At 41.3% G+C, this 72,089-nt stretch overlaps 1 protein-coding gene across 1 annotated transcript; it reads left to right on the top strand.

Annotated features, from left to right (window-relative positions):
* The first annotated feature begins 17,206 nt into the window (after positions 1–17,206).
* On the top strand, positions 17,207–44,035 carry LOC136883344 (uncharacterized). Its single transcript, XM_067155593.2, has 7 exons — positions 17,207–17,296; positions 26,141–26,204; positions 31,888–31,937; positions 32,024–32,059; positions 36,402–36,522; positions 39,999–40,066; positions 43,953–44,035. The coding sequence occupies exons 1-7, from the start codon at positions 17,243–17,245 to the stop codon at positions 43,965–43,967; spliced, it is 408 nt and encodes a 135-aa protein (XP_067011694.2). The 5' UTR covers positions 17,207–17,242; the 3' UTR covers positions 43,968–44,035.
* Positions 44,036–72,089: the final 28,054 nt, after the last annotated feature.

Below are 72,089 nucleotides of genomic sequence, written 5' to 3'. Positions count from 1 at the left end.
AGCTGAGTTCAGCATTGATTCCACTTACTTGCGCTACGATCCTACCTCGCGTATATACGATTATTATTATTATTATTATTATTATTATTATTATTATTATTATTATTATTATTATTATTATTATTATTATTATTATTATTTACAACTGGCTTTACGTCGCACGGACACACAAAGGTCTTATGGCGACGACGGGAGAGGAAAGGGCTAGGAGTGGGAAGGAAGTGACCGTGGTCTTAATTAAGGTACAGCCCCAGCATTTGCCTGGTGTGAAAATGAGAAATTACGGAAAACCATCTTCAGGGCTGCCGACAGTGGGGTTCAAACCCACTACCTTATCAGGCTGACAGCTACGTGACCCAAACCGCATAACCAACTACCTTGGTAAAAATAGGAAAGCACCACGATAAGAATATACACCATTTTTGTTCAGAAAACTTAAGAGAATTATTGCAAAAAAACATTTTTTTTTCTTTCGCCCTTCCGGATTCTCTTATATTCTGCGGAATTTTCAGCGCCTTATCACGAAATACACTAATGTTCATAAAAACCAGAACACCTAGAAAGGTTAGAGATAGGGAGATCATATTCACAGATCATGTGCATTTAGTATTTTGTGAAGAGATTAGCATTTGAACCATGTCGGCCCTCAGGTTTAAGGTCCACATCGATATCTCGGCACACCACCACCGACTGGCAAAATGTGCCAGGGGCTTTCGTTGTCGCTATAAACCAAAGGTAATGGATCAGTGTGACTTGAGCAGACGTGCAGTATCCCTCGCAGACGTATGCGAGAACTGTTCCATCAAATGAATGAGTTAGAAAGAGGGCGCGTTATTGGCATGAGACAACGTGATGCATTGATCCGGGAAATTCCTGCTCGTGTGGGACGAAGTGTGTCGGCAGTGCAACGGATGTGTACAGAATGGCTCACGGAAGGCCGTAGAACACGACGAGATGGGTCTGGTCGCACCACCCAGACCCCCCCCCCCCCGAGAAGATCGACTCCTCATGCGAATGGTATTGCAGGATAGATCTGCGTCCTCCTCGGCTCTAGCGCAACAGTGGGACATTGTAACACCTTATACACTATCAGGAGTGACAGTCCGATGCCGTTACGGTCAGGGTTACCGGTGTGTCATCCACTTCTACGCCTACGTTTGACTAATGTGCATAAACATGCTAGACTGCAATGGTGTACGGAACGACGTCACTGGGGATAGGAAAGGTAGCAGATAGTGATTTCGGATGAATCCAGATTCTGTTTGTTTGAAAATGATGGTCGCATTTCGGTTCGCCGCAGACAGGGGGAGAAGCATCACATTGACTGCATTCGCACAAGACATACAGCGCCAAGTCAAGGCTTTATGGTATGGAGTGCTATACGGCACAACCACAAATCACACTTTGTGCGTGCCCAGGGCACTGTGACCAGTTTGACCTACGTGAATGACATCCTGCGATCCGTAGCCATACCCTTTTTATAAGACACCCCAGACCCCATATTTCAGCAGGACAATGCGCAACCACATGTTGCTGCACGAACACGTGCCTTCTTGTTGGCACAGGATGTCAGACTGTTGCCCTGACCCGCCCGATCACTGAATTTGTCGCCAATCGAAAATGTGTGGGATTTGGTGAAACGACGGATGCGGCGTTGTGACCCAATGAAATGAAATGGCGTATGGCTTTTAGTGCCGGGAGTGTCCGAGGACAAGTTCGGCTCGCCAGATGCAGGTCTTTTGATTTGACTCCCGTAGGCGACCTGCGCGTCGTGATGAGGATGAAATGATGAAGAGTACGACACATACACCCAGCCCCCGTGCCAGCGAAATTAACCAATTAAGGTTAAAATTCCCGACCCTGCCGGGAATCGAACCCGGGCCCCTGTGGCCAAAGGCCAACACGCTAACCATTTAGCCATGGAGCCGGACATGCTGTGACCCAATGCCAACCACCAACGATGAACTGTGGAAGCAGGCGAATGCAGCATGGATGCCATTCGCCCCTTATACGCGTCGATGCCATCACACATCAAACAAGTTATCAGTGCCCATGAAGGACCCACTGCCGAGTAGGCAACAAGACACATGCTGAACCCAGGTGACTGAAATGCACATTGTTTCTGTAGAATATACTAATGGACATGTCCTGTGAATATGAACTTCCCGTCTCTACTCTTTCAAGGTGTTTGTTTTTTATGAACATGAGTGTATTATATTCTGTGGATTATCTAGCCGCTTAACACGGAAGATAATAGTTGAATTGAACTTCTGATGACTTACTCAGTAAATACTTGGAAACTTCCCACGACAGCTCCAAAACTTGTAAAATCCTGTCTCATGACATCCTTCAGAAGTATCTTACTCGAGAACCGCTGCTGCATTGCACAAGAGTGAGGAAGCTCTCTCAATGTCGGCTGCCAACGAGAAACGAGAGTGTGCTCTTCACTTCTTTTTCGTCTTCTTCTCGGCAATCAATTTAGAGTATGGAGATTGTAATTAGCAACCAATTCGTCTTCATTATCCACCTGGTTGCGCAAGTGGAACATGCAGCTGCTACCACAGACTCATAGGTATCCTTCCTGCTACACTCTTCCTTGTAACCTTATTTATTATTCCACTGGTTTGTTTTGTTGTAATCCATCTCCTTGGCTGAACGGTTAGCATTGAAGCTTTCAATTCAGAAGGTTCTGGGTGTGTATTCCAGACTGTTACACACGTCTGATTAATTCGACTCGGGAGATGGGTGGTTTTCTTGGTCTTCGGTCACACAAAGCACTACCAAACACTACAGAAACATGTAACTGTGAACAGAAGGTAATCCAGCCGTAAAACTGTTTCGAGTCCACACGTATAACACAAATTTCCGCAACGACCCCACGAGGACGTGAGAAAGACGGCGGTAAAAATAAAATAAGAAAGAGAGCAGAAGAAACGTGTGTGTGTTGAAGTTCAGACAATTGTTATAAATAGGGCTCGTGAGTTGAGGACATTATTTTCACGAGTGTCCTGGGTTGTTCTAGGCCAGAAAATGGGGGTTTTACTTGTCCTTTTTCCAATTTTCTGCTTTTTTGGGCTTGTTGGTTCTTTTTAGCCTTTTCTAGGTCATACAGATTTTTTGCGACTTCTTTCGACAACATTTTTACTTCCCATTCTCAATTCAAATCGTCATTACTCCATCCATCATCTATAGCAAATACATATATCTGAACCACATCTGATTTTTCTTTGCTAGTTGCTTTACGTCGCACCGACACAGATAGGTCTTACGGAGACGTTGGGATAGGAAAGGGCTAGGAGTTGGAAGGAAGCGGCCGTGGCCTTAATTAAGGTACAGTCCCAGCATTTTCCTGGTGTGAAAATGGGAAACCACGGAAAACCATCTTCAGGGCTGCCGACAGTGGCATTCGAACCCACTATCTCTCGGATGTAAGCTCACAGCTGCGCGCTCCTAACCGCACGGCCAACTCGCCCGGTCATATCTGAAAAGAGAGGGACTGAAGTGAAATGAAAACTGAAACTAGTGCTTAAAAAATCCCTCGGGTAACAAATTATGTGCCAACATAAGTGAAATATTGAAAAGAGAAAATGTTGATGCGAGTGTTTTTTTAAAGAGGAAGATCTCACTTGCTTCGAGTAAGAACCCTTAACATTCGTTCATGTGGAGGTAAATTTCTCGACGTTTCACAGCGTGCTGTGTGAAAACCGAGGGTTCTTTACACCTAAGAACCTGGAGATAACTATTGTGATATACTGCAAAGCCAACCGAAGTAACGTTTCGAATTCCAATTTCTGTAACCTTAGTGCGGTTAAGTCAAATACTATTCCAGTTAAACTAATTTCACTTCCTTTCTCCAGGATGTCCATTGCGGGTTGACTGAATTCATTCTAGGTGGAAAAAAAATATTTCATTATAAATTCTGCAAGTACTTTTTAACAAACACTGAAATCCTTTTTTTAATTATGTTAATCGAAAAATAGATAATGTCTAAAAGAAGTATTTCACTCATATTTTTACACTGTGTGTTGAATACCACCATAATTTTGCATTTTAAACATCAGAGGCCCATTATTTCATTAAATATATTAAAACTGAAATTATTAATGAATTTGGAAAGCATTTTTACCTGTTTTATGGTCATTTTTTATATTTTATGTCTTTTTACAGCTTTTAGGCAGTTTATAGGTCTTCAACTTCAGAGCCCTAGTTATAAATTTTAAGAGAGACACTTTAGTGCCAGAATTTCGTCCTGAAAGTTGTGGGCAGGAGAGGAAGAGGTCGACCAAGATAGTCTTATTTCAAAATCTTGGCCACCAGAACGATCTGCGGTTCTTATTTAGAGCTAAATCGAACTGCAGCGACAAGGCTTAGCCTTTGGAAATAAATAAATAAATAAATAAATAAATAAATAAATAAACCAAACCAACCAAATCCCATGGCACTACAGCCCTCGAAGGGCCTTAGCCTACAAAGTGACCGCTGCTCAGCCCGAAGGTCTACAGATTACGAGGTGTCGTGTGATCAGAACGACGAATCCTCCTGCCGTTATTCTTAGCTTTCTAGACCGGGGCTGCTTACTCACCGTCAGATAGCTCCTCAATTCTAATCACGTAGGCTGAGTGGACCTAGAACCAGCCCTCAGGTCCAGGTAAAAATCCCTGACCTGGCCGGGAATCGAACCCGGGGCCTTCGGGTAAGAGGCAGGTACGCTACCCCTACACTACGCGGCCGGCGTAAATAAATAATAAATAAATAAATTAATTCGTTAAAGACGATAAGTATTAACAGGTTTAAGAATCTTAAACAGTACAACTCAGTAATGAGACCCTCTGTGCTCTATGCTTCTGAATATCTCTTGATGACCAGGGCGAGGATTGTGATGACCAAAAAAATTTAAGAAATGATCTGTAAAATGACGGCAAGAATCCAGTAAAATTATTTGAAAACTTTTAAAGAAATGAAAAGTTTTAAATGAAATTTTACAGTCAATTTTACTAACCGACTTGGTACAGCCTATGTTTATGTTACAGACATTATAATAAGCTTTCGGCCTTTTGCCGCGTCCGGAAAACAAGATGAAAGTCTTTGCGTTTCACAGAGAACTTTACTCCACGTCTTCAGAAGACCAGGAAGACTTCTCTCTCCTGGAATGTGGACATTTCGAAGAAGTAAGGGGTGAACAAAGTTTCTTTAATCCCCAGATTGATAAAGCGTTGTGAAGATTCTCAAGTCTCCCTATTCGTTCTCACTTAAAGTTAAGATAATATCCAATATCACACGCGTAAATGCTTCAAAATCCTCAAATATATTACAAAGCGACTCCAAAGTATAGACCAAATAACTTTAGAAAATGACCTAAAAAATACAAAATCACAAAAGATGACCTAATAAATGAGCGTTTCTCCAGTGTGGGAACTATGATCAAGATTTCTGTATAACTTAGCAATGTCTTTGAGCCTTTTTTGCTATTACGTCGCACCGACACAGATAGGTCCTATTGCGACGATGGGATAGGAATGGCTAAGAATGGGAAGGAAGCTTCCGTGGCCGTAATTCTGGTACAGCTCCAGCATTTGCCTTTTGTGAAAAATGGAAACCACGGAAAACCATTTTGAGGGCTGCCGACAGTGGGGTGACTTAGGAAAATAAGAGCTCAATGAACAAAGGATATTAGTACACAAAAGAGAGGATGACACTTACAGGATCAGGCACAACAGTGAGTTCTATGATGATCAGGAGGCCAACAGACCAGACCTGCATGGACCCTTTCAGGCTGACCAACATCATCTTCAGCACAACAGGTTGAGGGAAGCCTCCAAGAACAAATGCATCACTGCAGTGAAATAGGACCATGAACAATTTAGAAATTCCACTAAACAGCGCATAGGACGGATCCCAATCACTATGGAGGGTGTCTTCCCAATGTCCGTCAGCAGCAAGAAGAACACAGGAAGCACCAGTCCCAAGTGGACAGAGGACATAAAGCTGGTACACAGCCAGAAAATGGAAGTTTTTAAGGTTTTCGGAGACGGCGAGGTGTTGGAATTTAGTCCAGTAGGAGATTTTTTAACGTGCCAGTAAATCTACCCACACGAGGCTGACCTATTTTCAAATACCACTGGAGAGCCAAGATTGAACTTGCCAGTTGCGGTTAGAAAACCGGCGTCTCAGCCGTCTGAGCCACTCAAACTGGCGGGGCAAGAAGGAACAGAAGTCCCATTTAAAGAGTTAAAACAAGTCCCGTGGTCCTAAGTAGGCCCAAACGAAAAGAACAATAAAAATAAATACGATAAGTGCACCGGGCCTGTGAGAGTATAGCAACCGCGAGGAGCGCCGTGGAGCAACTCTCGTACGGTACCTAGCTAGTTATGAAACACCTTCGTGGCATTCTTTTTGTACACGTGTGAGCTTTCTAGTACACGGAGTGCGCAGTTCCACGGCCTCGGGGCGGTAAGTCTGCGTAATTGTGCGTCTGGAACTCGGCAGGACAATTTGAAACAGTGAGACGGAATTTCTCCCAGCGTTGTGGCAGGGTTAGATTATAACACTGGAATATTTCAGCTATATTTATTTATTTATTTATTTATTTATTTATTTATTTATTTATTTATTTATTTATTTATTTATAAGTTGACTTGCCAGAAAGAATACAAGAGAGAAGATGGAATTCAGGAGCGGGTGGGAAGAACTGACCTAAGTTATAAAATGACGGCAATATGTTCCACCAAGAAAGAAGAATTATCCACAATGTGAAAAAAAAAATCAGTCGTCAGTGATAATAATCGAAGGGTATGAAAAAAACGGTAATCCAGAAAGCAGTGAGGCAAGGCTGCAGTTTTTCGCCTTTTCTTTTCAATGCTTATATAGGACACGCGGTAAATGAAATCAAAAGAGGAATTTGGGAAAGGAATAAAAATTGGAGAACTACAAGAAGAAAATAAATAAATAAATAAATAAATAAATAAATAAATAAATAAATAAATAAATAACAGAAGTATCTTTTCTAGTTTTCTCTGTTAATATTTTAGGGAGAACACTCGAATTCCCTTTTTGGATAGCTTAGAACATTATTGCAATGCTATATTCTAGTACGTGGCAATACAGGGCTTGCATGCCTACTCTGTCTGTACTTAGGTACAGCAGTTATTTCGGTGAGGTTTTTCTTGTCTGCTCTTCGAGTCTTTTTGATATGGTTCGCCCTCCATTTATCTTGTATTCTTGTTCAGGCTGGTTCTTCCAATATTTCTTAGAATTTATCAATATTCTCATTATTGGATCTTATTATTATTATTATTATTATTATTATTATTATTATTATTATTATTATTATTATTATTATTATTATTGTCTTTAATTAGTTCCTGATAGCTCGATTTATTTATTTATTTATTTATTTATTTATTTATTTATTTATTTATTTATGTATTTATGTATTTATTTATTTATTTATTTATTTATTTATTTATATTAATTTTCAGTTACTTTCTTCCGACGTTTTAGTATTCCTGCTTCGTCATTTAAAGATAGTTGTTCAAATGTTACACGTATTTACTTACAAGAATAAATCACCACTTACACCGTACATGCAAAGAAACGTGAAGTATTTCTCGTCGGGGATAGCTGTACAACAGGGTCATTACAGAATTTTAAAAAATAATTAAAAATTTTAAAAAATATGAGCTCATTTTATCCAACAAATACTGTATGAAAATTTGTTGTTACCGTACGGTACCCCTTGTTCTAGGGCACCTGTCCCTTGTGGTTTTCCCTCTCTCATAAGTTGAAAGGATATTAGAAATGCATCTGGAAACAGGTATTTTTGGTCCTTTCTGCGTCAACCTAGTCCAAAACCGAGGTCCATTATCTTCCATATTCCCACGCCCTGTTACAACAAGTTTTATTATTATTATTATTATTATTATTATTATTATTATTATTATTATTATTATTATTATTATTATTATTATTATTCACAGGATATCGCCGCTAAAATGAGGAATGGTAATATCAGTATAACAAGTATCATGCACTATGCATCGCCAGAGGCACACAGCCACAGGGTGGACAATAAATCAGATGATATCTGGTCCCGAGGACACTAACTGCAATACGTCCCGCCCTCGCTCTCATTATCGCTCGCGAGAGCTTAAATTATCACCGGTCTAAACTGAAAACTAATGGAACAACAAATTTATTATTCCGAGGCTCGAGTTATCGGAGCCAGGTGTTCTTGTTCTGCTTTATGAGCAGAGTACTTCCACACGTGTTGTGCTGGAGCGATCACGCTTGTGGGCTCTGAGACAGTCTAAAACTGAGAATAATAATAATAATAATAATAATAATAATAATAATAATAATAATAATAATAATAATAATAATGATGTATGGGCTACGACTACACAAGATACTTGTTATTTTTCTTTCCGAGGCTTACACACCTTTCTCTAAAAAAATTTCTATCTCAGGCTTCTCTTTCGCCGGTCTTTCACCGAAATGTTGTGAGGTTTAACAGGGTGTATCTCACGATTCTCCGCAATATTCTCTAATTTCTTCCTGAAGACGGTTCTCTCCTCAATTTTCTCAGGATTTATGCCTCCTTCCTTTATATCTTCGTGCCCATCTTTAAGAAAAGGACCTCTACGGAGATAAGTTTCTTATGTAAAAGATCTGTAGTTACACATTCGAGTTTACCCAATAAATTGAACTAAAAACAGCAGCAGGTCGCCCGATAGATTTCAGTTCTCTGCCATCTGGTAAAGTAAAATGGAACGTAGAAATTGATAAGCAGGCACCCTAAATGGCTTCATTTCGAAATGCCTGCTCATGGAGTCCAAAGCCATAATATAATTTAATAAATAATAATAATAATGTCTGCTACTGTGATGTAATGGTTAGTTGATTAGCTGCCACCTCCGCAGGCCCGGGTTCTATTCCCGGAAATTTGAAAAGTGGTACGAGGGCTGGGAAGGGGTCCACTCAGCCTTGGGAGGTCAACTGAGTAGAGGGGGTTCGATTCCCACCTCAGCAATCCTGAAAGTGGTTTTCCGTGGTTCCCACTTCTCCTCCAGGCAAACGCCGGGATGGCACTTAACTTAAGGCCACGGACAATTCCTTGCCTCTTCCTTGTAAATGCTTCCACTATCCGTAACTTGGGCACTTCGCGAGGTAGAGTGGTTATGCCGATATTATACGACACCACCCGCTAAGTTGAGATCTTAAGGCTCACATTCTACCACTGACCCACCTTGACAGGTCCGGTCACTGTCGACATCTTTACGGCGTTAACAAAACTCCTTGACCACTTCAATAGATCAAACCTTACATGAATGGAATTTAGGACTATTATTTATTGGGTCAACATGCGTAGTTAAAAAATAACTTTCATTTAGGCCCTTTCTGACTGCACTGTATTGTACTCGGCGGTATGTTGTAAGAGCTACGGTCGTGAGTGGAGGCACAGGTGAGTGCACATTCCACGAGACCTGTAATTGAATTAAATTGAAGCTTTCCTCTTATTTATCAGCCATGACGTGGCTACTCCTCCAACACGATCTCCATTACCTCCTCCCCAAGTCGGCAGAATATAATTAAATTTTAGTCGTTGTGCCAACGTCATTTGCGGAAAGGGTTAGTGGTTAGCCTTCCGTTCCCATGGCAGTCGGATCGACACCGTTTGACGGTGTGTAAATACGGCCATTGCAACTTATACAGAAATACCGACGGACAGTCTATATGTTCAGACACCGTTGCTGGTCGCTTCAAGTTCCCTTGAGAGAAAAAAAAATTCTCTAATCAGTAGATTGCGCGCCAAAATCTTACATTCAACTGCAGACCTCTTCGCATTATTCATATGGCGTGAGGGTATACATCGTTGTCGGACGGCGATGTTAAGCCTTGAGCAAACCCCTTGCTGTTATTCGACAGGTGTAGGCTCTGCGCCAACGCCGGGTTTCGCTCTCTACCTGCCTCATTATCGTTATAATTCCACGCTCAGCTGCGCAGGTTGCCCAAGGGAGCCATACAGAGAGACCGGTACCAAGCGAGCCATTCATGACCTCGGCCACTCTCGGGACTAAAAGCCATAAAATAAATAAATAAATAAATAAATAAACAAATAAATAAATAAATAAATAAATAAATAAATAAATAAATAAAAAGTGATTCGACTACCTGTGGAACAAGAAGACGACGGCGGCATGGATTAAGGAAGTTCGTAAAGGTCTAGAGAAGTCCAACATTCAAGAAGTTCAGATGTGAGACATGAAAATATTTGGGATCTTGATTCAAAGTTTGGAAGGGGATCAAGTCGAAAGAACTGTAAAGACGGGAGAAGCCTGGACGGATGAACAGGATAAACAGCATAGCGCCCATATCAAGGAGTACTGCAGGAAGAGGAAACTTCAGACGAAGAAAAAATAAAATTGTACCGTGATCCGAAGTGGGCTATTCACTAATAAAAAATATATAAATAAAATATATAGGAAAGTAGGTAAGAAATTCAACAGAACTGAATGTCAGATTGGTGATTCAAAGCTGGAACAAGTAGATAATTTCAAGTATTTAGGTTGTGTTCTCGCAGGATGGTAATACAGCAAGCGAGATTGAATCAAGGTGTAGTAAAGCTAATGCAGTGAGCTCGCAGTTCGATCAACAGTATTCTACAAGAATAAAGTAAGCTCCCGGACGAAACTACCTTTACATCGGTCTGTTTTCAGACCAACTTTGCTTTACGGGAGCGAGAGCAGGGTAGACTCAGGATATCTTTTTCATACGTTAGAAGTAACAGACATGAAAGTAGCAGGAATGATTGCTGGTACAATAAGGTGGGAACAATGGCAGGAGGGTGCTCGAAATGAGGAGATAAAGGCTAATTTAGGAATTAACTCGATGGCTGAAGCTGTACGCATAAACCGGCTTCGGTGGTGGGGTCATGTGAGGCAAATGGAGGAGGATAGGTTAGGTAGAAGAATAATGGACTTTGTTATGGAGGGTAAGAGAAGTAGAGGGAGACCAAGACGACGATGGTTAGATTCAGTTTCGAATGATTTAAAGATAAGAGGTATAGAACTTAATGAGGCTACAGGACTAGTTGCAAATAGAGGATTGTGGCGACGTTTAGTAAATTCACAGAGGCCTGCAGACTGAACGCCGAAAGGCATAAAGGTCTATAATGATAATGTATGTATGTATTTATAAATAAATAAATAAATAAATAAATAAATAAATAAATAAATATATTAAACCGGTAAACAGGTGTGAAGAAAGTAAGAAAGAAAGCAACAGAAACTAAAGAGAAAATAAAATTAAAAGCGAAAATAAAACAGAAAAATCAAAATCCAAGAAATCTGAATCAGAATAGAAACTATCAGAAACAAAAGTAATTAAAACACGGCGTGGGCTGTAGGTACAGATGTCTGTGCGTGACAACAACGTCCATGGGTGGTACGGGAAGAAGTAATTTGGAAGAAAGCTCATCATAGACTCCAGATTTTAAATTAATGTTAAATGCTTTACGTCGCGCTAACTACTCTTTTACGGTTTTCGGAGACGTCGAGGTGCCGGAATTTAGTTCCGCAGGAGTTCTTTTACGTGCCAGTAAATCTACCGACACGAGGCTGACGTATATGAACACCTTCAAATACCACCGGAGTGAGCGAGGATCGAACCTGCCAAGTTGGGCTCAGAAGGCCAGCGCCTCAACCGTCTGGGCCACTCAGCCCGTCACTCCAAATTTTTAGGCAGTAATTGGTTAGAATGCAAATTTATTGAAGTAGGTAACAAGTATAGTCTACCTTACACAACGGTTATGTTATGAGCCTTGCATAAACTCTAGGGGCACGACCCATTAGAACCCCTAGAATTTATGTTACTCTCGCTCCCCAAAGCAAGAACGGGCTAGGCTGCACTTCCGAATAACCAAATTAGTTTGCATTCTAACCTTTCACTGAACCACAAATCAGGAGTCTACTCATCATATACACTTCATTTTCTTCAGCTGAGCCCAAGTATTTCCAGAGTCGCTGGAGCCATGCAGACTCAGTTTGGTACTGGCCGGGTGTTTAAGACCGGGTGCTCTTCCTGACGCCACAATATTCTTGAGACGAAAATTTCAACCCAGAATCGACCGCCGAGATTCGAATCTCAGCCTTCCGGTTCGGAAGCCAGCAACTTAACCGCTGAACAAGTCCCCCCCCCCCAAAAAAAATCCCAACTACGAAAGCTCCTCGTATATTACCCATACTTTATTTGTATATTTAGCAAAACATTTATGAATAGTGTATAATTCTAATAGAAAATATCCGTCTATGAAACATTGTATATGTACGTAAAGATCGCCCATTTTCACTTCTTCTTCTTCTTCTTCTCCTTGTCAGAGAAAGCATAATGTAGCATTTTTCCTATATTTTGCTTTCACTGTGAGAGTTGGTGTACGGTGGATGTCGATCGAAACATTGTCGGATATTAATATAAGGAAAGATCTTGTAATCGGGCTTGTAAATGAAGGTTACTTATCTCTTCATATGATTGTGAGGGTATTTAGGAGTTGTAGTAAGGATGTAAGGGAGAGGGCGTACAAGTCACAGGTAAGACCTCAATTAGAGATTCTTGTGTATGGGAGCCATGTCGGGATTATCTGATACGAGAATTTGTCCCGGATGATTTCCAACAAAACAGTAGTGCTACGAAAATATTGCAAACTTTGGTCTGGGAAGACTTGTAAATAAGGACACGAGCTGCTCGACTAAGTGGTATGTTCCGAGCTGTTAGTGGAGAGATGGCTTGGAGTGACATTAATAGACGAATAAACTTGAGTGGGGCTTTTAAAAGTAGGAAATATCGTAATATGTAGATAAAATTGGAATTCAAGAGGAAAAATTGGGGCAAATATTCGTTTATAGGAGGAAGTATTTGGGATTGGAATCATTTACCAAGGGAGAACGTTTGATAAATTTCCAAGTTTTAAATCATTTAAGGAAAGATCAGGTAAAATACAGATAAGGGACCTGCCATCTACGGGCAGCCTTAAAAGTGCAAATCAGTGTTGATTGATTGATTGATTGATTGATTGATTGATTGATTGATTGATCGATCGATCGATTGACTGTACAGGACCTAACACATCCTTCCCCATAAAATATTCCACGTTAATGCGATATTAAAAGTGCTAGATTTCCCCCTCAGATTACGATTGCTTACTATTGTGTTTTGGAATACCAATATGAAAGCTTCCTCTGTCCCTAATTTATTACTAAGTTATGAATGCAAAGCATAAAAAGTAGCAAATTCTTTTCAAGCGTGCTGGTGATGCAATGACTGTCATAAATTGAGAAATAACCTTTTTTTCCCCCACACTGCCTTATTTCGCCGTCAGCTACTGTGAAAACTGACTTCCACCAGTCATAATCACTCATAATGTTCACAAAGCCAGGGTTACATAGATTAGCTTCGAATTTTTAAAATGGAATTCAACAATTGAGCGTTAAAATTCTCTCAAAGAATTAAACGTCCTCAGGTTATTTTCAGTAAACTATACACTCGATGCCAACGGCCGTAGCCCTGTTGAAACAGCGGATCCCGTGAGATCTCCGAAGTTAAGCAACATTGGGTGTGGTCAAGATTTGGATGGGTTGCCACGCGCTGTTGGTGAGGGGTAAGGGAATGGAGGAGCGGAAAGGAACTGCCCACCCTACTGTACGTATACTCCGGCTCAGGTACACCTCTGCGGAGGTTCCGACCTGCCTTCGGGAAGAATACACCCTTACCTTTGTACACTGATTGCTACCTAGAGAAACGGGCATCACTTGTAACTTGGTCATGTGTAGAAGTGTATTTTATTACAATTTCAGCGTCACCAGCATATATCAATTTATCACCTTGTGTTTTCCAATACTAAGCCCTCCCCGTGGTTTAGCCCTATTGAGTGTGTCTCATGCATGGAGGACCCACGTTTGATTCCCGGCCAGGTCAGGAATTGTATCAGGATCTCATGGATAGACCCAAGTCCAGTGAGCCTACGTAAGAGCAACTGAGGAGCTATCTGACGGTGAAATAGCGGCCCCGGACGAGAAAACCAAGACTAACAGCCTAGAGAGGTTACGTCGCCCTAACTCAAAGTAACCTCGTAATCTGTGGTGGGGGTAGTGGTGAAAATGTTTTTGAGAGGAAATACAACTAGACAACCATGCTCCCTTAACACCCATGAGATGGAAAGTGAAAGAGGTCCGACACTTCGATATCGGCAAAAGAAAGTGAAGGGCTACGAAGGCATGAAAATGAAAGACTCTAGAGCTTGTGAACTTAATTCCGTCAGGGTCGGAAAATAGCGAGCGTTGACCAACCGAGGTCGGACAGGAAAGATGAAAGTGAAGAGTGTGACTTAAGTAAGTGGAAACAACGTCAGAATCAGTTAAGGAACCCGTGGTCGTCAACCCAAGATCCCCAGGCTCCCCTTTCAATCACCTCTTACGGCAGGCAAGGGTTCTAGAATTATTACGAATATAAGTGGATCATACAATCTTCTCTACTATATAAAGCCAGAATGCTGACTCACTTACTGGCATTCATGTTCAGCCTAATGTAAGTTTCTTAACCAATCTACGGTGTACCCGATGCAGATACAACAAAACGCCAAACAACCAAAACTGTGGGTCGTTTTATCCTCGGTACGCTCCCGAGTTTCAAGACTGTAGCTGTCCATTATGTGGGGAAAATCACTTACATCATAGTTTACCCACTTCGAGATGAACTAGAAACTTGAAATTTGGCAAACTGATAGCAAATTAGCCTATTAGTGGAGATACGAAACAATATCATAGGACCAGGCATGTAGGCTACTAAAGGAGCAATCCGTTTGTCGATACGGCATACCGTTTCGCCACAGCAAACTTAAATGAAGGTCTGTCCCTACATCTAAGAACCCAGGTCTATGATATAATGAAAGGAGGTCCGATAAAATGTCGACAAGTCGGCCAATTTTAAAGAATGTTGCTGTGCATTAGATGCGAACGATTATTTAGGAACATGTGAAAAATGAATAATATCCACAGTGGAATTACATTAGTTAATGCCCACTTATAATGAAGAGCAACTGGGGGTTTGGGGGCGCAGCCCGCAACGAGCAAAAGCTAGCCTATGTCTATTGTACAAATCTACACGCCTCCACCGATCAGTACCAAAATTTGCTCAAAGGCTCGTGAGGCACTCTGGCGGGCCGTAGAGGTAGTTAAATAGTCAAGGATTTAATTAAATACAAGTGGTCATAATATGTGATACGAGTCGACACTACTTTTTATACCAAAGGTCTTAAGCAAGGAAAAGCATGCAAATTAGAATAGCAAGGAATGTCGCCAAACCTCATTCAGAGATACAACACTAAACTTCTCCTTACTACTTCCTGCATTTTGCTCTATGATATCTAGTGATTTTCAAAATACCACAAATGAGTCGGGTGGGTCGTAGAGATAGTTATATCGTCAACAATCTCATAAAACGAGTCGCAGCATGCGGTATATGGGTAGAAGGTTTTTGATACAAAAATTCTCACAGGATAGACTGGACAAATGAATAACACGGAACTTAAACATTCCAAGGAATATGGTGATGCAATCTAGCTATTTGTTCTCTGGAAAATTAGCCTCAACTACATAAATGAGTAAGAAATCATTACTTATAAGTGGAGGACTTTGTTCTGTCATACAACATAGCAATTTATACTAGTCTGGAATGAGTATTGAGCGACTGCTTTCAGATGTATTATCTTGACTCTGTTTATTCGAATCTCTACAGGCTTCGTATTAGTCGCAGATTGGTTTAATGTACTTGCTTTAATCGTATGTAACATAGTTTTACATAATTCTACGGGATTTAATATGACATTATATCACCACAACAATACGCTATAGCTCATTCCACGTTATGTAAACAGTATTGTTCTTATGGACCTACAAGGAGTGAACATACCCCCTTTGAGACAGCCATAATTCCTCGTGTTTAAGAGATATTATATTGTACTTTGTAATGTGTTATGAAAGATAGATAAAAAATGACGAGGCATTTTTGCCCTATATAATATTTTCTTTTTCATAAATACATTCGTAGGGATGAAGAACAATGGCAGGAATAGCCATCGCTTCGTTGCCTTCCTTAATTTTCCTTCTTCTGTGTTGCTCTGGTACAAGCCTTCACTCTGTGAACCGCCGGCAGCTCACTTCTGTAGAGAAGTCATCTGCAGTATTTATTTGTTGGGTGTACGTTTCCAGCTTTAAGTAAGTGCGCTCTATTATTTTCCTACTGTACAGAAGTTATTACTGAAGATTTTGGTGTTGTGGTGTGCAGAAATACGTCATGGCGTAAGTTGTACTGATAAAAAAATTGCCGTGTGTTTTATTTGTGCTTGCCTTCGTTATTTAGCTGTTCTTTCTTAAGCGCATTTTAATTTTAACACTGTTTTCTTCACGACCGCATTTAATTTCTTCTATTGTGTATGTGATTGGTACGTCGGCACAGTAGTACCCCGCGTTGCCTGGGGAAATTTATTAAATGCAATTACTTGCATCCCTCACCCTTGAGCCCATAAAAATATTATTTTTATATTTCTTCCCCCCAATATGCCTTACACTTCAATGTTGAGATTTCTTATGTGCCGTAGTTTACCTCTGATTCTGCACAAACCAAAAATAGCCCCTGCAAACCCCCCGACCCCTTTAGTTAATAAAAATAATTTGCAGCTTAGTTTCTTCCGCTTCTATCTTGAACTTAAAAACTGAATTTCACAAATTTCTGGGCCGCCATTTTCCAGTGATGGTGTTGAGTAGAGCCATTCGATATGGCAACCCTGTTGTCATAAGGGAAATACAGTTTTCTTAACATGGAATGAACTATAGTATTACTTCATCACCTCGAAACTTTGCAAATAGAATCGTGTGGATGTTAATGAAGAGCACGATACGCTGCGGGAAACTGCTAGTAAATGATATACGGATTTAGCAACTGTAAAAATTCACACAATGTCAGTTTCTTTTTTACTTATCGTATTACGTTTGTACTTTTTTTTCAAATTAGCACAAGGTTCGTCCTGTATTTCAGAGGGAAAAAATGCCATTTAACATCACCTGCAATTTACGATTGTCACCCTCATGATGTACAAGCGGTGACATGGTAACAATGAGCTTCCGGACACAGGGGAATACCGAGCAGTATAAAAAGAGCCAACGTCACATCAGCAGCCCACACCAAGTTCACCATGAGGACTATACTGATCGTGAGTGTCTGCGTGGCGGCTCTAGCGCTAACCATGGTGAGTACAGCTCTTCCTTATGAATGAATTTGTTTAGGGAGCACGCCGGCCTCTCACCGCCGGTCACTCCATGTGAAGCATGTGCTGGACAAGGCGGGACAGGTTTTTCCCCAGGTACTTCGATTTTCCCTGTCATCTTTCATTCCCCAGCAACAATACCATTTCATTTCATTTCATCTGTCAGTCATTAATCATTGTCCTTGACGAGTGCGACAGGCTTTGCCAACCGGCATAATTCCAATCATCTCCGCTAGATGGGGGAATCATTCATTCCTTTCCTGATTCGATCGAATGACTGGAAACAAGCAGTAGTTTTCAGTGAGTTTGTTTGTTTGTTTGTTTGTTTGTTTGTTTGTTTGTGATAGTTCAACACCGGTCTTTTTGTAGGCTCAAGGCCGCTAGACACGCGTAGCGCCGGGAGAGGAATTATCGGAACTATTAAACGGGCTTCAGTACTTCTTTAGCGACTAAAAAGCACATTTATTTCTTATTATCCGGGCTAAGAGTTATACGCGATATGTACATAGGGGCTAAAAGTTAAAATTATGGAGTAAAAAATGGATTCATTTTCCCTACAAAAGCGGTGAAAATATATGTTTCAGCTACACGGAAAAACACAGAATTATGGCTATATTTTCAGGCTTAGAAGACGAGGGACCGTACACATTCTTTCGTTGTACCCCTCTTAGTAGCCTCTTACGACATACAGTGGTTACAGACAATGTATGGTTCGTTTCACTCAACCCGCAGGGTAGAAAAACTTCCCATAAATAAATAAATAAATAAATAAATAAATAAATAAATAAATAAATAAATAAATAAATAAATAAATAAATAAATAAATAAATAAATAAATAAATGTGGTGTAGTAATTAGGGTCATTAGCTGCCACCCCCAGAGGCCCGAGTTCGATTCCCGACTCTGTCACGAAATTTGAAAAAGTGGTAAGGAGGCTGGAACGGGGTCCACTAAACCTCGGGAGGTCACCTGGGTGTTTTCATTCCAACCTCAGCCATCCTCGAAGTGATTTTCCGTAGTTTCCCACTTCTTGGATGGTACCTATCCTAAGGCTGCCGCCGCTTCCTTCCCTCTTCCTTGTCTATTCTTTCCGATCTTCTCATCCCCCACAAGACCCCTGCTCAGCATAGCACGTGAGGCAGTCTGGGTGAGGTATTGGTCCTCTTCCCTAGCTGTATCCTCCAGATCCAAAGTCTCACGCTCCAGAACAGTGCCCCTGAGACGGTAGAGATGGGATCCCTCACTGAGTCCAAGTGGAAAACCAACCTGGGAAGGTAAACGGATTAAGAAAGAAAGAAAGAAAGAAAGAAAGAAAGAAAGAAAGAAAGAAAGAAACGTCTCTCCCTTCCGCAGTGTTCAGAATTTTAATTAATTTTCCCGTGAAAATTATTCGCCATTGCTTCATTTACAACCTATCTCTATAGGTCGAACAAGCCCAACATCAGCACCTTCCAAAAACATGTCTTTCCGTCCAACAAAATGGCGTCGTTCTTTCATCCATATGACGGACACTGGTTGCCAAGATACCGTGTCGGATTCCTTGTCGACTCTAAGTTGCTTATCCTAGTTCCAGATAGACCCGCAGCACAAAAAGGTATCCATGTTAATAAATGTATTATATCGAATTTTCATACTTATAAAATGACTACATATAAAGATTTCTTGCGTTAACATGAAAACCGCAACATAATTTATGTAAAGTATTTATCTACACGCCTTGTCAACTGACATAGAATTGCACACAACCACTTTTTCTTTTAAAAACCCACTTTTCCCTGCGCGAAAATCGAAAGATCATAAATATGTCTCCTGGTCATGGCCATCCATCAATGCCTGCTAATTTCAGATGGCAACCAGCCATAAGACACAGCCTGCACGGTTGCTAGGTAACAATACTTTACATCACAGCCTGCACGATTGCTAGGTAACAATACTTTACACCATAGACTGCACGATTGCTAGGTAACAATACTTTACATCACAGCCTGCACGGTTGAGAGGTAACAATACTTTACACCATAGACTGCACGATTGCTACGTAACAATACTTTACATCATAGCCTGCACGGTTGCTAGGTAACAATACATCACAGCCTGTACGGTTGCTAGTAACAATACTTTACACCATAGACTGCACGGTTGCTAGGTAACAATACTTTACATCACAACCTGCACGGTTGCTAGGTAACAATACTTTACATAACAGCCTGTACGGTTGCTAGGTAACAATACTTTACATAACAGCCTGTACGGTTGCTATGGTTACACTTCCATCACACATTTTGTCGCGTCACGTTACACAAATTTTCCGATGACCCCCAGTTGTAAAACATACTTACGCCGAAACTGCTGCTGAACGGCCAACCCTTGCTCAAACGGGAGGAATCCTTCATCAGGAGCATGCGCCTGTTCATCGCACCATGCAGAGTCAAGAAACAATCACCGCATTGGGCACTGAAGAGATGCCACAGCCGCCTTATTCGCTGAATGTAGTGCCGAGTGAGTTCCACCTATTTCTTACGGCAAAAAAACAAAGGAGCTACGGGGTCGTTATTTTCACAGTAATCACGATTTAAACAATATACGAAGGCAAGTCAATAAGTATCTACAATCAATTTTTATGATTGATTAAAAAAAGAGTACACACTTTTTATTGATATTAATTTTAACGTCGTCACCTGCTTTTCAAATCACATGGCCCACCGTTTCACAAGCTTTCTGATGCCCTCTGCAAAAAAAAAAGTTTTTTGGTTGCGCAGCAAGCCACGTATGCACCGCTTCCTTCACCTGTTCATCGGAGCTAATGTGCGTATGGTTTGCCACGTCACCAACAGTCACTCATCTGTTATTCAGGATCATATCACGCACTTGTTCAATATTGGCATCAGTTTTGGCTGCAGATGGACGCTCGGATCTTCCCTCACCCTTCACGCCTGCGACCCCTTTTGAACTGTTCAATCCACTGGCAAAAACATCGCTGTGGTAGAACATTGTCCCCGTATTGTGCTGAAAGTCTTCTATGAATATCCACTCCTGGTACATCCTCAGAGCACAAAAAATGGATTACAGAACGTTGCTCTTCCTTGGTGCAAACGGAGGGTGGGGCGCCATCTTTACATCGCTACAGCGCAAGCTGTACTGATCTGATAACGCTGAACCCTAGCACAGACGAACACAATGGTGCCATCTAGCGGCTGGTAAGCATATAACACCATAGAGCCAACCTAAAGGCAATTAGAGCAAAATTGCAGATCCTTATTGACTTACCTACGTAGCTTCGCGTAGAAGGACTTTCGGGAGTGCTTTGAACAGTGGAACTATTGTATTGTGCCCGAGAGAGAATTCTTTGAAGGTGTGCAAGTGGAACGAGAGCAGCCATCATTTACCAATAATAACATATTTCCGATTTTTTCATATCCTCTCGCATTAATTGTAGCACAATACTGCAAGGACACAGTTTAATCGTGATCCAGGACACGGAAATGTAATACGGGGAAATGAAACACTAAAATTGATGTTGAGGCTAAAGAAAGAGCTGAAACCATAGCGTCTACCGAACTTCAATACCTTAATCAGTTCCTTATTTATAACACAAAACACTGAAGATATTCCAACTAACACAACGATACAAAATAATCTAGAGTTTATATAAAGCCGTATAGCTAACTCACTGACTGACATAGAAGTTTACCCAATTCCAGATGAGCTAAAACTTGAAATTTCGCAAAATTGTAGCTATTAGCCTGTAACCCATGGAAAATTCCAAAGCATTTATAAATTTAATTTTAGCCCCCCCCCCCAAAATATCAAAACGGCGGTGTCAATGTTTCAGGAGCTCTAGAAAATTGAAATTTGGCAAAATTATAGCTCTTGACGTGTTACCGACGGACAAACACGAAAAAAGTTAGAATGCTCAGCATTTTTCCCTTGAAAAATATCGAAATATCGAGGCAGATTTAATGACGGTTTAGACCTTCGTTTCGAGGTATTTTGTGGCTAAACGATAATTCGTATCAAAAAAGGATAGCAATTTCGACGGCTAGCATTAAGAGATCTAGAACTTTGGTCCATTGACTTTTTGTCATATCTCAATCCCTTCTACCTTAGATGGGCTTCATTTTCCGATTTTTGGTCAATATTGTATATTTTGCATACATTACAGTACTTTACTGTTTGACACACTTATAAGGCAGATATAATAGTGAAATTCAGCAGGCTCCTTGAAACGTCCATTGCCCATACGTGAACCAAATTGCATGATTGTAGCTGCCATGTAGATATGTATGGCAAAACGAAAGGGATAAATGTACTCAAATTGCACCCTAATCTAAGTCCTTAACCAACATAAAGTGCAGCCGATGGAACTACGACAAAACGCCAAAGGATCAAAATTGTAGATTGTTTCATCATTCATACGCCTGCTAAGTTTTAAGACTGTAACTGTCTGCTAGGCTGGCGAAATAATTTCTCAGCTTGTGCAAAAAGTACGAAATTTGCCCTAGATGGAAACACCTTAATCTATGGTAAAAATAGCCGAAATACGAAAATGTTTCTTAAAGTCAAATATGTAGGCCACTAAATGAACTGTTGTAGCAATCAACTTGTCGATACGATGTACCGTTACGCCACAGTATTTTTTTTCAAACGAACGTCAGCCTGAATACTTTAATCACTTCGTTGTTCATAACAGAAAAACACTGAAGACATTCCAACTAACACAATGTTACAAAATAATTAATATATATATATACTGCACCCATACGGTGAAAAGGATGCAATATACATCTCATAAATCCCTCATGGATCTAACTTTTATGTTAATAAAACCTATATTTTTAGGTTTTTCCTAGACCTTAAGTAAGTCGTAGAGACTGGTATACCTCCTCATGCATATCCTTACCACTAGGTACGTGCATCTTACCTGCTTTCACTCTCCTTATATTAGTTTTCCCACATAATATTACACAGCTTTTCTGTTCTCCCAGACTTCATCCATTTTCTGTTTACTAGCTTAATAAGAGTGTAAAGTTCCGATTCAGTTTCAGTTCACACATCTCTCTCCTACCAATGTCCGGATCCATGGCTAAATGGTTAGCGTACTGGCCTTTGGTTACAGGGGTCCCGAGTTCGATTCCCGACAGGATCTGGAATTTTAACCATCATTGGTAAATTTCGCTGGCACTGGGGCCGGGTGTATGTGTCGTCTTCATCATCATTTTATCCTCATCACGACGCGCAGCTCGCCTACGGGTGTCAAGTCAAAAGACCTGCTCCTGGCGAGCCGAACTTGTCCTCGGACACTCCCGGCACTAAAAGCTATTTCATTTCGTTTTTTTTATCCTACTAATATATCTTTCTCGGATTTAACTTAGTTTCTTTGTAGTCATTCAGTAGGTGTGCCACTACCACATTATACACACATCTTCATTATAGACTGCTGCGCCTTTGAGCGTTCAGGCTCTGTGAATTTAACAAACACCTCCGCATCCCTCTATTTCTAATCACAGTCAAAACTGTTTATTGTGACATCGCTTTTAACGGCGTATTTTATATAACGGCGAAACCTAACGGTCTCGTCTAAATCCTATACAAACATGGCATTTTAAAAAATCGCTTAGTACGACGTCGCTTCTAACGACATATCATATAAAGCGACGTATTTTTATCACATCTTCGGAGAAATGTATCGGCCGTAGCGTCCAGTGTTGGCTTTTTATTTCTCACGTATTTGGAGATTGCGGACAACAATGTAACGCTTATTATTGTAGATTTCAAATAAGTCTTTCTATTAAATAGTCAGGGCAAGATTCCTGTGACGATATCGTAAAAGAAAAGTGTTTAATACTGAAAAATGTCACATATTACATGGCGATTTAATGGGGAAAACAAATGTCGGCATCGCGAAGGAATTGGGCGTATGACACCAAATGATTTCTACAATTTTGAAGGACAAAGAGAAAACCGTCTCTTTTCGAAGAAAATTATTTAAGATTCAAGCGGGACAAAACGTCCGAGTAGAAAGGTACTAAAGAATCTTAACTTAAATGGTTTAGGCAGCAAACAACAAATAATGTCCCGACCAATTCAATTTCTCGCAGTCCCACTCCAAGAATACTTTACTGTAAACACGGTACTTATTACACTTATGTTTTTGAAGTTTCAACTTAATTATGTTAATTAACCATGTACGTTTTTAGCCTAAAACATTTTTAGCAAGAACAAAAAACCCGATTACTGCGACTATCGGTTATAACGACTTTTGATTGGCGATCCCTTCCGTGTTCTTATTACCGACTTCGACTGTGCACTGTAGTTCTGTATCATCGTTCAATTCCATACCAGTGATTTTTAAATCATTCGAAACTGAGCCTAATCGTCGTCGTCTTGGTCATCCTCTACTTGTCTTATCCTCCATGACCGAGTACATTATTCTCCTAGGTAACCTATACTTCTCCATTCGCCTAACATGTCCCCAGAACCGAAGCCGGTTTATGCGTACAGTTTCATCCATCGAGTTCATTCCTAACTTACTGTAGCCTTTATCTTCTCATTCCGAGTACTCTCCTGCCATGATTCTCACCTCTTTCTACCAGCGACCATTCTCGCTACATTCATGTCTGTTACTTCTAACCTACGAGAAAGATATTTTCAGTCTAACCAGATTTCCCTCCCGTACAGCAAAGTTGGTTTGAAAGCAGAACGGTGTGAAGATAGTTTCGTCCGGGAGCTGATTTCTTTCTTAGAGAATTCTGCTGATCGCAACTGTGAGCTCACTGCATTAGCTTTTCTGCACCTTCATTCAATTATGTGTCTTCCCTAATGACATAACTTTAGTCTTCGAGAGGCTAATTTCCATATCATACTCATTGCACCTATTTTCAAGTTCCAAGATATCTGACTCTAGGCTCACCAGCACAATGTGTCATCAAGACCAAGTCGTCAGCATAGGCCAGACTGCTCACTACATTTTCATCTAACTGAAGCCCTCCGTGCCCCTATATACCTTTCAGCAGTTTATCCATGTAAACTATGAAAAACAAAGGTAGAAGATTACAACCTTGTCTAACCCCTTGAACCAAGAACTCACATTCTACCATAAATTCTCACTGCAGTCCAATTGTCAACATAAATGCCTTTGATTGGTTTTAATAATCTACCCTGAATCCCATAGTCCCCCAGTATGGCGAACATCTTTTCCCTCGGTACTCTGTCATAATATGCCTTCTCTAGATCTACGAAAGAGAAACATAACTTTCTGTTCTCCTCGTAGCATTTTTCAGTTACCTGGCGCATACTGAAAATCTGATCCTGACTCATTATTACATAAAATGCACTTAATTTTCTTACATGTAGCTTTATTCTTATATACTGGACTCCAAATTATGCTTCTCATTTAACTTTTAGTTAACATAGGTACTTATTATCGTATTTATACTTAATTTACGAATTCTACAAGTTTTCTCTCGTTGTTATATTCTGTCTTGTTTGTCAATTTATATTTTTCGCTCTTTGGACCATCTTATAAAATTTCCTGTCATCCCTTGATGTTTTCCAGAAGTACCCCATTGCATTCTCTGACCTTTCTTTTATGCTTCCTAGGTGGATGGACTTTTCAATTAAATATACACTGAATACATCTTCCCCTTTTCCTACTCAGGTGGAATCCGTTTTGTTGGTCCTTTTCCTCCAGTAGTTTGATTATGAACTCTTTTTACGTCAGCACTGATGTTGTCCAGGCATTTCCTTACACAAGCCCTCCACCTTGTTTTGAGTTACTCTAGGGTAGGTTTGCCTTCTCCTACAATCCTCTCCAATCAATGAACCACATATTGGTCTCGTCGTCGTTGAAGGTGACTAAATCACCATTAAAAACAAGTTCTTTCAAATTCTCTGAGATCGGCGTTTCTCTCACAGATTTTCGGATGGCGTCATTTCTAATGTTGTTTAGCCTGGTAACTCCACAGAGTCATGTTCACATCCTCATTCATCCGTTCTCTTTGTTTCCCAGCGTTCAGAACAGTGGCTTCGCGTGCTTACAAACTTTGGGTGGTCATACAGAGCTGATACTAGATAGGCCTAAGTTGCTCCTCAGTCGGTCAATACATTAACAGGAGCTGATATTGTGTCGCCTCTTTGGTTCATTAAGCAATTTTATGTAACATGTGCGACTGTCATCAACAGTGCCATGCGGTTGGTGAATTAAACACCGCCACGGACTATGCGATACGTGCTGCCATCTTTGGGATTTGAAAATAACTTTTAGAGAAGGCATTGGAAGCGGGACAGAGATCTGTAATCCACTGCCTGCTCGACATGAAGCAGCCACCGTATGCATATCGAGCAGGCAGTGCCGTGACCACACAGTAAACTGTGATCATATTCGCCACACCCGCAGCATTCCCCTTCAAGCACTAGCTATTCAATACGCCGAAGTTTGTAGTTCAAAATAGGGTTGTGATTGGTTGGCGTGGTGCGTGATTAAAATGGGAACGGACGGCACTTAGATCTTCGTAAATACGTTCTCAACGTACAAAAATCTTGTTCTTATCATACAATATCATGTAAATTTCAAACGTTTTGGGAATATCAGTGTGTCCACTTACTCGCGTGATCCTTAAAACGAGACGCCCCAGATTCAGACCTCGGAAAACGGGTCTGACGAATAATCCCTTTCAAAACTTTGCCTTTCTTATTACACAGAACTCCTGTACCTACTCGCCACTTCAACCATTCCTTGTTTATCCGATTACTGATATCCCTATCGATGTTTGCATTATCCTGTTCTATACGACTGAATGTACTGTATATAATTTCCTCCTATTGCAGGTCAATTCTGAAATTGATTCCAAGGCACTGGCTAATTGTACAGTGGGCCTAAATTTAACTAACCGTAAGTATATCGATGTTATCAAAGGTAACATAACGAGTAAGTATGACATTTTCACAACAAGATGAAGATGCATTTGGTAAGACTACAGAAGGCCTTTCGAGATCTCTGGGGATGATGTTTGAAAGGTAAATTAGCTTAGGTGTCTCCACCAACGATCCTGCTCAATTGGAAAACCAGAATTTATAGCTATAGCCCGACAATCAATCAATCAATACTGATCTGCATTTAGGGTAGTCGTCCAGGTGGCAGATTCCCTATCTGTTGCTTTCCTAGCCTTTTCCTAAATGATTTCAAAGAAATTGGAAATTTATTGAACATCTCCCTTGGTAAGTTATTCCAATCCCTAACTCCCCTTCCTATAAATGAATATTTGCCCCAGTTTGTCCTCTTGAATTCAACTTTATCTTCATATTGTGATCTTTCCTACTTTTATAAACGCCATTCAAACTTATTCTTCTACTAATGTCATTCCACGCCATCTCTCCGCTGACAGCTCGGAACATACCACTTAAGATAGTCGAGCAGCTCTTCTTCTTTCTCTCAATTCTTCCCAGCCCAAACATTGCAACATTTTTGTAACGCTACTCTTTTGTCGGAAATCACCCAGAACAAATCGAGCTGCTTTTCTTTGGATTTTTTCCAGTTCTTGAATCAGGTAATCCTGGTGAGGGTCCTATACACTGGAACCATACTCTAGTTGGGGTCTTACCAGAGACTTATATGCACTCTCCTTTACATCCTTACTACAACCCCTAAACACCCTCATAACCATGTGCAGAGATCTGTACCCTTTATTTACAATCCCATTTATGTGATTACCCCACTGAAGATTTCCATTGCAGCAGACTTTTTTTCAGAGCTGCCATGTCTATCTTCTCCCACTCCTCCTGACAGGCTTTTCAGAGGCCATCGATAGTGCGTGGACGTCTGTTTCCTAAGGCCCTTTTTAGGAGTCCAAATGCACAGAAGTCCATGAGTGACCCACTGGGTGCCTTCATCGGAATGTCAGTGAAATGATTTGCACGGATTCCAGTTTCCATCTCCATTCTCTCTAAGAACAGACGATTCGAACGAGAAGTGTGGCTGGATACTTCCTCTCGATGTACCCATAGCTGATATTTCGCCCTCCCATACAGTGTTGGGATATCTGTGTTGTAAATGGGTATTAAAAACTCTTGCTGATAGTATGTGGAGTTCACCTTCACATTATTAGCGACACGGCGAATGGTTAACTGGCCATTGTAGCAATATCCAGCGATGATCATGCAACCCCTTGGAAAACTTTCCTGAAATTCTTGTTTTATTTTGCTATTGTTTTGTCTCTAGGTCAGTAGTAAATCGAGCTGGGTTTGATACAGTCATTATGATACACATATGCTTCTTCATGACATCACATTTTTCCATCAGTCTCCTGCCAGATAGCCCTTACACAGCTTTCTAGCGTTAGTGCAATGTTGCGAAATGTGACGAGACAACAGCTTGCAAACTCGCCGCTTATGCCGCTCTTCTAATTGCAGGTCGTTATTGATTATAGTGTTAACTGTTGAAACAGACATTCCCAATTTACTTGCGATAGTCCTTTGAGGGTCAGGGTTACCATCTGAGACAAGAGCCTTCATTTCTTTCACCACTTCTGGTGTACGGCTCGTGGCTGGTCGTCGATTTGCTTGTTTTCCCCCTCTGGAATTAAACCCACACTGCCTTTGCCTTTTTCATTCAATACAGCACTGATCCCGTTATTTTAAAATCACGCTCCTTGCACATTACTTCAATTGCAAAATAGCTATATTTAGCATCGGAAAGGCCTGTTATGTAGCCCTGGATCAATCCACTTCGGCATCATTGCAGCTAATGTTACGAAACTCTACACACACGTTATCAGTACTGACGTGAACCATCAGCCCCTAGCGCCACCAACGGCCTTCAAACTCGTCACCAGAGAAGCCGAACGACCTTCTGTATTACTTGAATGAAATGTTTAAAAAACAATATTAATACAATGAAAATAACATAGGTATTTTATTTAAGTGAATGTATTGTACACCAATGGGATAACGTGGCTCCTGCAAACCTCTTTTTAATTGCTGCCATATTTGATTTATTCACTACGTGTCGGTATCAATGTTTTCCGGGCATGTAGGCCGTGGTCCAGGAGCAAGTGATTGTCCCGACGTTTCACCGAAGACTGCGCTCGGCATTCTCAACAGTTTCGACTGACTTCGATAGCAGCGAAGCTCTCAATGGAATGAAGTGGTTAATTCCACCTCAGTATATAGTCCAGGCTACGGTACGCTGCTCGCCTATTGGTCCGTCATGCTGTGTGGGGGAGGGGCAGTCGCTGATTGACTGTTTTTCGGCCAACGGTTGAAGCATTAAGGAGCCCGATGTAAATCGACCTGCTTTGGCGGAAACAGGCAACTGATCACCCGCTGCTCTTTCTGTTCTGCCTCGGCCATCGTGTCCTTCAGGATTTAAGGCTTTCAGGACTGGAAACCAGGTTTTATTTACCCGTTCAGATTCCTCCTTACGGTTGAAGCTGTTGGTGAGGCCCTGGACCACATCGCGCAGATTTTTTCTCGAGGACATTACCAACTTGTTCAACCATTGCCTCACAACAAGCTATTTCCTGTGGAATGGCAATTTCTACGAACCAATCGTCGGTGTCACCATGGGTAGTCCTCTGAGTCCGGTGAACGCAAATTTCTTTATGGAAAAGTTCGAACAAACAGCACTCGAGACCTCACCACTGAAACCTAAGGTGTGGCTGCGTTTCGTAGATGACGCCTTTGTGCTCTGGAGCCACGGAAAGAAACAACTACAGCTGTTTCTACAACATCTGAATAGCATTAACACCAATATTCAGTTCACTACGGAGACAGAAAACGAAGTAAAACTCCCTTTCCTCGATGTTTTGGTAATGGAGACTGCCGATTCAAACTTGGGCCACACAGTGTACTACAAGCCGACCCACAAAGACCTCTACCTTTAGAAAACGTCCAACTACCATCCGCGACAAGAGTGTGGAGTGATTAAGACGTTAGCCGACCGTGCTAGGAAAATTTGTCAACCTCAGCACTTAAACGAAGAACTCAAGCATCACAATATGGCCCTACTCGCTAAAGGGTACAGCCATAAAGATATCCAGCGAGCACTCCATCGCAGACGTCCGACAATAAGTGAGAAAGAAGAGGTGCGGCCGGCAGCTAAAGCCTTTCTGCCGTATATTGGGAAAACAACTGACATAATAGGAAGGCTACTGGAATCTCGCGAGGTTAAAACCATATATAGGCCAACGAAGAAAATCTAGGATATATTTAAGTCTGCCAAAGATAAGCGCCATCCTTTCTCCACAGCAAGTGTCTACAAGATCCCGTGCAGCTGCGGCCACGTGTACAAAGGCACTACAAAACGCAGCATAGCCACACGACTGAAGGAGCACAACAGAAATAGCCGGCTGGGACAAGCAGATAGATAATCAGTCGCTGAACACTCGGCAGGCCATGACATACAGTACAGAGACACCAAAGTACTGTCAACCACTGTGTCTTATCACGCCCGGATACAGAGAGAAGCCATTGAAGTTCTGAAGCACACCAACAGCTTTAACCGTAAGGAGGAATCCGAACGGGTGAACAAAGCCTAGTTTCCAGTCCTGAAAGCATTAAATCCTGAAGGACACGATGGCCGAGGCAGAACAGAGCAAGTTATCAGTTGCCTGTCTCCGGCAAGGCAGGTCGATGTACATCGGGCTCCTCAATGCTTCAACCATTGGCCGAAGAACAGGTAATCAGCCATCATCCTCCCCAGCATGGCCGACCAATAGACGAGCAGTTTACCGTAGCCTGCACTATGTAATGAGGTGGAATTATAACACCACTTCATTCCACTGTGAGCTTCGCTGCTATCGAAGTCAGTCGGAACACTTGACAATGCTGAACGCAGTCTTCGGTGAAATGTCGGGACCATCACATGCTCGTGGACCACGGCCTACAAGCACAGAAAACACTGACATGATTTGTAGCGCCGGCCGTGAAAGCCTCAACTGCTATAAGTTACTACGCGTTGGGCTACAAATTCGAAAGAATTGGGAATCACCTTCAATAACCTATCAGGTGCGATTATCTCATTTAGATAAGTGAGAGTCGTCCGTGATTGGTTGAAACTGACAAGAACTGTAAAGTGGATTGGTCAATATTCAATGCGTGGCGAATGTGTTAAATAGCCCAGGTAATTAGAATAAACTGTATAAAATACAGAAAACCAGAGTTCAGGTATATCCCAACACTCATCAGCCAGCAAAGTGAGCAATTTTTCATTGATCAGAGAAGGTAGCCTTTACCAGCGCACAAGCCGAACGAAGACAGTACATTCGAGTATGTGTCAGCCAATGTCAGTAGCTACCCCTTTGCAGATAAAAATCCACAGGCAAGCAACTCAATGTTGAAAACATCCTAGGGATATGAGCTACGAAGTTTAGGTAAATAAAATGTAATAATGAGAATTTATGCGTAAAAACTACAATCGTTTTCTTAATCATCGTTATCCGGTAGATTAGACTGGCAGTTTGCCTTTTTTCTACCACTACGAACGCTAATATGAGTCAATGCAGAGTTTCATTTAAGCCCTTATAACTACATTCGGTGTTTACATTTAGAAATAACAATACCTAAGGGTATTGAAGCAAGGAACACCCTACAGAAAGAATTATGTAAATACGATAATTTGGCTAGGATTCGAGTCAAAAAGAAGAGGAGTAAAGAAATAAGCGATTTTAGGCTGATTTTCCTGAACTGCATTCAAGCCGGAAATAATTTTCTATTTTTTTGTTTGATAGAGCTATCCAAGACTCGCAATTTAAAACCTTTTTGGGCCCCTTAGACCTTCAACTTTAGGCGCGATTGAGGAAATTGCTTAATTTTACGTATTTCGTAGTATGAGAACCCATTTGTCTGCCAAGAAATGTTTTCAACATGAAAACATCAAATGCTACCTTAGCCGGGCTGAGAAGCTCGGACTGTATAGCGCTGGTCTTCTCACCCCAACTTGGCAGGTTCGATCCTGGCTCAGTCCGGCGATATTTCAAGGTGTACTGGTGGACCCTCCTGTCAATCTATTTCTTATAACTGCACTTCAATACGGAACAAAAATTATATTTATAGCTTATAATTAATGAAGGTGCTCAAATACGTCAGCCTTCGCGTCGGTAGATTTACTGGTAGTGGAAGGTAAAGCCAATTACACAATAATAACACATTAAATGTGCGTTTATTGCACTTGGGCCATGAAAAGCAGCATAAATATTTTGGAATTAAGTGTTAGTATAATTTTCACGGAGGTTGAAGTGGTAAGCCGGCTCAGAGGTCGAGGGGTGGTAAGGATGTCGGGTTCGATTCCAGGCCAGGTCATAGACGTTTACTAGGATCTGAGTGCTGGTTAGTGGATGATGAGCTATCTGACGGTGAGAAAGGAGCACAGGTCCAGAAGGCCAAGAATAATGGCCGAAATAGGTCGTCACTCTGACCACGCATAACCCGGTGATCTCCAGGACTTCGGGCTGAGCCAAGATCTCTTGGGATGCAGTGCCTTGGGGTTTGTTAAAGTGGAAAATATGAAGGGAGCGTGGAAGAAGAGTGCATTACGTGGAAGCGTAGTCTTCGTGTAATTGTTTTCATCATTTTTTTAGGAGACTACGAACGGATGACGATCAACGGCTCGTCCACACGGGAAGAGAAGGTAATTCATCCTATCATGTAATATTCCATTCGTTTTAATGCGAATTTGTTCTCCAGTTGATTTTCTTTCCTTTGCCTATGTTGCAGTGTCTCGTTGCCTGCATCTTCAACGTAACAGGTCTCGTAAGTAAACAGACTTTTTCTTCTTCTATTTATTAGCTCATTCTTCTATCTGAGATTGTGAAGGTGATGGGGATCATACACCGAGAAAGGAGGATTATCTACAACCTACACAACAGTCAGCTTGCAGAACTAAGAACCGACGGCTGTGCAAAAAGGAGCAGTTATCCAGAAAAGAGTGAGGCAAGGCTACAGTTTGTGCCCTTTCCTTTTCGATGTTAATACAGAACAAGCGGTAAAGGAAATCAAAGAGTAATTTTAAAAAGGAATCATAATCCAAAAGAGTAAATCAAAACTCTGAGAACTGACATGATATTTTATCTCAGCTTGCATTCGGGACATTCGAGAGAGTATGGGCTCGAAACCCGAATGTTGGCAGCCCTGACGATGGTTATGCGTGGTTTTCCATTTTCATACCACGAAAATATTTGGGATGTATCTTAATTGAGGTCACAGTTGCTTCCTTCTCACTCCTAACCATTTTCCAACCCACCGTCACCAAAAGACCTGTCTGTGCCAGTGCGACGCAAGCAAATTGTAATTAATTCTTTTTATCGGAGTCTGCAGAAGATCTGGAGAAATTTTTGAATGGGATGGTCACAGTTTTGGAGAAGGAGTACGGGATGGAAATAATAAATAAATAAATAAATAAATAAATAAATAAATAAATAAATAAATAAATAAATAAATAAATAAAAGTGAAATATGAGAGAACGGACTAGAGAAAGCTGCTGTATATGATCGCATCTCAAAAATAGAGAAAGTTCATAGACTAACTAAAAACACCTACAACAAGAAATGCATCTTATGGAATGCCAAAATAAGGCATTACAACACTGTAGTAAAAAACAGAATGCCTGTATGCCAGCGAATGCCTGTCGATGAACTACAAGTTGGAGAAGCAGGAGATCATAGAAAGAAGAATACTACGGAAAATCGTGGGCCCAATCCAGACTGAAACCGGCTGGAAACTTCGGAACAACAGTGAAGTCTACAAAAATGGGGAGAAAATTTCAGAGACCGTGCAAAAGAGGAGGTTATCATTTCTTGCACATGTGTACAGAATGGACAAAACCAGACTAACCAAAAAGTGATTCGACTACCTGTGGAACAAGAGGACAACGACAACATGGATTAAGGAAGTTCGCAAAAATCTGGAGAAGTCCAACGTCCAGGAAGTTCAGATGTTAGACACGAAAATATTTCGGATCGTGATTCAGACTTTGGAAGGGTTTTAAGTTGAAAGGACTGCAAAGACAAGAAGAGCCTGGACGAATGAACAGAAGAAACGTCATAGCTGCCATATGAAGAAGAAACTTCAGACACAGAAAAAATGAAATTATAGCGTGATCCTAAAAGGTCAATTCACAATTTTTAAAAAAATGTAATGGAGTGGAGTCGAAGTGACTTGATGCAGGAAATATTCGATTAGAAAATGAAATAATGTAGGCAGAAAGAGGACATAAAATGCAAACTAGCACAGGCAAGGAAGGCCTTCACTGAGAAAAGAAATTTGGTCACTTCAAACATTGATATGGGAATTAGAGGTTGTTGAAAACTTTCGTCTGGAGTAAGGTACTGTATGAAAGTGAAACATAGACGATAACTAGCCCAGACGGAGTGAAAATAGAAGCTTTTGAAATGTGATGTTCTAGAAGAATGCTGAAGGTGAAATGGGTACACCGAGTCACAAATGAAGAGGCAGTGAATCGAGTTGGTGGGAGGAGAACGATTCGGCGAAGAAGAGATAGAATATCACATCTGTAGGGGAACATAGGTAAAGTCTCCTTGTGAGTGTAACAGACTCTAACGTACAAGTCTTAAGTTATAAAAAGAGCCCGGATATTTAGGCACTAACTTAGAATGTAAACTTACTGAAGCGAGAAAATCAATGGTGAAACTGCCCATGAGAACCCCTAGAATTTATGTTACCCTCAGTAGATTAAGGAAGAGCGGGCTGGACGATACTTCCTACTAGCCAATCAGTTTGCATTCTAACTTGTTACTGCCTAAAAACCCGAGGTCTTCTTATATATCGTCGCTGCACCTGCGAAAGCCGCTATCTGAAATATTTCGGCTTACAATTTTGGACGTAAGTGTCAATATTGTGGGATTAAATTCAAAGAATAATTCTCGCTCTTCATGACATGCGCTGCGGGTCACTACTTCTCCCACAACATTATCTTCATGACATGCGCTGCGGGTCACTATTTCTCCCACATTATCTTCATGGCATGTGTTGCGGGTCAGTATTTCTCCCACAACATTATCTCCATGAGATGTGCTGCGGGCCAGTATTTATCCCACATTATCCTCATGACACGTGCCGCGGGTCAGCATTTCTCCCACACATTACCTTCATGGCATGTGCTGCGGGCCAGTATTTCTCCCACATTATCTTCATGACATGTGCTGCGGGCCAGTATTTCTCCCACATTATCCTCATGACATGTGCCGCGGGTCAGCATTTCTCCCACACATTACCTTCATGGCATGTGCTGCGGGCCAGTATTTCTCCCACATTATCTTCATGACATGTGCTGCGGGTCAGCATTTCTCCCACATTATCCTCATGACATGTGCCGCGGGCCAGTATTTCTCCCACAACATTACCTTCATGACACGTGCTGCGGGTCAGCATTTCTCCCACATTACCTTCATGACATGTGCCGCGGGTTAGCATTTCTCCCATATTATCTTCATGACATGTGCTGCGGGTCAGTATTTCTCCCACATTATCTTCATGACATGTGCCGCGGGTCAGTATTTCTCCCACAACATTACCTTCATGACATGTGCTGCGGGTCAGCATTTCTCCCACATTACCTTCATGACATGTGCTGCGGGTCAGTATTTCTCCCACATTTTCTTCATGACATGTGCTGCGGGCCAGTATTTCTCCCACATTTTCTTCATGACATGTGCTGCGGGCCAGTATTTCTCCCACAACATTATCTTCATGACATGTGCTACGGGCCAGTATTTCTCCCACATTATCTTCATGACATATGCCGCGGGTCAGTATTTCTCCCACAACATTACCTTCATGACATGTGCTGCGGGTCAGTATTTCTCCCACGTTAGTTTCATGACATGTGCTGCGGGTCAGCATTTCTCCCACATTACCTTCATGACATGTGCTGCGGGTCAGTATTTCTCCCACATTTTCTTCATGACATGTGCTGCGGGCCAGTATTTCTCCCACAACATTATCTTCATGACATGTGCTGCGGGCCAGTATTTCTCCCACATTATCCTCATGACATGTGCTGCGGGCCAGTATTTCTCCCACAACATTACCTTCATGACATGTGGTGCGGGTCAGCATTTCTCCCACATTACCTTCATGACATGTGCCGCGGGTCAGCATTTCTCCCACAACATTACCTTCATGACATGTGCTGCAGGTCAGTATTTCTCCCACATTATCTTCATGACATGTGCCGCGGGTCAGTATTTCTCCCGCAACATTACCTTCATGACATGTGCTGCGGGTCAGTCTTTCTCCCACAACATTACCTTCAAGACATGTGCCGCGGGTCAGCATTTCTCCCATAACATTACCTTCATGACATGTGCTGCGGGTTAGTATTCCTCCCTCAACATTATCTTCATGACATGTGCTGCAGGTCAGTATTTCTCCCACATTACCTTCATGACATGTGCTGCGGGTCAGTCTTTCTCCCACAACATTACCTTCATGACATGTGCCGTGGGTCAGTATTCCTCCCTCAACATTACCTTCATGACATGTGCTGCCGGTCAGTCTTTCTCCCACAACATTACCTTCATGACATGTGCCGCGGGTCAGCATTTCTCCCACAACATTACCTTCATGACTTGTGCCGCGGGTCAGCATTTCTCCAATAACATTACCTTCATGACATGTACTGCGAGTCAGTATTCCTCCCACAACATTATCTTCATCACAAGTGCGGCGGGTCAGAATTTCTCCCAAAACATTATCTTCATGTGTTGTTCTGCGGGCCAGTATTTCTCCCACAACATTATCTTCATCACAAGTGCGGCGGGTCAGAATTTCTCCCAAAACATTATCTTCATGTGTTGTTCTGCGGGCCAGTATTTCTCCCACAACATTATCTTCATCACATGTGCGGCGGGTCAGTATTTCTCCCAAAACATTATCTTCATGTGTTGTTCTGGTCAGTATTTCTCCCACAACATTATCTTCATAACATGTGCTGCGGGTCAATATTTCTCCCACAATATTACCACATAACGACCTTCTAAGGCGCAACGAAGAAACCTGACCTATTCTCACTTCAGCTTTATTCACTGTGTCCCATATTTTGTAACTAACAAATTTATTACAATTTCTGAACAGATGGAAGATGGTAAACCAACAGGGAAAAATGCAGCAGAATTGACTGAGCAGATGGGAAGAAGACAACCGTCTGATACTCAGAAGGGGATCAAAGAGGCGATAGAGAAATGTAGTGAGGAAGGTGAGTTGATATATCTCTTGCAATGGTTGTGTTCACTGTTTTATGTAAATTGGCCATAATATTAGAGGAAGAGATCAAATAGGGCTGTTTCGTGGTAAAATACATTCCGCGTGATAGCATTGTCGAAATTAAGTATCAAGACTATATGAGTTTGAAATGTTATTGTCCAGATTGTATGTCTTATGTCTGTTATACACCATCAAAGTTTTCTTTCCAATAAATATTTAACGAGAAAACAGTCAAATCTTGTCAAAGAATGTTCAACATTACTGAAGTTTTGATAAGATTTGAAAACATTTGACAAGGTTTAATAGCACTCTGTTTTAACATGGAGGAAATGCTAGCAGCAGTTATGGTTCTTGATCTAGCAGCGAGATATATTCTTTAAAAAAATAAGGCACAATATTTACCCCATATTCATTTCATTCACTTAATATTTTCACGTATAGCTGTGCCAAAGAGTAATTCTTGGTCCGAGTAATGAAGCTATAAACATCAATAAGCATTAATTATTAATAGAGGCTTATTCGTAGGTGAGTCTATATACAGCAAAAGACGTGCCTTCATTAACTAGTTTATTATTTATCGTTTCAACTATGGGACACGACTCTCAGTCAAGAAACTGATACCGAATATTATTTGAAGCAACCATCATGGCTGGACAAGCCGCGGGGAGAGTAGTATTCATTCCTGGGTTTCACATCATTCCTTCGACCATTTTAAAAGTAGGAAGGATCAAAATATGAAGATCAACTTAGAATTCAAGGTGACAGATTGGGAGTGTCAGTTTCCTAACTCGCTGACAATTTTACAAACATATAAAACTGCATTTAACTTGAAAAATCTGAATATCTGCATTTAACATGGAAAATCTGAAAATTAACATTCATTAAATAAAATACACACTCGTCGGACCTTGTACTCACACTTACTTGTTACCTGCTTGCTTACACATACGTTATTTGAAGGGCGCCAGCTGCCACTCAGTGCAGCAATAATAGAATGAGACTCGTGACTATCTCTAGGGTGTGGGTTAATAAGCTTACTTTTGACAACATACCATATAAATTCTGGGAAAAGGAGATTGGCGTGCGGTTTCCCCATTAATTTTGAGGTTAAGATATTTTACTTTCATTGAAATAAAACTATGAATTCGTTTGATAGAACAATATATATTCTTTAAATAATATATCAAAAAAATAGTGAGTCTTGTTGAGATAAAACAGATGAGAATATGAAATTATGACATTGCAACTGAAAGAAACTAGGCATGAGTTTGAATTCTTCTTGACCGGACATTTAACAATTTATACGAAATATTTCCCTCACTGATTCACTTGACTGTACCTTCAACACTTTTAGTGTAATTACGACGTATTCCTTTGATCTCGTGTTTACTGTAGATGTGTCACGCCTAACTTGGTGATACATCCTTGTGACTGCTTCTTCTCCATATCATCTGACTTCTTTGTAAGTCAATATGGTATTACCTCTTGGTAGGTCCAGGGTTGCCCTCTCTGACTTCATGGTAAGCCATTGCGTCCGTATCTTCCACTAAGTGACGGACCAACCATTTGGTCTCACTCTCTCAATGACCAATAATTAATGGCTCACTGAGTCTTCACCATCTCTCGTTCACACTCGTTCACTGACCAACTAAGGCCTCTTGATCTAGTAGACTTCTTCACTGTACTGCATCCGTATAACTAATGACTGACGCTACAATATGCACCCACCTTTTATAGACGTTGGTTGACACAGCTACGTAATCTCCAGAAATAACAATGACATACTACGCGACAGATATTACATACAGTTGTGAAACCGCCGCCGGCTCGTTGGGTTTCTCAAAGAAAGTGATCTCAGTGCTAACTAAATACGATGACGTAGCCATGGCGTAGCAATGACTTGGCAGAATCGCCAGTGGTATAGCAATATAACGACGTCACATCCAACATCTGATACATCTAAACTCTCACTGTACAGGTATTTAATGTTATTCTACACATACGTATATATGCATACATCTAAGTACAATCTTGCAAGCAACAGGCATTGCAAAATAGAATTGAATAAGACTGATAATTACAATAATAGTAATAATATCACAGATAAAATAATAATAATAATAATAATAATACTGACATAATAATAATAATAATAATAATAATAATAATAATAATAATAATAATAATAATACAGATAAAATAATAAAATAATCAAAATACAGATATCATCTTGTAACGGGATTTGAACCGTTACAGGAGCAAATATTCGTTAATAGGATTGGAATAAATTATGACGGGAAATGTTCGATAAATTTTCAAGTTCTTTCAAAATGTTTAAGAAAAAGCAAGGTATACAACTGATACGGAATCTGTCACGTGAGCGACAGCCCTAAATGCAGATGACTGACTGACTGACTGACTGACTGACTGACTGACTGAACCGCATCAAGCGTTAGCCTGTTTGAACGGGAAGTACTTCTGACGGAACATCTGTGTGGTGTACTGGTTTTTTTTGCCATTTGTTTTACGTCGCACCGACACAGATAGGTCTTATGGCGACGATAGGACAGGAAAGGCCGGGGAATGGGAAGGAAACGGCCGTGGCCTCAATTAAGGTACAGCCCCAGCATTTGCCTGGTGTGAAAATGGGAAACCACGGAAAACCATCTTCAGGGCTGCTGACAGTGGGGTTCGAACCCACTATCTCCCGGATGCGAGCTCACAGTTGCGCGCTTCTAACCGCACGGCCAACTCGGCCGGTGACTGGTTTATTCAAGTAGCTGGAAGTTTGAACTGTAATTTCCAGTAACTGGCGGTGTATAATTATAGTACAAATTTAGGAACATATTTTGAAATAATCACATATTTTTAACTTTTTAAGAACAGGTAAAAAGGTAAGCGCATAATTATCGGAGCCGTATTCATTATATTGAGAAATATGGACAATCAGGAAACAGAGGAGTGTGCGAAGTTAAAACGAACCAAGACACAAGTGTACAACTATGAGTCGTCCCTTTCGACCTTACCTCAATCATTAACTACTGCTCGGCGTTTCACCAATGTCAACGTTTAGCTGGGGACATCGGATTTTCACTTTTGGAATGTGCAACCCACATGTAAACTTTGACCGAAATCGGAGTGTTGCACCTCGTTGTGAGCTGACTGTGTATATTATAAGTCTAGAGCTCGAAGTTTTAGGCAGTAACAGGTTAGAGTGCAAACTTACTGAAGCGGGTAACAAGTATAGTCTACCCTACACAACGGTTATGTTATGAGCCTTGCATAAACGGTAGGGGTACGGCCCATCAGAACCCTTAGAATGTATGTTACGTTTGCTACATAACGGAAGAACGGCCTAGATGAAACTTCCCAACAATCAAATTAGTTTGCATTCCAATCTATTACTGCAGAAAACTCAACAGTCTTCTCCTGTAACTTATACAACCCTATTTCTGAACTGATTTGCAGTTAAACCGACCGAACTCTGCGACACGGCTGAGGAACTGCGAGCCTGCCTCTACGAAAATTCAAAACAGGTACAGTGACCTTTACAGTATGCAACAGGTGTGTAAGGTGGGGTCTTCCCCACTAATGCCAAAAATTACTTATAACTATTTTTACATTTATTTTTATTTAATCGAACAGCACTTTTATAGAGGACGTTAAATCAAAACTTCAATTCTTGTTATATTCCACCTTCCTCTCCCCCCACATTGGCTCCACCCGTTCTGAACACTGCTTCCGGAGCTGTTCTATGTTATGTGGTCGCTTTTTGTTCCTTTCTTGTTTATCCTTAAGATCACTTTTTGAATTTTGTCCCTAAACAACTTCCTATTATGTGTATCCTTAATAGAAGTAAGGGTTATTCTGCCCGAAGGCAGGTCCGAACCACCGCAGAGGTGTTCCTGAGCCGGAGTTTACGTACGCTAGGGTGGTCAGTTCCTTTCCGCTCCTCCATTCCCTTACCCCCCACCAACAGCGCGTGGCAACCCATCCAACTCCTCACCATGCCCAATGTTGCCTAACTTCGGAGATCTCACGGGATCCGGTGTTTCACCACGGCTACGGCCGTTGGCATATCCTTAATGGAAGTGCTTGCTTATTTGAGGTCGCTTAATATCAGTGCAAACCATGCTGGCTGTACTTTAATTAAAATGTGTGTTCTCAGTCTGTCATTATTCATTGTTTATTGTTTGGGAGGTGAGGAAGCATGGGGTGGAAATCCGTGAAAGGCTTCAGTTGAAAAATAATTAAATCGGCAGGACTGATCACAAGAATAAAATTAGGCTGGATTTCAGCAGAAACGATTGGGGTAAATTTTCATACATTGCGAAGGGCGTGAAGGAGTGGAAAAGTTTACCAGGGGAAGTGTTTGATCCTTTCCAAGATTTGTACAGATATTCCCTGAAAAGAATAACCAGCAACAGAGAAAATAAAGTTTAGAGGGAATTCGGCCTTTGCAGGTTATTGCATGTAAATAACTTTTCTGAATAAGTTAATTCCATTCCCTTGTCTATGAAGATTGAACAGTCGAAGTAGGAGACTTTCTGTAGGGGTGAAGTACAGTGCGGAATGTATATGCGTAAGTATGTGTAAGTAGAATTTTTTTAAATCATAAGGATGAGCTGCGTGTTAGTGTGAATTGTATAGTACTGTATTTTAGGAAAATTTCTTTTGTATTTAAAATTTAGTGGTTGATAATAATGTTTTGTGTATCATTTGAAAACCGAAGTAGACACCTCATTTGCAAATAAATTGATTTTAATTTGATATGTCAGGAAAACAAGATAGTCTTTTCCCGCGTGGCGTGTGTGCTATATTCTCCACAAGTACGTAGATTTCTTTGTTGTTAGATCGTGACCTGTATTATACTGCTTTTGTTGTCTAGGGACAAGTATACTTCTAACCAGTCTTCATGATTTTTAATCCCACATTCCCGCATTAATTTCAGTGTTTACCTTACTAAAAAACACAAGCTGCATAACAGTTATTTTAATATTGCTGTTACCAAAATCTTGGCAGTGGTTATTTCTTGACAGATGCAGGTTTTTCTTTTGCTTTTGTATTTTGGAACAGGAAAAAATTAGCTTCCACCGAAGTCTCAGTGTCGTTTATGGCTGTGGCAGTGTGAAAGCTCTCAGATGTGGATGGTAGTGAGTAGCTCCCAACAGAATGAATATCTTCGGCCTGCCTGGCTGGACAGAAGGGAGTAGGAGTATGGTTGCCACGGAGAACAGCCGGCTTTTCACTTGGAGTCTAAACAACGGCACTCCACTAGCGCCACCCTCCAGCGCTAGCAGTCACAACGCTTCTTTTAATAGTAGAACAATAGAGCTTTGTGATATTAGTTAGGTTTTGTACACGCATGCATAGAAATGGTGTCCCAATGTAAACAAACAACACTGCCTCACTCCAACACTGGAAAGGAGGGGAGGGAGTGTAGGAGAAGTGTTGAAAGCTACTCCAGTACTGAAAAGGAGGGAAGGGAGTGTAGAGGAAGTGTTGAAGGCCACTCCAATACTGAAAAGGGTGGAAGAGAGTGAACTGGGTAATGTCGAACCCACGCAAATACTGAAATGGAGGGGAGGAAGTGTAGGGGAAGTGTTGAAAGCTACTCCAGTACTGAAAAGGAGGGAAGGGAGTGTAGGGGAAGTGTTGAAGGACACTCCAGTATTAAAACGAGGGGAGGGAGTGTACGGGAAGTGTTTAAGGACACTCCAGTACTGAAAAGGGGGGGGTGTAGTAGAAGTGTTGAAGGCCACTCCAGTAATGAAAAGGAGGTGAGGGAGTGTAGGGGAAGCGTTGAAGGCCAGACCAGTAATGAAAAGGATGGGAGGGAGTGAACGGGGTAATGTTGAAGCTACTCAAATACTGAAAGGAGGGGGGGGGGGAGTGTAGGGGAACTGTTGAAGGCTACTCCAGCACTGAAAAAGAGGGAAGTGAGTGAAGAGGGATATTGATGAAAGCCACTCCAATACTGAAAAGGAGAGGGCTGTAGGGGGTAGGGGTAGTGTTGAAGGCCACTCCAATACTGAAAAGGAGAGGAGGGAGTGACGGGGGATAGTGTTGAAGGACACTCCATTACTGAAAAGGAGGGGAAGCGAGTAAACGGGTAGTGACAGTGTGTACACTTCTATACATCCACATTCTATACATTTCAATAACAACAGACTTGTAGCGGGCTGTCTACCTGCAACAATGCGTTAAGAGAGGAGGTGCTTTGTTTATATCGGGACATCATTTATGTACATGCGTGTACTATACCTACCATCAAACGACCTGTTAGAAAAGTATCAACATTTCCCTTTCAAAATGCACTGCACAGAGTGAATCTCCCCTCTCTGGCTAGAAGCTATGAGATGATTTGATGGGGGAGGTGGAAGGGAGGGGAGATGATGATGATGATGATGATGATGATGATGATGATGATGATGATGATGAAAATAACAAACCCAGGATGCATAGTCCAATTCATTAATAAAAGTGTATGCTACCAAGACAGGCCTGCATCGGATGACGCTAGAGCAACCGTCGGTCATAACATACGTAAGTGTGAATAGTGGGTGTGTACAGCAATCTGCGGACAGATTGTTCACAAGTGCGCTTCGTGTAACATGGTCTACTCTGGGCCGGAGGAGAAACAACGTCACAGTAGTGCTGCTAGCTCCCGCAGTAGCCAAAGTTGAAGAGACCTGTTTCACTTGCTAGAGCCAACGCAACACGATGTGCGTTCTCCTCCAAATTCGAACTGTAATTAACAAACAACAGCAGTATACTGGACCCTTATCATCGCCCGAGTCACCTCACTGAGACGAGAGACTCGCACTATATATATATTTTTTTTTTTTTGCTAGGGGCTTTACGTCGCACCGACACAGATAGGTCTTATGGCGACGATGGAATAGGAAAGGCCTAGGAGTTGGAAGGAAGCGGCCGTGGCCTTAATTAAGGTACAGCCCCAGCATTTGCCTGGTGTGAAAATGGGAAACCACGGAAAACCATCTTCAGGGCTGCCGATAGTGGGATTCAAACCTACTATCTCCCGGATGCAAGCTCACAGCCACGCGCCTCTACGCGCACGGCCAACTCGCCCGGTCACTATATATTTAACGGTGGTTAAAAATGTATTCGTAAACTAGGTGAGAAGGCGGTGGTTCGATGTTTCGTGGTCTCACGGTGTCTTTCATTTTTGTGATTTCCTTTCTTAGACAAAGTTTATTATATTGATTTACCAAGGTATTTTATGTGTGTGGTGATGTTGTCTTCTGTATTTTTACATTAATTATCGATTTTCACAGCACCGTATTTGAGTTAGGTTTGTATGAACACCGTAGCCAAAATGATTTATATATTTAATGAACTGACCTCGTAATTTGTTGCCAAAAATGTTAAAACTAATAAGATTTCCCTTTTACTTTTCAGTATTTGAACATATAATTCGCTTGAGGATGAAGAAAATGGATCCGAAGAAGTATATGTATGAATAAAAGAAACTGTACATTTAATGAATGGTTTTTTAAACATTTATAACCTGAATCCCACTTTCCACCTTCGGGTGAAATGGTTGTTTTGTATTGTTACAGTTCTTTATTACGAAGTACATAACTTATCTGGCTGATCACCAGCGGCACGGATAGGTAATTATTAGACTCCGGAGTTTTTTTTTTAGAAGTAATAGGTGAGAATGCAAACTAATTTGGTTGTTAGGAAGCACCACCTAGCCCGTTCTTCCGTTATGTAGCAAGAGTAACATAAATTCCAGGGTTTCACATGGGCCGTGCCCCTACAGTTTATGCAAGGCTCTTAACATAACTGTTGTGTACGGTAGACTATACTTGTTACGCTCTTCAATAAGTTTGTATTCTGACCTATTACTGCCTAAACATCCGGACTCTAGTAATTATGATAACTCGAGCCTGCGCGAATCGCACCACTCCATTCTATTCCGTACCAGTCGATCGGTGCGCTTATGGCGAGTCGCATGACTCACTGCGGTAATATTTCGTAAAGTGGAAGTCTGAGACGAGGTATGGTGGAACAGTTTCCTGTTCGAATTTCTATTTTCATCGGTATTAAATACGGTAATGTTTCAAAACATTCGGTGATGTTTTAAAATATCGTATGTGTCGTAACTTCTGTTCTTACGTCGGGCGTAATTCTCTGTTCAATGGAACACGCTTGATGGATCGGCCGAAGGAGGAAACAATGAGCGCATGGTATTGTTCACGTTCCCTGCAGCCACACGTTCCTCAAAAACAACAGAACCTATAAAGAGAACGTTCGTTGGGTATGTGCAGGGGTTTAATTTACACGTGATGTGAAATATATTAAAATTAAGTCTGATAAACTATTTAATGGGACGAACATACAATACCATGCACTTAATCTATTTTCAGCTACTGTACAGGGCGTTTCAAAAAAGTGTCCCATATTCCTACAGGGCGTAGTATTGGTCAAAACGTTCCTATAATTATATGTCCGGTACCTGTAGGAATATGAGACACTGTTCTTATATTCAGGAGTCAAAATGAATTAAATTAAGGTATTATCAAATTTTGAAACCCGCATAACCTTTTCTCAAGCGGTCGTAGGGCAACCATTTTTGCACCACCATCTCGAGTTCAGCGTTCTAACCGCACTACATGAGATGTCGGTAAAATCGGCGTTATTTTAGGAAATATTCTAACTCCAAATTCCGAGTCCCTCTCTCTTGCCGTGTTGGGTTTCGCATTATTCTGCTACGCAAGTGCAAGGCGTGAAATATCTGAACGGCGTAACCTCAGTCTGTGTTTTAGTATTAATAATAACAAATCAAGTTACATGCCTCAAAATCTTCACTTCTTAAAGGTGCCTCCCACGCCGCGGTTTTAACTGAGGTCTACCAGGCGTCACATTTTATTTCATGTCTCACATTTCCAATCAAACCATTCCGATCAGATTCTTAGTCTCCCCACCCCACCCCCACGCCTCCGGGCTGAGTAGCTCTGACGCTTGAGGCGCTGGCCTTCTGACCCGAACTCGGCAGGCTCGATCATGGCTCAGTCCGGTGTTGTTTGAAGGTGCTCAAATTCGCCAGCCTCGAGTGTGTAGATTTACTGGCACGTAAAAAGAACTTCTGCGGGATTAAATTCCGGCATCTCGGCGTCCTCGAAAACCGCACAAGTAGTTAGTGAGTAGTAAAGCAAGCACTATTATTATTATCATAATCATTATTAGATTCTGTATTTTTAGGCAGTAATAGCTTACAAAGCAATGTTACTGAATGAAGTAACAAGTATAGTCTACCCTATTCAACGGTTATGTTATGAGTCTTGTATAAACTGTAGGGGTACGGCCCATTACAACCCCTAGACTTTATGTTACTCTTGCTACACGACGGAACAACGGGCTAGAAGACACTTATATTAACCAAACTAGTTTTCATTCTAACTTATTACTGCCTAAAAATTCGAGATATAATCATCTGTTGTTTCGGAGTTGTAAGTCCCAATGTGAACTCATTATTGCAAGGTTAGAATATAAAACTTTCTTAAGATTATCCCAGTTATTTTGGTTTAGGCCCAAAGTTTAAGGTCGGATGCCCTTCCTGACACAATCGTCTGTTAGCATTAATCAGGAGAGAAAAGAAAGAGACTCGATCCGTCGAAGCATGAAGATATCGGCTAATGAAAGGAAAGGGACTGGAAGAGTGTGAAATTTAAACTCCTTAAGCCCCACAAACTTAACACCGTCAGTGTCGCAGAATGAGAGTTGACCAGCTAGGATCGACAAGGATTTGAGCCTCAGCCTTCCGGGTGGGAAGCCAGCTTCCTCCTCCCACCTCCCCACGCGAAGTTTCGAATGTGAAAATGAAAATCCACAGCCTTTTTCCGGTCAGTGACCGGGTCAAGAATGGAATTAATAAAGGCCCCATTGTGCCGGCTGTCGAAGCCTGTGGCACTCCTCTGCGGCAATGATTAATGACTGACAGATTCAAGTGTCTTCTGAATTTCACTGAACGTGCGCAGTTTGATAACTCTGATAGTTAGATATAGACATTTGAATAATAAATTGGGATTTTCAGTTGGCTAGCTCGTGATAATTCTAATATTTTGAGGGGTGTTAATGACTGATAGATGAAATGAAATTATTTTGGACTGTTTTGCTGGAATGATATATGACGGGGAAAACCGAAGTACCCGGAGAAAAACCTGTCCCGCCTGCGCTTTGTCCAGCACAAATCTCATATGGAGTAACCGGGATTTTAACCACGGAAGGCAGGTGTGAGAGACCAGCACGCTGCCGACTGAGCCACGGAGGCTCAGCCTAATTTTATCGATGTCACGCGTCAACAATTGGCAACTCTTACAACGGAGAGAACTGGGCTCTGTTCAATTTGCCTTACATATTCTATCATTGTATCCCCCCACCTCTCTTGTTTTCTTTTGGTTGTGCTTTTATACTTTACCCTGAAGGTGTAAGGCGGGTGACTTACAGGGTGACGCCCTGTCTCTGGCCAGGGAGCGGCTGTGGCCTATGAATATAGTATTACTCACGTAAGACCGTACTCTAAACGGCAAATATCACCGCGCTAGTCTCGTTTTCTTTAATAACTCATCACTGCTGCCAATTTGACTACAGTACGTAGATATTGAAATCACCAAAGATAACCATCAACTAACTAACTTCAATGTAAATATCAATAATGGAATTTCACTTACCCAAGTGCCAACGGCCGTAGCCGTGTTGAAACACCGGATCCCGTGAGATCTCCGAAGTTAAGCAAGACTGGGCGTGGTCAGGAGTTGGATGGGTTGCCACGCGCTGTTGGTGGAATGGAGGAGCGGAAAGGAACTGGCCACCCTACCGCACGTAAACTCCGGGTCAGGAACACCTCTGCGGAGGTTCGGACCTACCTTCGGGCAGAATAACCCTTAATTTTTTATTATTTTTCTAGGATTAAATGTTTTTGTGTTTACTTTACTTATTTAATGAATTTTACTTACCCAAGTAAACGGTAAATCAAGATATTCATAATTAAGTCGGCTTTCAAGCTCAGTGAGGAATTAAGGAAAGGGATACTCTCTCACACCCTCACGTAATTTAATTTTATGTATTTCTGCCTTCATTTTGATATACGCATTAATATAATCATATTATTCAGTGTTTGCCCGGTATAAATAACTGAGCTCCTGTATTAAAATTTCCTATTACTTCTCGGACTGAAGAGAAACCACGCTGTAATAATACACACAAGCACATACATTACATTTACACATGCTGTAGGTCAATAAGAATACACAAAGGCTAAGTCCACAGACCGTACAAAATTCGTGGCAAGACAAGGTTAGGTTAAGTAAAATTCATAGCGAAATTTCCTTCCATTTGAACTGAACTGATCTCTATAGAGGAGGTAATGTTCTTTTCCTTTTTGGAGAAGTTCCTGCAGGTTTTGCTTCTTAGACATTCTAATAGAATTCTGTACGTAAGTATTGGACGAAATAAGACCGTAATTAATAAAATTCTGCGTTCGTCATTTCATACCAACTACGTTACGAAATGCAGACTATTCGAACATGGCACAATTCTACTTACCCAAACAGTTTTACAATCCCACAGAGAAAGAAAATATGCTAAATTATGCTAAATTTTGACAATACGGCATTGGCAATACGTAATTCTGGCAATTCACGAAATAAATTATGACTGTATAGTGCCAACGTGCCAGATTAAAAGTAACTGTAAGACGTCGTATCGGCAAGTAGGGTCCCTAAACTGTTTGGGTGGTGACACTGAATCCAAGCCAATAGTCAGAAAATAACTAAAAATCACTACCTTCAGTGCTAACAGGGGAGAAGGAGAAAGGTTGTACTCATAGTGTATAGGCTTGCATGCCAGGGATTATACTAACTGTCCCAGTATTTGCTTGAAGTGACAATGGGAAACCACAGAAAACCATTGCCAGAACAGCCGACAGTGAGGATCAAACCCACCGCCTCCCAAATATAGAGCAGCACCGCTCCGTCGTACATGTTTCTGACGACTCGTAGTTGTGGTATTAGGATTCTGCAATGAGAGCGCGCTAGTGTACGGAACAAGAGGAGCGAGAAGTGTTGCCGACTGTCACGGCGCTGCGATCTGTTGGTGAGCTTTTCAACCTGTTACTTGCACACTGCAAACTTTAAAAGGCACGAGCTTTCGTTTTGTCCGGTTTCATAAAATACGAATCTAGCAAAAGCGACTAGACTGAAACAATTCTGCGCCACCGAAACTATTTTGTCGAAAATCCCCCTCAACAAATCGTGCTACTTTCCTGTGGATCCTTACCAGTTCTCGTACCAAGTAGTCCTGGTGAGGATTCCATACACTGGAACCATACTCTAACTGGGGTGTTACCAGAGACTTACACGACCTCCTCTTTACATCCTTACTACAACCCCTAAATACTCTCACAGCCCCCTTTCTTTCAAATATGTTTTACGTCGCACCGACACATGGCGACGATGGGATAGAAAAGGCCTGGGAGTGGGAAGGAAGCGGCCATGACCTTAAATGAGGTACAGCCCAAACATTGGCCCGGTGTGAAAATGGGAAACCACAGAAAACCATCTTCAGGGCTGCCACCAGTGGGGTTTGAACCCACTGCCTCCCGAATCCAAGCTCACAGCTGCGCGCACCTAACCGCACGGCCAACTCGCTCAGTCATAACCATACGAAGAGATCTGTAACCTTTATTTGTAACCTCATTAAGGTGATTGCTCCGACACAGGGTGCGAAATCAGAAAGAAATAGTGGGGGAGAAGGAACATGGGGCTTTAATACTAGTATTTATCTCAGATAGTATCCAGCGGGGAAGGGGTTTAACATTCTCCTGCATGTAACTTACCCCCTCGCCCAGAAAAATGTAAATTGTAGATCTATTTGTATGAATTTTCTTGTTATAACAAGAATGATAAACATTATAAATTTAGAAGTTTATGAGATACTGTCCCTGTCTAAGAAAGGGCAAACGAGGCGCGATTTGTACTGATTTATTGCTTTACTAGTGGAACCTTCCTCTAGCAGGGCCAAATGCTGACTGAATAAATTTATCGGTTTGTACACTCCTGAATTGAATATTGTCTTATTTATACCTATTGGGAACACACCTTCTCCAAGAAGTACATGAGTGGTGTAAGCTCGAGCTACTTAGGGGAATGACATGGCAGAAGAGCTTCAAATAATTTACATTTTTTGCCCGTGTTTCAGATGTCAAACATGAACAGTAAACTGCAGGTCCGGCCTGCAACTGCTGCGTTGTTTTATTGCTCAAAGTCTGGCAGTCATTTGTATCATTGCTGATTATTTTATGAAAATATGCACAGTAAAATACATTAATTTCAGTAATAAATCATATGTGTTCCACATTTTCCTCATTATTTTCTAATGAAAGAATCCCCCCGCGCATTTTTAACAAAACCGTCAGTGGTGGTAAATCCCTCCCTTCCACGCCCCCCCCCCCCCCTGGCGCGATTTCGCACCCTGCCCCAACGAAGATATTTTCTTATAGGTAGTTACAGAGATCCCTCTGAGGTACACTCACCCCATCAACACAGTAACAGGACGTTTGGTCTCGGTAAAACTTACAACCTGATTTTTTACATCCTCCATCATCATACCATGTCTGCTTCGCTGCGGTCTTCCTGAATTTGCTCGCCATCCTCGAACTTACGTATTATTCTATCCGCGAAAAGCTTTATCTGTGATTCCATTTCTGTACTATTTATATATACAAAATAAAACTCAAATGTTCATAAAGCGCTACGAACTCAAGACTGGACGATTGAGCGCTGGCCTTTTGACCCCAACTGGCATGTTCGATCCAGGTTTAGTCTGGCGGTAATCGAAGGAGATCAAATAAGTCAGTATCATGTCGGTAGATTGTCTTCAACGGAGGGTAATGCACGGAAAATTAGATGGAAGGAGAACAAGAAGGTTTGGATAGATTTCCTGGCACGCACAATAACTCCTGCGGGTAAAATCGCGGCATGTCCCAGTCATTCAGCCCGGTCATACTTGAGTTCGTAGCGCTTTATGAACATTTCAGTTTTATAATAATAATAATAATAATAATAATAATAATAATAATAATAATAATAATAATAATAATAATAATAATAATAATAATCATAATAGTTGTTAAAACCACCCCTGTGGTTTAGTGGTTAGTGTGATGATCTGCCTTCCCGGAGGTCCGGGTTCGATTCCCGGCTCTGCCATGAAACATTAAGAGCTATATTTAGGCGAAGACAAAGACCCAGTCAGTCAGCCCGACTTCTTACAAAGTAGTGCTATGAGAACACACTGCATTTCCCGTGAATAACACTGAATCAAGAATTAAAATGCTTACGGATAGTCTTACCGAGTTGAGGAGGCAGTGCATCAACAAGTCCTGAACAGAACTCACCTGCAAGAAAAAGAAATGGAATGCAATGTTACAAAGTAGTTTCAGTGACCGAGAACTACACAAGAAAATATCAGTGGGAAAGACAATTATTGTTACTCTTAGTACAACTATATACACAAACTGACCCACGTACATTTTTCATCTCAAATATGAGGGCCATTAAGAAAGAAATTAGCCGGAGGCTAAAAAAGGAAAACGGCAGAAAGGATCGTAATTCAATTGCCTGTGGAAGAAGGTGCGGTCCTAAACTCGCCGCTAGAGGGACATGGGTGCACACCACGGGACGACAGAGCGAGCTCGTGCAGGCGTTGATCGTCCACTGCACCCAGTCGTGCTGACAACAGTGAAAAGGAGGCTTCAAAAGAAGAGCAAAGGGGTGTAGAGCGTTTTCTAACAACAGAAGGAGTGAAGGGAACTAAATTTCATCGAAGAATGGCAGAAATTTACGGAGAGCACTGCATGTCCTTTGCAAGGATCAAGACAAGCGATTCAGGGAAGGACAATATCGTTGGCCGATAATGCACGGTCTGGAACGCCACACGGCATTACCGATGCCTTTGTCCAGCAGGTGGATGCCCTCATTATGCAAGACCAACGAATTACGGTAGCACTCATTGCCACAGAGGTCGGACCGTTGGAAGTGTTCACGCCATCATTAAGGACAGACTGAAATGTTGCTAAAACGTGCGCCCCATGGGTGCCTCGCGGCATTCAACCAGCACAGGAAACATGTCGAACGGAACTCTCTCTTGAACATCTGCTGCACTCTGCCAAAGAAGGGAGGGAGTTCCTGTCACGGGTGGTCGCTGCAGACGAGACATGGTGTCATCACTTCGAACCCCAGTCAAAACGACAAAGTCTCCAGGTCGTCGCCACCCAAAAAATCCAGGGTGAGAGGCAAACGATTGACCTCTGACAGCGCTGTCAAGCAGCACTTTCGGAACTGGTTCACAGCGCAACCCCAGGAATTGTACGAGACGGCCATTCACCACCTTGTATTGCTACTGGAACAAGTGCCTCAACAGTGCTGGGCAGGTTTTCATTCTATAGCCTTCGGTCCTTATACATTCTGACTCGTTGAAGACAGTGGCAGGTGCCTTTCTCTTAGGCGAATAACAATCAGGGGATCATGAAAGAACACGAAATGTGTGCCCTGTACTTCAACCCTTCATAATGTAGAACCAAATTACATTTAACAATTTTGAAACAATATTTTTAGACTGCTGCAGCTCATAATGCTATAGCACAATATCCATATTTTATTTTACATGGTAAAGATGTGAAGTGAGAGAATAAACAACTGAAAATTCCTTAAATAACGACTAGTAAAGGAATTCAAACACAAACTCATAAATAAGGTTCGGATGTTAAGGGAAAGCCATATTTCAGGCCTAATGACATTTTTACAGAAATCTGAAAAGTAACTGAATGGTGGGTTCCTGAACCCGTCTAAAGCAATGTTGCGTTTCGTATAAATCCATAATTCGACCATTTTTGAGCAGTTTTGTCGTTTATAACAAGGTACATGTTATCTGATTCGATTTTCAAACACAGGATTTCAAAACACTGTAGTAGATGTGTTTTTTCTTTATTTTCCCGAAACAGGTAAGTAGCAGGTTTAGAAGACATGGTTCTAGGTGCTGTACGAACTTACGCCAACAGATACCAAAAAGCATGCTAATACTTTTTTATTTACTTAGAAAAACAGAATGAGAATCCCACCTCAGGGCTACGATGCTGAATGTGTGTGTAAAGTAATAATGTATATACAGTATCTCTGGCAGTTCAGTGTCTGCTGTAATATCGCTCATCACTTCTTAATGTTAGTAATACTTAGGCCATATGTTACCCTTTTTAGGTCATATTTACGTAGCTCTTAGGGCATAGAGTCGATTCTCGATATCTCGAACCTCCATTACTCGAATTTTCAGTATCTCGAGGTAATTTAAATTTCCCGGCCGTTTGTCGTATTCTTCACGCGTATTCGGTCACACGAGCTTCTCGATTTCACGAAGCAAACATAATCTGTAACTCTAATTCTGAGCAACATTAACTGTACAATACGGAATTTGCGGTTTGTGGGGAAGAGTTAAGGAGTAAAAAACGGGTTACAGTGATGCTGGGAGCTAATATGACGGGAACGAGAAACTAAAACTTCTAGTGATCCGAAAATCGGAGAAGCCTCGCTGTTTCTCGGATGCGAATTAATTACCGGTCACGTACGAAAGCAACCCCCGAAGTCGCGGATCACAAGCTCCATTTACGAATCTCCACTGCGTGGTATTGACGAGAAGTTTCAACGTGAAGCGAGGAAAGGTTAACAGTAACAAACAGAAGAGACTAACGGAGGTATGTTCCTTGTTTCACTACTGAATGTACTGTATCCCGTCTTCTAAAAGATAAGGGTTATAATTAAAGTTGGCTGAATGGTCAGCGTACTGGCCTTCGGTTCAACGGGTCCCGGGTTCGATTCCCGGCCGGGTCGGGGATTTTAACCTTTATTGGTTAATTCCAATGGCTCGGGGACTGGGTGTTTGTGCTGTCCCCAACATTCCTGCAACTCACACACCACACATAACACTATCCTCTACCACAATAACACGCAGTTACCTACACATGGCAGATGCCGCCCACCCTCATCGGAGGGTCTGCCTTACAAGGGCTGCGATCGCCTAGAAATAGCCACACGAAATGATGAAGACGAGAGACACACAGCCCTGTGTCAGCGAAATGAACCAATTTTGGTTAAAATTCCCGACCTTGCCAGGAATCGAACCCGGAGTCCCTGTGACCAGCACGCTAACCATTTAGACATGGAGTCGGATAGAGAAGGCGTAACTTTCTAGGTTAAACCATGTGCTCGTTACACACTCTCAAAGTACAGTAGACAGCCCGCCCAGAACCGAAAGCACGAGAAGTGCGCCTATTCCTCATCGTGACCTTGAATATTTTTAAGAAAATTCTTATTGTCGGACACGAAAACTCTTATCGTAAGCAACTCAACTGTATTCGTGATTTTTATTGTTTAAAGGAGCCTAACGTCTAGGTCATCCGCCCCTAATAGTACATAATGAAGCGTAATGATATGATTAACAAATTCATCCACTGACTAGAATCCAGTAAGGCGACGATGAGAAATGATTATGAACTTAAGAAACAATTACTGGATCCGAACTTCAATGCCCTACCTTCCCATAAAATAATGGTATAAACTAACAAGGGACTGCTTCCAAAGAAAAATCCTAAATGGATTATGCTTATTGTCTAAAGAAATCAAAATCCAGGTCATCGGTCCCTCACAACGGTACTAATCACAGGTAACGTAGAACCATAGTGTTCCGCACATAGTGGTACTAATCACAGGTAACGTAGACCTATGTCGTTCCGCACATAGTGGTACTAATCATAGGTAACGCAGAACCATGGTGTTCCGCACATAGTGGTACTAATCACAGGTAACGCAGACCTATGTCGTTCCGCACATAGTGGTACTAATCACAGGTAACGTAGACCTATGTCGTTCCGCATATAGTGGTACTAATCATAGGTAACGCAGAACCATGGTGTTCCGCACATAGTGATACTAATCACAGGTAATGTAAACCCATAGTGCTCCTTCCCGAATAATACTAATCATAGACATATGGTTTTCCTCACACAGTGGAACTAATCGCAAGTGAAGTCGACCCATAGTGTTCCTCGCGTAATGGTATTAATCAGAGGTAATCTCATGGTTCCAAATCCATCATCCCTTGCTCGCCCGTTTCAGACGCAGGGGATACCGTGTGTGCATTCTTCGTCTGCGTCCCGCATCCACAGGGGTACTCGACTGTACTGCGCTCTATTTTCCTAGTATAACATTTTAAAATCTTCCTTATTTTCATCTCGCTCGACTTTTCAAACAGCCATCCCAATTTATCAGACGCATTCACTTCAATAATCCAAAGACTCTGTATATTTTTTCTAATCTGATGTTGACGACCCTGGTAGGGGATAGGTTAGAGGAATCACCAAAGCGTTTCTTCCATATTTCTGAACGGATGGAAACCAAGCATGGAGACAAGTAAAATCTCCTTGCAATGTACACAACGCAACACACCTTACGCTAGGATAAGGAGAGTTGCAGAAAGCACAGGCGTCTCCCAAAACAACATCGTGCCACATATGCGAACACGGATATGAAAAAAGAGAGTCAGTAAGAGGAACTGAGTAGAGACGTCACGGTCACATGAATAAACGAATACTAATGTGTAGATAATACTATACCATATCCAGAGCGAGGCGCGACAAATCCTTCAAGACTATGTGAAACCTGTACCCATCAATTTATTATTTACGAAGGGGAAATATTTGTATTTCTAATGGATTTAAACTAGAGCTCACCTGTTTCTTAGTCATTTAAACTTACTATGAAAAGCACTGTAATCATCTTGGGGGAATGGAAGGTAACGGTTTCCACTATCCGTAACCTCGGTACTTGGTGGGGTGGAGTGGTTAGCTCTACGTCCGGCCGCTTTCCCTTCCCCCTCAGGAATTAACCTGGCACTCATCTATTGTGTAGGCTCAGTGAACGTCAGGGTCATGTACACCACCTCCGGAAATGGAAATCTCGTTTGTTAAATTTTCGACTTCCTGATGGAGAATCGAACCCACGTCCTTCCCTTATAGGCTCGGCCATGCACTGCCTTAAATATAAAGAACTCATGATTAGGGCTCGGAAGTTCATGCATTTGCGTGTTTTCTTTTAGGGGTAAAAATGTATGCTTATACATTATGTGCACGAATTATGGAATTCTCAGTCATTTGAACATGCTTTTAGCGCCTGCATGGCATAATTTAATCAGCTCAATGGTTTTTACAGTATTTTTAATCAGCTTTTTGCATCTGGTTGATGCTGGCAATAATGTTGTGCATGATGAAGCAACTTGTCATGTGGTGAGGAGTTATGATGTCACGCACCGAATCCCCTGTTTCATCATCTACCCCCACGTCCGACTCACTGGCTGAACGGTCAGCGTACTGGCCTTCGGTTCAGAGGGTCCTGGGTTCGATTCCCGGCCGGGTCGGGGATTTTAACATTAATTGGTTAATTCCAATGGCACGGGGGCTGGGTGTATGTGTTGTCTTCATCATCATTTCATCCTCATCACGACGCGCAGGTCGCCTAAAGGAGTAAAATCAAAAGACCTGCACCTGGCGAGCCGAACTTGCCCTCGGACACTCCCGGCACTAAAAGCCATACGCCATTTCATTGCATCTACCCCCACGTTTTGTGCTTAGCTGTCGACTGGCTGTCCATTGAGTCGTGTAACGATGCTGTGAACTGACTGTGACCAAACTATGTTTCGCGAATAAAGTGTCCGTTAAAAAGTTCTTTAAATGCCAAAAATAAGAGCAACTTCGAGTTGTAGATTAACTAATTTACAGGAGTTTTCAGGTGACTTAATATCTATAGATAATCGGGTACTGTTCTGTGGAGCGTGTGGGAAAACTATAGGGATCGAGAAAACAATTCAAACAGTTCAACACAGAAACACAGCAAAACATAAGGAGAATTTAACTAGCAAACTAACAAAGAAAGAGCGTGTTCAAAAACAACTATTAGAGTGTTTAGGAAGTAGAATTAGTGAATTCTCTTACGACTTATTTTAAGCATTTTTTGTATAAAATTAATTACCCCATATTAAAACACTTTCTTGCCAAATACACTCGACAAAATGTGCCTGTAGCAAGGTAAGACGTTGTTACAATAAAGTATTGTCAAATTTACAAATTGAATTAGCGGATCAGTTTGTGTGGTTGTCTACTGATGAAACCACTGATTCTGGGGGCCGATTTATTGCTAAAGATATTGTGGGCGCCTTCAATAAGGGACAAAAGACGATACCATATCTGCTTAATGTGTGTGATGGAATCAGTGAAATTATTATGGCCATCTGAAATCAAATACGACTAGCTACTTTTATTTGTTAGCGATGCGGGTACTTATATGATAAAATCAGGATAAACACTGAAAGGCAGTTTTCCTAACTTAATTCATATAACTCGTTTGGCACAAGCTCTTAATCGCATTGCAGAGACAATACGCAGTTCTTTCCCATTGGTAGATCCATTTGTGGTCTGTTCAAAGAAACATTTTGTTAAATCTCCTTCAAGAGTCAAGTTGTTTACATCAACAGCACCCAATATCCCACTTCCTCCTGCGCCAGTGTCAACACGATGGTGAACACGGCTGGATGCAGCTTTGTATTATGCTCAGCACATAGAAGTTTTCAAAGAGGTTCTTGATTCATCGGACTCGAATGAAGCTGCATTGAGTTAGAAGATAATCTTGTTTTTATAAACGCCCATTTTTCTTTTTTGGCAATCACCATAACGTCACTGGAAGCTGTAGGATCTCCCTTAAAGGAATTACTTACTGTTTTCGAAAAAAAAAAGATATCCAATCTAAATTCTGTTCCTGGTAGTATAGTACAAAAATGAAAGAAAAAATAAATTATGCAACTTCAAAAAATCCTGGTTATAAACAGCTGTGCGATATTCGAGACATTCTTGAAGTAAAACCGTCTGTCACACCAAGAGACTTGCCTCTTCCTGTGGAGCAGTTATCATCATTTAAATATGCCCCATTAACGTCCTGTGGTGTGGAAAGAAGTTTTCCACGTTAAGAAAGTGTTTTGCGAGACAACAGACGATGTTTTTCAGTTGCAAATTAGAGCAAAGTGACGGTTGTGAACTGCAATTCATCACTCAGCATTGACAGCAGGAACATTTCTGCTCCAACCTCCAAGAAATAAATATAAGTTTATTATTATCAATACTAACCTGACTTGTCTACTGACGTTTTTCATTTTAATAGAGCATATTTATTGGCACATTTTCAAGTTTTTAAGAGCATATTTGCACGCATATTTCTTAGTTTTTTAGTGCATGAACTTCCGAGCCTTACTCATGATAAACTCAAGAGATCAGGTTGAAACCTTTAGCTGGCGCAGTATTTTAAACTCGTGTATTCTCAGACGAACAAGGTAATAAGAACAAAACCCCAGACCTGATGGGTATTGCGCTACCAAGAAACCACCACTCAGCCAGAAGACCTCTAGATTATGAGGTGACTCGATATCAGCGTGTCGAACCCTCTCGGCTGATATCTTCGAACTTCTAGATCGGAACCACCATCCCATCGTCAGATAGCTCCTAAACTGTAATCAAGTAGGCTAAGTGAACCTCGAACCGGGTAAAAACCAGGTGGGAAAGGATAAAGTCAACAGGGACCACAGAAAAACAAACACATAAAGGGCAGACCCAGTAAAATCACACCCGAGGCAAAAATCTCATTCGAATATTGGAAAACGCTGATCCAAGAAATACTGCCGTGGACATAAACACAGAGCTTATTCCTTATCACAATGTAACATATCCAATAGTAGCGAAAAATGGATCCTCAGATAGTCCAATTCGCAAGAACGACGCCCTAGCATGAAGCCATTCATATCACCAAAGAACAGAAAAACACCTTTCATAAAGGCTGAAACAGTCAACAGTTGTCCCAAGAGCTTCGGAGTGACGAGAATAAATTGAATTTGTTTTCTTCCGATGGAATTCAGTATGTACACGAAAGGAGCAACGTGCGGTACCAAGTATCCACTGTATAGCATGGTGACGGCCACCTGATTGTGTGGGGATGTTTCTCCCATTCAGATGTCGGTCCTTCAGTACCAATAGAAATTGCCTTCAATTTTTTTCTTTGTTAGAATTTGTTTTACGTCGCACCGATATAGATAGGTCTTACGGCGACGACGGGATAGGAAGGCCTAGGTGGGGGAAGGAAGCGGCCGTGGCCTTAGTTTATGTACAGCCCAAGCATTTGCCTGGTGTGAACATGGGAGACCACGGAAACTCATCTTCAGGGTTGCCGACTGTGGTTTTTTTAGGAGGTCGAACCCACTATCTCCAGGATGCAAGCCTACAGCTGCGTGCACCTAACCGCACGGTCAACTCGCCGGTCCTTCAAGTACTGTGACGTTCTTAAAGAAAGCATCTTTCCCCATGCTAAAAAAAAAGATGGGCCGATAATGATCCCCAGCATACCTCTCAACACGTCAGAGACTTTCTCAAGAAGAGTGAGATTAGGGCCAGAGAAATACAGTAGAGTATTTGTTGGAAGAAGTGGACCGAAGACTGAGGCAACGTACATTCAACACGAGGTCCGGACTGCTAGAGTGTTTGAGCTAACAAGGGGGCATTCCGTACTCGTCACCACCGATTTCGCTCAAATTTATAGAACATGCAGGGCTTGGCTAGAAATGAAAGTACCCAAAGTGGGAACTCCAGATGGCCAAGCGCATAGAAAATAAAAATAAAAATAAAAATGTTGACGCTGCTCTCGCACCGTATAAGCCACTTACGTTACTGCGCACGCCGAACAGTTGGCGTAGCGGTAAGAGCTCGGACTGATAATTCGATGGTCGTGGGTTCGACTCCCCGTGTGGAGACTGGTTTTTTCTGTCAACTTTTATATTACTCATTTTCCAATTAAGCAAAGAGGTGAATAATTCATTTTATTTATTTATTTATTTATTTATTTATTTATTTATTTATTTATTTATAAGCAAAAGGCATTGAAAAGGTAAAAATTGGGATTTCATAGTTAGACTTTTTTCTACCTGCGCCAAGAATCTATTATTTGTGTACAGCCGCCAGGAACAACCTTCACTTGTCAGGTGGAAACGAATCCTAGAGCGAAACGACTATTCACGTTTATGGCACATTCCCCAAGAAGGGGAGATAGCCAATAAAGGAGAAAAAAAGAAGAATTGTCGGCCTCTGTGTTGTAGTGGTTAGTGTGATTAGCTGCCATCCCCAGAGGCCCGGGTTCGATTCCTGGCTCTGCCACGAAATTTGAAAAGTGGTACGAGGGCTGGAACGGGGTCCACTCAGCCTCGCGCTGAACTGAACTGCCAGAATATCTACTGATCCACCGACAAAGACTACACACAGTACGTCATATTGCAACGGCCCTTTTCACGTCCAAACAACCAGCCGTTTGGGCCGTGCTCTCAGAATCCTTCAAATGTAAAACGTTAAGTAATTCTAAGAGCGAATACTTGTCTAGACGTTGATTACAACATACCACGGAGTTAGTCTGTGTCTGATATGGTGAACACAAAACAGGAAACTTTACTCCATGATGATTGCCAACCATCTGTGAATAAATGGCACCAGAAGGAGGAGGAGGAGAGAAAGAAAATAAGAAAATAAGAATAAGAATAGTAAGAAATACAGTATATTAACATAGAAAGAGTGTGGGAAGGAATCTGAACATTGATTCTATTTTAAAATGATTTTCATTCAGTTGTTCCTATTGTGAATGTTAATGAGTGGTGATAAGATTATCTCCATACAAGCGACAGATGGTTGGTGCTGTTCCCATTGATAAGCCTCTGATATGAGTACAGTTAAGGGATTAATCGTTCGCGATTTTGACGAGAAATTACAATGTGTGTGCAGTCCACATGATAAGGCAGATACCATATATCATGAGTCAACAAGTACAGGGAAATTACTTAGAGTCAAGCGCATGTGTGTAACATTTGGCAATCTCACAGGCAAATTTGTTTCATACATCGGCGACATACCTTGACATTGTACAATAATTGACACAAATATGTATTATGGCAGAGGGTCGTCTGAAATTAGCTACATAAAATGTGCAACGCGTTGTTACCTAGCAATCGTGCAGGTTGTGATGTGAAGTATTAAAAGATGGCCATGACTGAGAGACATATTTATGATCATTAGATTTTTCCCGAAAGGAAATTGAACGCTAGTTTTTCAACTCATATTATGGGACACGAGAAAGCAGAAACACACTTTTTGGTACAAAATCTGACTGGACTCCAGCACTATGGGCACAATCTGTTGGCTGCTTAGAGATATCTTTATCACAACTCGTTAACATTCTCAACAGAAAAAAGTCAACGAAAATAATTTTAAAAAATAGAACCAATACTCGGATTCTCTCCGGCATTATTTCTGCGTTGATACAGTATATTTCTTCTTCTTGTTCTTTTTTCCTGGTGCCCTCTATTCAGAGATGGTTGATGATTATTATGGAATAAGATTCCCTATCTTGTGCACTTCGGGGCATTCCGTGCGAAATCAAATAGAAGGAAAATGAGTGTCACCGTAATATCTTACAAAAAAGAAGAAACGTTCCCCATTGTCAAAAGCTAATGATCAGCAATATATGTTTCAGTAAATCAATCTCAAATAACGAACGATTTATTTGCATCACTTCTCAGAGCATCATTGGTGACCAAGGCCTACAGTAACGACTAATGTTACGGCACTGACGGTACACTTTATATTTCAACACACACTATTTACACAAATCCACAGCCGCAGCGTCTTTGGCGACTGAGATCTTCCTCTTCAAAAACACTGACATCAAAATTTTCTCCTTTCAATGTTTCACTTATCTTGCACATAATTTGATAATCCTTGTTTTGTCAAGTACTTGTTTCATTTTCTCCCTCTACTTCAGAAAGGATGTGAGGGATGAACTAACGATAATTGGAATTGAGAATGGGCGGTGCAGATGTTGTCGAAAGAAGGTGAAGTTGCAAAAAAAGCCGTTAAGACCTAAAAAGGCTAAAATGAAGACCTATAAGCCAACAAACGCCATAAAAGGCGAAAAATAACCCAAGTAAAACCCACCATTTTCTGGCCCACAGTGATCCAGAATGAACATATATTATGCTGGGCCTCATCTTAGGACACTCGAGAAGAAAAGAATTATTTCTCAAGTTCTGAGCTATAGTCATCACCGTATCCCTTCCGTATTCCCAATGTTTTTTCCAACAAGTCTCGTAGTGAGGAAGGAGTCTAGTGTCAATCTTCCAATTCGAGAGCCATATTACTCTTCTTGTAATTATTGTCCTTCCCGTTTCTTCTCATTCTCCTTTTTTTTAAGTTCCCTTTCAAGTAGTTTTGCTATCTGAGATACGATTGAGATTCCTCGATATTTATCACATATCTTCTTGTCATCGTTCTTAAAACTGTCTATTATTCCTCCTTTACTTCACTCATTTGGTACCTTTTCTTATTTTTTACAATTTGCTTTACGTCGCACCGACATAGATAGGTCATACGGCGACGAGGACAGGAAAGAGATAGGAGTGGGAAGGAAGCGGTCGTGGCCTTAATTAAGGCACAGCCCCAGCATTTGCCTGGTGTGAAATGGGAAACCACGGAAAACCATCTTCAGGGCTGCCGACAGTGGGGCTCGAAATCACTATTTCCCGAATAATGCAGCGACTGCAGATATGGAGCTCAGTGATTTTTCTTTCCAAATACATCTGAATAACTTTATAACAGCACTTAAATCGGAAGTACTACATTCAAAATCTGCCAAACATATTAAAAATAGGAAGACTGTTTCATCTAATCCTGTTTTCCCTTAGCCCCCTGCAGATCTCATACGTAAAACCCTTAAGAAATACGCAGTAAATAGCGCTCGAATCCCACCTACTACGCTTCATTCGCAGATAATTTTCAATTCATGTGCTTGTTGACAGTGAGTGAGCCACCAGAGATATTTAATACGACAATATGATTTGTAGAGTCCGGACGTTTAGGCAGCGGTGACTTATTGAATCTGGTAACAAGTATAGCCTATCCTGTACAACAGCTATGCGATGAGGTTTGCATATACATCAGGGGTACAGCGTATCAGACTCCTAGAATTTATGTTACTTTTACTACATTACGGAAGAGCGGCTTAGACAACACTTCGTAGTAATCATATTCGTTTGCATTCTAACCTATAAATGCCTACACATTCGACAGTCAGAGGATGCCGTGAATGAATTCTACCGTCCCACTCTCAAGGAGTCTCGATTAGCCTCTGATCCACCGTAGTCTTGTGATACTCGGACGGGCAACCTATCCTCAGCCGGAAGCAAAGGAAACAATATACGTTTGATATCCCGGTCACCCGCTTACGCAGAAGGGGGAGTTTTATGACGGTAGTGAGTATAAAACAGTTCTCATTCCCCAACAGAAATTCTCACAGCTCTATTCACAATGCACATCTTCCTTCCAAGATCGGTGACCACCGCAAGGGTTATGCACGAAACAAAATATTCTGCGATATTGGTTTGTGCTGTGATTCATGATCAGGATTTTATATTTATATTTTGTCTTAAGAATAAATTAAATGCTAACATGTTTAAATAATGGACGCAAAACACAGCAACCTTGCCTTTCAAACAACAAGCGCCTCTGGTGTCCGGAGGAAAGAAACCGACTGACAACCCTCATTATCACTAGGGCGGGCCACATTCTGGCATCAGAAGCTGCCACCTACGGAAACGTTCGCCGTCCCGACTTTACTTTATGGCATCACCTGTTGGTCACTTGAGTAGAAAGGCGTGTCACACAGTTATCAGAAACAACTACATGACTAACCGATCCTTCTCTAAGAGTACTAGGGTCACGTACAAGTGACGTTTCGAGTTAGAGACCAAAAACAGGCACTTTCAATTACACCTCATACCTCATCTGAAAGGCGAAAGCCATCTTGTGTCAAGGAGACACTCTGTGTTTTGGAGTGCAGGTAGATAGAAGGCGAACACCTAAATATCTAGCAATAGAGAACATCGTACTTCAGAGGTTTAGCTGCCGGTAATAACCGACAGTCAAATTTAGGTGAATAATAATACGTAATTTTTATTTTGGCCGGTGGTTTTGAAGGCCCGATGCCCTTCACGATATCACGCGAGTTTTGACATGAAACTCATGCCAGCATTGAGAGGTATTCCAATTCTAGAACTGCAGAATGCATTCTCTGCTAGAGTGGAGAGAAGTGAGGATTTCATTGAGATTCAAATTTAAACTTTAAGGCTTTAAATGAATTTAAACATAAATGTTTATAAATTTCTAAATATTTCTGAGTGTGATTTGATAGAATCTGATGATGCTGTTTCAAAAACGAAACGTGTCATTCTGTTTTAATTAAGTTGCTTCTTTTTCGGGTATAATTCGTGTAAGGACATCAACTGCTCAAGGCCTAAGGCAGCGTTAATGGAAAGTGCACGAAGAATTTCACTGCGTCTCTACCGACCACTCAGCGAGAAGAGTGGACATCATGCCCATCAATAAAAAGAATAAAAATATTGTGTTAGATCCTACCATTCACTTCGAGAGGGACGTGCAACAAGCTCAGGAAAAACAAGCAATGTATACACCATGTCTGCCAAATCTCTCAGCCATATATAATATTCCTCTTGTCATTGGATTGTCAGAGGCCTCCTGTTTTGATCCAGAGGTACCATCATAAGAGATTCTCTGCAAATTATACAGTTGCTGTTATACCTGAAATCCTAATCTCCTTACGACGAATGTTAGAGGAAAACATATTATTTCATTATTATAATTATGGATTGTAAATTATGTATCCGGACCTTTATGGTCACTCTCACTGGAGGACGGTTGAATGATTTTTTAATAAATCTTACTACTTTATTTATTCAAAAATTAGTTTCGCAGGCTGAACAAGTAGGTTTATTGGGCCCAGTTTTACGGAAGCATGCCTTTCCTTACGCCAACGCTATGTGGAGGGATATAGTTACAACTGGGCATTTAGACGAAAGCTGGTAGTGTAGTGTGTTTTAAGACGGTGTTAAAATTCTCATCACGGCCGGGCACCGAACCCGAGGCCCTCTCGTTGGAACTCCAGTACGCTGACCATTCAGCCACAGAGCCGGACGGAACCTTCAGTTATTCTCCCACAGTTTTCTTTTTAATGTACCAAAGTATCCTGTGTCCTCAACAAAGAAATGATTTTCTTTCCTCCAGCGAAAGTAACAGCGACACAACGGTAAATATATTCACTGAAACTAGAGAAGTACTGTATATACCAGACGACATTGCTTTGGAGAGAATCAGGCCGTGGTCACGTGACGAGCTGATTGCTTTGTTGCTCTCAGATAATCAAGTAGCCAGTTCCTTCCTTTGGCGTGGGCCCTCTTGACGTCACGCACTTGCCTGCAAGTGCCAGGATGTATTCTGTCAGCGTAAACTATAACACTAGGGCACAGTGGTGATCCCGCTTCCCTAAGGAGTGCAGCCAACAGAAATGTCTCTATTTGCTAGAAAAGACGAAGGATTCTTTGGACGGTTACCAATAAGGGCAGGTGCAGCTTGAAAATAAAAGAACCGATAGGCTGTGTCCAGAAGGTGCCGTAGAGTATGTCTTTCTAACAGAACTGAAATACCTGGAATAAGATGTAAATATTCATTGATCGTGGTTTTAAATTTACAATAATAATAATAATAATAATAATAATAATAATAATAATAATAATAATAATAATAATATGCCTTTGCTGGCGAGATGTAGTGTTTACAGTGCACTAACTCTTCTGGTATGGGCTATATCAAATTTGTTACTTCATTGACTTGTCTCAGTCTCATCCTTGGCTTTGACAATATGAAAGTGACTGAGGTATGAGTGATGCTAGTAATACCATTCCTTATACAGCCAGTCCCTGTTATGAATGGTGTGAAAATATCGCTCATAGGGTCGGTTGGTGCATGCATTTCAGTGGGCTTGGCAGACTGATATGTAATAGCAACGGCTGCCTCGGTGAGGAAAGCAACGGGAAACTACCTCACTGTTCATTTCCCTAGTACACCTCTTCAGCGACGCCTAGGCTATTTATGACAGCCGTTGGCGGAGCTGCAGAGGATCAAACCAGCCCTTGGGCTGAATACCCAACATACATACAGAATAATAATAATAATAATAATAATAATAATAATAATAATAATAATAATAATAATAATAATAATAATAATAATAATAAGTAATGAACGTACGTTTTCGTGGCTCATAGTATTAACGTAAATAAATAAATAAATAAATAAATAAATAAATAAATGATTACTAGATTAAAGCCACAATGTTTATTTAATGAAGCCAAGCTTTCAGCCAAATTGCATTGGCCTTCATCAGGGCAAGTTAAATTCTGCTTCCGACAGTGAGCAAAAAAATTCAAAGGAACGTGGAAGTCATGGCCGTACTATCCACGGCCTACCCCACTAATAGGTCTCAAGGATCGTCGTGCTGTGATTCACCGCCCTCTGTCGACGGTTTCGTGAGCATATCCCGCTGTTCCATGGTGGTGTTATGCAAGTATTTCTGCAGTACAGGTCTCCATGTATTTGATAACTTGAAGCCGTCTTCCCTGTTGATGTTATTTGGCTTCTCTTACCAGTCGAGCATAGAAGTCTTTTACAGGCGCGATGACCTTCGCCTGGTCAAAGAGGATTTCATGGTCTGTACTGTAGAAATGTTCTGCTATGGCAGACTGGCTTATGGCATTCTCCGTGGAGGATGAAAGAGCGACATTCCTTACCGACCTAACGTGTTCTTTCACCCTGGTACTGACAAGCCTTTTCGTCATGCCAACATATGAGCAACCACAACCACATGGAACTTCATACACGCCCGGTGTTTCAAGATGTGGTTTTTCTTTAAATGGTCGAAACAGGGATTTGAGCTTCCGGTCTGTGGTGAAAACTGGAATTTTATTGTGCTTCCTAAGAATGCGCCCTATTCTTCTGTCAGTTATACCTGCGATGTAAGGAAGGAATACTTTAATCTTTTTACTGTAGCTGGTACTATCCCTGTTAGGCTCCTTGATCTTCAAAGCTCGTGCTATGTCTCCTGACGTATAGCCATTTTCCTTCATGGATGTTGTCAGTTCTCTTGATGCACTTGAGCAGTTATCAGCTTCTGCAACGTTATTCACCCTAGTAAATAACGTTCGAAGGAGAGCTGCTTTTTGGCACGGGTGGTGATGTGAGGACTTATGAAGGTAGCTTTCAGAATGTGTAGGTTTCCTGTACATTGCATGGCCTAGTGTACCATCATTCTTCTTGTATACTAGCACATCAATAAAAGGTAATTTACCTTCATTTTCTACTTCCATCGTGAATTTGATCTTACTGTTAATGGAATTTAGGTGTTCGAAAAATGCATCTAAAGTTTCCCTTCCATGTGGCCAGACCGAAAATGTGTCATCCACGTAACGATAGAAGAACTTAGGCTTACCTCCGTGGCTCAGGGAGCAGCGCGCCGACCTCTCATCGCTGGGTTCCGTGGTTCAAATCCCGGTCATTCCATGAGAGGTTTGTGCTGGACAAAGCGGAGGCGGAACAGGTTTTTCCTCCGGGTACTCCGGTTTTCCCTGTCATTTTTCATTCCAGCAATATTCTCCAAAATCATTTCATTAATCTTTGCTCCAGAGGAGTGCGACAGGCTTCCGCAGCCGGAACAATTCCTATCCTTACCGCTAGATGGGATCTCAATTCCATTCTGACTCTGTCGAATGACTGGACACAGGCTGAGGATCTTCACTTTTCATTAGCGAGTGTTGTGATGGCGGCAGATTACTTGAGCTGTGTAGATAAGTGCTGTAATCATGTGGAGAAACAATTCAGCAACCGCAGTTCGACCAATCACAGTGTGTTTCTAATAACCCAGTGTGGAAAGCAATTACAGTACGGTAAAGTATCATTTTCCATGCCCAAAAGAATACGGAAAGAAGAGAATTACGTAATCGTATGAAATAATAGTCTAATACGCAACGAACCTATAATGATTTTTTTTTTTTTGCTAGTTGCTTTACGTCGCACCGACACAAATAAGTCTTATGGCGACGATGGGATAGGAAAGGGCTAGGAGTGGGAAGGAAGCGGTCGTGGCCTTCATTAAGGTACAGCCCCAGCATTTTCCTGGTGTGAAAATGGGAAACCACGGAAAACCATCCTCAGGGGTGCCGACAGTGGGATTCGAACCCACTATCTCTCGGATGCAAGCTCACAGCTGCGCGCTCCTAACCGCACGGCCAACTCGCCCGGTACAACTGGTTTTATTGCACCATAATTAAATGTCTGAGTTTTTACGATATATCTTATCTTTTTACTATAGTGAGAATGAAACAGTGACGACTAAGACTATTCTCGATTATTGCGACAGACCTATTCCATCCCATTCTAAAAAATTATAATTAAATTTGGTCTAATAATCAAAAATATTATTCATAAAACAAATATTAAAACCAAAATAATGAACCGATTAATAGTTAAATCAACATGTATATATACATCACTATAAAAAATACTAAAGAAGAAATAAATAATACAAACCCAATAAATAATAGTGATATTCAATCAAACAAAAAGTCATACCAATTGAACTTCCAGATAAATTTAACACCTCTCATTTAATAAAAATTGCTAATTCAGCATAATAAAATAAAATCCTATTATAATTAAAATTATTGCCGCAATAAACAAGAATAAAAACTCAAAAAACAAATAGACAATGATCGCGTAAAATGGTTTAAAGTAGCTTCCTACATCTCTTGAATCACAAACCAACATTTCAATCAAAACTTCTTAACAATAACCAATAACCGGATTACAAAAGCTTGTATATTTCGTCTTCTACTATCTCTTGGTGGGTTGCCTGCATTTCTTGGATTCCTACCTAAATGATCAATTATTCAAACCTTAACTGATATAAATTACCAACTAATTGCAGTCATCATAGTAATTATAACCCTCGCACATTATCCTATTACCTCCGGTTAACATTTCTTGCATTTCTATTCTCTTACACCGAACTAAAGTTATCTTTCATTGCTTCTCTTAATTACACTTTTTTCCCCATTTTGTTGGCTGTCGCCTGAAACATGCAGTGCGGTCTACGCCCGCTAGGGGTGTGCTTGACTACAGGGACCACTTTGTTATAAGTATTCTCTGTTAATAATAGTATTGGTTTTACGTCCCGCTAACTACTCTTAACGGTTTTCGAAGACCGCGAGGTGGCGGAATTTAGTCCCACAGGAGTTCTTTTACGTGCCAGTAAATGTACCGACACGAGGCTGACGTATTTGAGCACCTTCAAATACCACCGGAGTGAGCGAGGATCGAAGCTGCCAAGTTGCGGTCAGAAGGCCAGCGCCTCAACCGTCTAAGCTACTCAGCCCGGCGGTATTCCCTGTGACATAACATACTGTATAGTACAGTTCCTATCCGTTTCGATTTGGCATTGGAGCACTGTCTTATGGCGGAGGGGAAGTAATGCACAGCCAATCATAGGCTACGATACCACGCATTAGACTCCAGTTCCGGTTACCAGTGTTGTCGATCTGTTGTTTACTGTAACCACGTGCTATCAGCTGTGTGTTGTATTGTGCTCAGTTCTTTCCACGGTCTTCCGCACTTATACGGTCTACTATATAACTAATGAACGAAATACTAAAGTATACGCTACTATATAAACCAAGCATTAATGCGCCTTACTACACACTATTCACCGCATATAACGCGCTTTAATATAAAAAGATACAAAGAAATAAATGTATAAACACTACACTGCGAAATATAAAAGAAACAAAAACCTAACACAAAGACAATTCGCGTGAGTGCACATTCTGAACACTTGCTGTACCGACGCAGTTAGATATTTGTCGCCATCGTGCCTCCGGAGAGGCCTGGTGGAGGTCTTTCGAACTGACGCCGTATTGGCCACCTGGTCGTCTGTGAGAATTGGACGTGACCCCGAGCCAGATAAATTAACCAATGGAAGTTAAAATCCCCAACCCGACCGGGAATCGAATCAGGGACCCGTTGGACCAAAGGTCACGGTGCTAACACATGGAGTTGGACTTAGCATATTATAATGTAGTCATTATTGAAGCGGGTAACGAGTATAGTCTACTTTCACAACGGTTATGCTATGAGGTTTGCATAACCATCAGGGGTACGGCCCAACCAAAACGCCTCGAATTTGTTTCTCTAGCTACATTACGGGCTAGACGACACTTCCTAATAACAAAATTAGTTTGCTCTCTAACCTATTACTGTCTTAAAATCGGAGATCTAATAATGACGTGGCTTGATGTTCAGAGCATGTTTGTAACTGCAACGCTGGTTACTATAATATAAAAACCTTCCTCAGACTGTGACGAGGTGCATATTTCCACCTCCGAAACTCATCTCGGACAACACATGTGGACTTAGATCAATGTGCCACTGTGGCTACATTAGTGCGAAGGACTAGGGTACTTGGATCGACGGTAACGGCAGTACTTCGTTGCAGAGGAGGCGTAATACGTACCCAATGTCTTAGCTGAACCCTGAACGCAGAAGGCGTGCAGTAGCTATACATTGGTGTCTCTCAAGAGGAACGGTGCCGTTTGCCGTTCGAGGTACTGTACTGCTCAACTAGCCGTGAAGAAGACAGGTCATGGACTTCCCACTGGCTACAATGGTATCTATCTAGCAATGCAGCTGAACTCCGTATGCTCCTCACAACATTCAGAACCTTCGTTATTCTCAGGAATGCACTAGGGAGGAATCTCCTTGGAGAACACAGAATGGACAAAAGATGTCATCAAATACTAAAAGTCGGTGACAAAACGGGATGAGAAGGAATTAAAATGAGCATCGGAACCATTCATTTAACTCGGAATTTTCATTCAACTTCCTTACGACAGACACAGATTTCAGGCTGTTACTATTTTGTCACATACAACATCGTTAAAACTGTTACATTAAGCGAGGAAACTAATTCTTCCATAGAATTCCCTTAACAAAGGAAATCATTCGGTTGGACCAGACCAGCTACAATGGAAGTTAGTAGGTAAGCAATTAACAGCCTGATGAGTGATGTTTCCTAGTTGGTGCTAATAAAAGTTACATTAATAGCATGCACGATTATATTCAGGATGCATCAGAAATGATGTGGGCAAACAGTGAGAGCGGATTGCTCATACCAAGCAGCAAGGGGAGAATGTCCTATCAATATACACTCAGGAATACTTCGGATCCATTTACATTTCCCCCCCTCCCTCTGATTAGAGTTACAGTACTTCAGGATAGTTGCCCAGTTGTAATTCCTGTTAAAACAGTATAGCTGTGGACTCAGAATACTTAGCTGATGACTTAGGATGACCAAAAGAAAGTGGAGGTATTGATTGAAAGAAGATTCGACAATGACACATAATGACAGGAAGTATTAAACCTAAAGAAAATATTGAAAGTATCCTCCTTCTCCAATAGTTTCCAGCAGACACGTAATATAGGCACAACCACAGTGGCGACAAACAGGAGTGCGGGTGTTGGTGCATTGTCGGATTAGTGTCTGCCACGTAGGAACACCCTACAGCTCTTTTACCATTCAAGACATGCCACGTTATGCTTTTGTCACCTGGCACACATCATCCACCTCGGCCAGGATCGAAAGAGCGATTTTGGGATTATGATTCCAGCATAGTAAACCAGCAGCGACTATCGCCAATATCACTCGATTATCTGACAAAATTAATTATTTTAACACAGTTACATTACCGAGGGTATTTCGAACATACATTTTCAATAATAATAATAATAATAATAATAATAATAATAATAATAATAATAATAATAATATAATTATAATAATAATAAACCCGGAAACGAAGCATTTTAGAGTGTATGTTTATTGTAACATTTTTCTCTGTTTCGGTGTGAGGAACCCGCCCCTATAGTTTGAACAACTATTTCTAATGCACCCTGTCTAGGTGACCAAGATTTCATATTACATAACATCTTAGCTTCCATTATAAATAACACAGTAGTATTAAAAGCCTAATATGTATGTAGATATATTCATATACTCTATGTGTTAGTAAAAAAGAGGGTTTTACCGTTTGGTATCTTGTTCGTGTTGTAAAAATCTGCTTTTCGCCAGAAAGTGTTTTATGTAACACTCAAGTAAACCAATCAGCAAATTTCTAAAATCTATCGGCAAAGTCATTCCAATGGCCAAGTGCATCAACTCTGATTATTGTAAGCAGTGTTTAAAATTGCCATTAATCGCTGTTTATGGTCATTTACAGCACATCACTCCCGATTAAGACCTTAATCCCTGATTTGAAGTTAGTCGGTCAACTTCGTGCGTTAAAGATTGCTAAACAATGATTAGCACCAAAACTTCAACATGGCAGCAAGGTTTGTAACCGACGATCTTGAAGACGAGTTACTGTGTCCACAATATCTCGAGTATATTGATAACC

The sequence above is a fragment of the Anabrus simplex genome, chromosome 11 (assembly GCF_040414725.1).
Source record: "Anabrus simplex isolate iqAnaSimp1 chromosome 11, ASM4041472v1, whole genome shotgun sequence".
NCBI lineage: Eukaryota > Metazoa > Arthropoda > Insecta > Orthoptera > Tettigoniidae > Anabrus > Anabrus simplex.
The sequence above is the reverse complement of the archived record's forward strand: the minus strand, read 5'-3'. Positions and strand labels throughout refer to the sequence as shown.

Coding starts and splice junctions, on each gene's coding strand:
- LOC136883344 (XM_067155593.2), top strand. CDS start 17,243: ATGAGGACTATACTGATCGTGAGTGTCTGCGTGGCGGCTCTAGCGCTA. Junction 32,060..36,401: donor TCTTCAACGTAACAGGTCTC/GTAAGTAAACAG, acceptor ATTTCTGAACAG/ATGGAAGATGGTAAACCAAC. Junction 36,523..39,998: donor AGAGAAATGTAGTGAGGAAG/GTGAGTTGATAT, acceptor ACTGATTTGCAG/TTAAACCGACCGAACTCTGC.